Source organism: Martes martes (genome assembly GCF_963455335.1).
Source record: "Martes martes genome assembly, chromosome: 2".
Classification (NCBI taxonomy): Eukaryota; Metazoa; Chordata; class Mammalia; order Carnivora; family Mustelidae; genus Martes; species Martes martes.
In genome coordinates, this window is record NC_137889.1 from 175935728 (window position 1) to 175996675 (window position 60948).

At 37.1% G+C, this 60948-nt stretch overlaps 1 protein-coding gene across 1 annotated transcript; it reads right to left on the minus strand.

Moving 5' to 3' along the window:
* Positions 1 to 30861: 30861 nt before the first annotated feature.
* Positions 30862 to 57365, minus strand: YIPF7 (Yip1 domain family member 7). Its single transcript, XM_080796399.1, has 6 exons — positions 57255 to 57365; positions 55644 to 55760; positions 46181 to 46341; positions 38874 to 39019; positions 34375 to 34556; positions 30862 to 31360 (listed from the first exon to the last, which is right to left on the minus strand). Exons 2-6 carry the CDS (start codon positions 55757 to 55759, stop codon positions 31198 to 31200), a joined length of 768 nt encoding a protein of 255 aa, XP_080652525.1. The 5' UTR covers position 55760; positions 57255 to 57365; the 3' UTR covers positions 30862 to 31197.
* Positions 57366 to 60948: the final 3583 nt, after the last annotated feature.

Here is a 60948-nt window from a genome sequence, read left to right on the forward strand (position 1 = left end):
TTCATCACTAAAGACAGCAAGTCCTGACGCCAATCTATTACAAAGAAAGTTTCTTTATGTATTTGTCATTAAGTTCAATATATTTGCAAAGAATCACAAGAGTCACAGACCAAATGCTAATCCATGGAGGTTTTTAGAATGCCGTAATAATTATATTGCAGTATTTCAAGAAGTAGAACCTAGGGCCTTAAAAAATGGTTGAAATAAAAGCAGTAACAATATTCTGGTAGATTCTAATTTTTAAGTGACATAGAGGATTTCCTCTTCCACAGTGTTACTCGGAGAAAATGATTTTTATCTGTAAAGAGACCCACAGAAAGCTGCCACAGCTAAGGTTCTATCTCCTGTGTGGTGGCTCTCAGATGAGAACAAAGAAAGGAAGCAAACAGAGCCTACAAAAGACACAGTGGGATTGAGGGATTTGTTGCTTTGGGAAAACTCAGATGTAATATTTTTTGGACATTTCTGGCTCACAAGCATTACAAAAGTGCCCAGGTTATAGACTTTCATTCCATTTCTCTCTCTCTCTCTTTTTTTTTCCCTCACTCTGTCTCTCTGCCATGTCTACTCTAATGAATGAGTTCCACTTGCTTCTGAAAATACATCATATGGTATCCAAAGTGTATTTCCACAATTTTGAAGGTACAAAATTATATTTTAAACAGGTACAAGCTTATAATCATTGAGCAATTGGTTTATTTGTTAACCTTCTAATATCTATTACAAACATGATTTTGAAAGTTTAATCAACAGTTTTACTTTAAAAAAAAACAGCAAGATTTTAAAACATATAAACTTTGATTTACAAACATCACTAAATGGGCTAAGGTATATGAAGCACAACATAAAAAAACATAAAGTTACAAAAATAACATACGCTTCAAGAAAATAAGAAAAGCTCACTAATCAGGAATCTCAGACTTTGGGTGATTTTTTTTTTTTTAAAGATTTTGTTTATTTATTTATTTGAGGGAGAGAGAGAGAGAGCACAGAGGGAGCATGGGAGGGAGATGCCAACTTGCCACTGAGCAGGGAGCCCAATGAGAGGCTTGAACCCAGGACACTGAGACCATGACCAGAGCTAAAGGCAGACACTTGGGGTGCCTGGGTGGCTCAGTGGGTTAAGCCTCTGCCTTCAGCTCAGGTCATGGTCTCAGGGTCCTGGGAACAAGCCCTGCATTGGACTCTCTGCTCATCAGGGGGCCTGCTTCCCCCTTTCTCTCTCTGCCTGCCTTTCTGCCTACTTGCCATCTCTCTCTGTCAAATAAATAACTAAAATCTTAAAAAATATATATATTAAAGGCAGACGCTTAACTGACTGAGCCACCCAAGCACCCCTCAAACTTTAGGTGATTTTATAACCAAATCATTACAAACCATTACTATTACGTTACATCCAGGCTTCTAATATGTAAGAAATATGTGTTTTGTTAAATAGAGCAAAACTTCTAACATTAACAATTAATAGAACTTGAATCAAGATGAAGAAATGTTCCCCATCTTAAAAATTAGGAAGCAGAGTCACAGAGGCCATGCTGCCAAGCTGTTGTGTTCTGATGATATGCCTTCAGTAATCCCATTCTCTGATTCTAAAGTATTCCTCTACCCCTCCCCCTGCTGCAATCCAAACCATGTCCACCTCCACTCTGCATAACACATTCTTACTTGCCTTCAATGTTCAGCTCAAGCATCACCTCCTGAGCAAGCTCCACCTGTCCCCCAGCTTGACTTCTGCCTCACTGAGGTCGGGGTAGAGTGACCTTCTCGTATCTCATTTTCAGGCTATCTAGTTACTGCATTATGCTGTCTGGGTGTCTCCAGGTAAGAAGTGATCCTACTCATCTTTCCCACGAGGACTCTGCCTGACCTTTTGTAGGCCCTTAGGTAGTTCTAAATCGAATGGAAATTAAGTTCTTTCTGTTTAAGTAGCAATCTCTGAAGCTCTGTTAATTTAGGGGGAAAAGAAGTTGAGAGGAACTGAATAAATATTATGGGATAAACTACGTAGTCTTAAGCACGACAATAATAACAAATAATATCAAAGCTGTTAAGACAAGCGCATGTTCTAGGATGAACGATCTGTTGCTAGACTCCAAGATGCAGCCAAACTCTTAGTTAAGAGTCCTCAGGCATCTCTCTCCATCCCGTGTCTGGTCCAGATCTGCTTCTGCTATTTTTATCTTTTTCTTCCTTTCTTTCTTTCTTTCTTTCTTTCTTTTTTTTTTCCTAACCACCCCACTAACCCTGTTCTGTTCCCAAACTGGTTCATGTCAGGCTAATTACTTCCTTTTATAAGAGCTTCTATACGAATCGCAGAGAATTCTCAGTCTCTTCTGTAATTGATCCAAGCTGACTTTAATGTAGAAACGTTCTCGGCTGTATTCCTATAACCCTAACACAGATATGCAGATTGGCAAATTCCCCACAGATGCTGTTCTTTTCCAATTCACCTCTGGCAAATATTCCTGAGCAGCTGCCTGAGAATACCCACAGATAGCTCCTCTTGTAACTGCTGTAGACCAGTCTGGTATTTGGGAGAAAAAAAATAACTCCTAAGCTAAATAAAACTCGTTTCCCAAAGTTAGAAAGAAGAAAAAAAAAAAATGTTGTTGCCAGGCATGCTAACATCCAAATGGCTGATGTTTATTAACCCTTCATAGACATGTGTGTATTGCCGTCTTACATACTGCAATTTCCAATACCCGTGTAGTGTGCAAAACTTATTTACACTGAATCATATACAGCCTCTATGTTTAGATATAAAGTTTATTCAATATTAGATTATATTTTAATGTGATAATTTTAAGTAAATTGTAGCTATCAGCTAAATAGGAGCCAACTCAAATCATGCTTGGGTCCACTGTAATCTTTTCAAAACACAAACACTTAAAAACCTAGTTTTTTTTTTTTTTTACACAGACAGTAGTAGGAGCACTTAAAATAGCAATTACTGTTCACTTCAGTAACATCTATTCATGTGGATATTCACAGGATATTGCTTTCTATGCACTTAAAGCTACAATTTAAAGAAAGTACAGTCATGGGACACCTCAGTGGCTCAGTCGGTTAAGCAGCTGCCTTCATCCCACATCATAATCTCAAGGTCCTGGAACCCAGCCTTACCCCCTCCCAAGCCCTGCTCCCTGCTCAGTGGGGAGCCTGCCTGTCCTTCTTCCTCTGCCCTTCCCCTACCCCACTCTTGCGCTCTCTCACTCTCTCTCATTCTCTCTTTCTCTCGTAAATAAATAAAATATTTTTAAAAAGAAAGTACATTCATGTCATATTCTACAAGGCAAAGAGAAATAGAAAATATACGCACTAGAACATACTGAAACAAACAATAGAAAGGTAATCTATAGGCTACTAAAGGGAGAGAAAATTTAGAGTTTTAGAGGTAGGAATTATATATTTTAGAAGCACACAATTAAAATAGGAATCAGAAAATCTTTATGAATTGGGATAAAGCTGTGTTTACCAGGTGTACATTCTTGTTTTATATGAACTTAAATCATGAATCCAGTAAAAAATATACATATATTTGATTAAATTCTCAAGCAAATCTATATTTAAACATAAGGATATTTGTCAGTAATAATATTGAGGAAATAACAGCATCCATAATAATGGAAAAGCTAGTTTTTATAAAAGTAGATTTATAGTTTTTCCAATTATAAATACAATAGATGCTTGTTGTAGAAAATTTGAAGATTAAAGAAAGCCACTGAATAAAAGACTCCTAATTCTATCTCTCAAAGAGAATTATGTGTTTATATTTTTCTTTGCATATGCTTTACTATCTGAAATAACACTAGAAATCTTTAAATTATGTGGGTTTCTCCTATTTGATACCATTATTTAAGTATTTTCTGTGTCATTGACTTGTTTGCAAAGAACTGAGACCCAATTAAAAGTGGCTTAAGCAAATAAAGGTAAATTTGGGGTTTTATGAATAAAAAGGTTACCGAAAAGGCCAGGAGTAAGCTTGTTTGGGCTTATGTGCTCGACTGAATTAATGAAAATCCATTTTTATCCACCTCTCAGCAGTGCTTTTCCCTGTGCTGGGTTCGTTCTCAGTCAGTTCTCCCCACAAGATGATGGGGAAAAATCCCAGAAGCTTTTCACGTACTTCTCACTTAGCAACTCCAATGGAAAGTTTTCTGCTTCTTCAGCAATACTGCCACGAAGGGTTCTCACTGGAGTCCTTCATTCTACCCAGGGGGGATGTAGCATTGATTTCTCAGCCCTTAATTGCCGGGGAAACTTGGGAGTCATTGGCATGAATCTGAATCTAACCCCCTGGGCTTCCGTGAGATTACTACTTAGGGAGTAAGTACAGATACAGAGGAGGAAAATCTACAGAATGAGCGCTAGGTCACACAACCAGACTTGTTAGGACAGATGGTCCCCAAAGTTAAGATGGTCGATTTAGGATTTCTCAACTTCAGGAGGGTGGGAAAGTCGTACTCATGCAGTAGAAACCGCACTTGGAATCTTGAATTCGGGTCTTTTCGGGGTTAGCAACGTGCCCGGAAGAGGACACCCTGGGAGCTACTGGGCAGGGACATCGAGCCACAGCTCCCAGTCAGCAGAGATCACCTGGGTGCGGCCCCATAGTACCCTTCCGGTTCTCACTTCTAACACAGTACTCAATAAATTACATAAGGTAGTTAACACTATTTATAAAACGGGCTTTGTGTTAGATGATTTTACCCAACTGTAGGCTAATGTTAAGTGTTTTGAACACATTTAAGGTAAGCTAGGCTAAGGTATGATATTAGATAGATTAGGCATATTACATGCATTTTCAACTGGATATTTTCAATTTACAGTGAATTTATTGGGGTATAACCCCATGGTGAGGCGAGAAAGAGCTGTAGATAAATACGTGGTATAGAACAATAGTTGTATAAACTTCACATTCTCAGTGAACAGTGTGAAGGCCGTGAATTAAAACATGTATTCTAACAAATCCAGAGGTTAGGCCCAAGATACTACATTTTCAGAAGAAATTTTTTCAATTAATTGATAAGACATCACTGGAAAATCAATATCACAGAATCCAATTAAAATACTATAATTAAAATAGTACTAAATATATTAAATAAAAGCTTACATTCAATTTTAAAGAAAAAATTCATTGTTCTGTACCTAATGACTGTAAATTCCTTCCTGGTCAATGAATAGAATAAGACAGGCTACTCATCTTCAAAATCAAGTTCAGTCATATATGGGAGGCCATGATAAAAGAAAAACTGTCATCCAAGATTAACATGTATTTTCGCACTTGACATAAAACTGCCACTTCTGAGGACATTCAAAGTCTATTAAAAATTTTATCAACAACATCAGGGACGCCCGGGTGGCTCAGTTGGTTAAGCGGCTGCCTTCAGCTCAGGTCATGATCCCAGCATCCTGGGATCGAGTCCCACGTCGGGCTCCTTGCTCGTCAGGGAGCCTGCTTCTCCCTCTCCCTCTGCCTCTGCCTACCACTCTGTCTGCCTGTGCTCGCTCTCTCTCTCTCTCTCTCTCTCTAACAAATAAATAAATTAAAAAAAAAAAAATTTAAAAAAAAAAAAAAAATTTTATCAACAACATCAAACTACACAAGACCAGAATTTTTAAAAGTAATTTTACCCTACAACAACTTGCAAAGACCTTGTCATGACAGAAAATACAATATGAATAACTTTAATACTAAATTCAGCTCATGTTATAATGATTAATTTAAAACATTTTCTTTGGAAATATATTAATTTTAAATAATATAAAGTAACCTACATTAAAACTTTTAAATGATATACATATATCTAAATAGCCTTATTATAAGCTTTAGAACATAGCATAATGTACAATCTCTATTTTTCCTGAAAGAAAACTTACATTATACTAGAGAATCCATATTTCCATTTTTGTTAAATTTCTTTTCAAAATAAAAACTAATTTATGTAAGTTTACAAAGTCTTGATCTGCAAGATCACACAGTCTCAAATTGTAAGATATCATCAAAATTTCGGTGTGATAGAAAATGTGCCCTGAAAAATTCAAAGCAAGCTTGTTATCCCCTAAAAGAAGGAATTGGAAGATAACTTTCACATTTTTGTCATGTATTTCTGTTTCACAGAACTTTTTCAAATAATATCCTTTTATTTTTTTTTGTTGAAAGTAATTTATAGTCTTAATGTAGTACTATAAAAATATTTCAATTAATATACAAAAGAACAAATTCTTAAAAAGAAATCTAGGGTGCCTGGGTGGTTCAGATGGTTAAGCAACTGACTTCAGCTCAGGTCATGATCCTGGAGTCCTGGGATCGAGTCCCACATTGGGCTCCCAGCTCAGTGGGGAGTCTTCTTCTTCTTCTGACCTCTCCCCTCTCATGCTCTCCTTCTCTCAAATAAATAAATAAAATCTTTAAAAGAAAAAGAGAAAGAAATCTAATAAGTCTGGGAGAGAAGACCAGGATTGCCCATTTTAAGTAAGTAAATGTGGGTGATTCTGGTGAGATTGTCTATAGACCATAATTCAAAAAACACTGATGATGGAGAGTAATTACATTATACTCTAGGGGGAGACCTTTCTGAGCCTGATAGCAAAGTGAGATCTAGGAAGAAGAGACGGATGTATATGACAAAAATTTAAAACTAGAGTATGTCAGAAAACACTGATCCAAATTAAAAAGCAAATAATAAATTGGGAAAACTATTTTTATTTATTTTTTTTTAAATTTTTATTTAAGTTTTTTAATTCCAACATAGGTAACATACAATGTTATATTAATTTCAGGTATACAAAATAGACTCAACAATTCTATACATTACTCAGTGCTCATCCTGACAAATATACTCCTAATCCCCATTAACATATTTCACGTTTCCCCCAACCCACTTCCCCTGTGGTTACCATTAGTTTGTTCTTTTTAGCTAAGAGTCCTATAGCTAAGAGTCTTAGGTTTGTCTGTCTGTCTGTCTCTCTCTCTCTCTTCCTCTTGCTCATTTGCCTGTTAAATTCCACATCTGAGTGAAATCATATGACACTTGTCTTGGGGAAAACTTTCAAGCTGAAAACCTGGGTTAACTCTAATATATTAAAATGTTTTAAAATCAATAGAAGAAAAACAAGCATCCTTATAGAAAAGCCATATAAAAATTCTATATCGCAAGAATTTCATCTGTTAAAAATGAAGAAAGTCAAGCAATTAACCCCGAGAATTACAGCTGTTGAGAAAAATAAGGTGAAACCATGAGGATGAGATGGGGTCAATCATTGTTTAAAGTTAGGGTGATAAAGGGTCATAGTGAGCCAAAGTTTCAAGGAAGCAGAACACAGAGTATTGGAAAGAATACACAAGTCAGTACAAAGAACAGAGCACGGCTGTCAAGCTCCTGGCAATTCATGAACTTCTGCTGCTGAACATATTCGTGCTGCCTTGGATCAAGTTCCATTTGTACAAGGGACCAACTGAGCTATGGTTTCCATTCTTGGAATCTTAGTTCATCTGTCTCTCTAATTGCACTAAATGTTTCCTTACCATAAATTTCTCATTATTAAAGCCACTTGAGAGGCATCTGGGTGGCTCAGTGGGTTAAAGCCTCTGCCTTCAGCTCAGGTCATGATCCCAAGGTCCTGGGATCGAGCCCCACATTGGGCTCTCTGCTCAGCGGGGAGCCTGCTTCCCGCTCTCTCTCTGCCTGCCTCTCTGCCTACTTGTGATCTCTGTCTGTCAAATAAATAAATAAACATCTTTAAAAAAATAAAAATGAAACAACTTGAGTGAATCTCTGTTTCCTTCAACTAAAAGATCCTAACTACAACATCTATAGAGTTCTGTCTAATGCATCTATCTCAGTGAATCAACTAATATATATATTTGGCCTTGAAAGTCAGTAAAGTCTCCCTCATTTTTACCTAGGGATGGTAGCAGCAAGGTCTGCTAGATTCCATACAACCAGCTAAATAATTTGTATAGTTACATTTCATACAACAAGCTCAATAATCCTATTCTATATTTATAGGCAAGATCCATTACATAGCTTGTAAGCCTTTTATGGGGTGGAGCTATGTCTTTTTTCTTTTAAGCACCCACACACATGCATAGTACTATGTAGTTGACAGTATATATCCCTGGATTTATGGTGATCTTTCCATATTCTCCCTTGTCCTAGCTCCTCAGGAGTCAGAAATACACAAATTATGAAATTGAGATATAAGATTTGCATATTAACCTTTTTTCTTAAATTAACAGTACCATTATTTCAAATCAATAACCTCATTTTTGAAGTATTTTTTTTAATGACACAATCAAAAAGTAACTTTGTTCTATCATATCGGTGGCATTCTGCTCGATAAAAAACAATTCGAAAACTTTCTAGTGCACAGATTTTCTTAAACAAGTTTATAATATACACATTTATATTTTACATGTACAAATGGTTATTGGTCATTCATAGCACATTATGTAGATTTCATATCATGATGCTTTACAACACTTGAATTCAGTATATGACCTTGGAAATGATGGAAGATAGATACATAGACAGATAGAGATGCATACACATACATGTATTTTGTTTACCTGGTATCAAAACAAATGAGCTCATATGCATGAATTAAATCAGAAGCCATTTGAAAGAATCTTTTTGGAGGAAGTATTCACCTAACAAAAACACCTAACAAAAACAAGGAAACTGAAAACTAGTCATACACAAGCTGTAACTCTCTCCTCACACAAAAGCAGATTAGCATTTCAGTGTCTGTCAAATGAATGCTCCTTTTAGAATCACTATAAGGAAGTTTATAAGTATGTTTCCCAAGCATTACGAGTTAAATGCCTAGTGTAATTTTGTCTGCATTAAAATCACTTGGTTGTTGAGGTTTACTGTTGAGGTTTATAGGGTGGGATTGATCCAGATTATCTTTTTCTGAAAATAAGCATGGTTTTGTTAAGTTTCACCATTAATTCACACAAACACAATCTCTTAGCAAAGAGTATAAAATCCTATTAAAACTAAAACTAGATTATAGAATGAGATAAAACTGAATATTGTCTCCACGCTGGAATTTGAGCAGAATCTGTACTTAGAGCTTTGGGGAATATTGACGAGTTTAATATCAATTGACCGATTTCCTAAAATTTGTGGGCTAAGGGCCTCTCAGTGCATCTTAAGACAGAATAGAAAGTATTGAACAGAAAGAAACTGTTTTAGGGTTTGTAGTTATAAGGTCCAACTGTACGTTGGGATTAGGCTCCGCTACTATACCTGCTTCATCTACAATTAAAACTTTGACGAATATATGGCTTATTGAAAGTATAATTCTTACTAGCATTATCTGGTATCAAGAGTCTGCAGAAGATAAGTGAATCCTTTGGCGGCAGAGCAGTATTGACACTAACCCCAAATTTGGAAAAAGATGGCTGTCTGCACCACTCTCAATGAAACACCATGTGTGATCAAGCCAAATCCTACATTCATAATACCCTTACTGAAATGCAGCTCGCAAATAAAGGGAGCAGCTTCTCGTATAAGTACTATTCATAATTCAAAAACAGAAATACCTTGCCAACAGGGTCATCAGGACACAGGAAATGCACTCTAAAAGGCATGCTGATCGATGCAGACATTTCAGTTCTCATTCAGGCTTCAGAAGGTTCCATCAACATTCAGTTTGCAAACTCAGGGATATAGGTGGAGATTCTGCATGAAAGAAAAACACCTTTACAGAGTTTTCTATTCAGAAAACATCAATATATCCTAAAAAATCAGATAACATGATTACTTGCATGGCAGTGGGGCCCTGGAATTGTTTCCAGAGAAGGGAGGATAACTTAGGATATTATGGTATTTAAAATAGAGTTTATAGATAGTAATAAATGCAAAGTAGAGGTTAACAGGTAAGTTTTTAAAAGGTGTTTTCGGGTGCCTGGGTGGCTCAGTGGGTTAAAGCCTCTGCCTTCAGCTCAGGTCATGATCTCAGGGTCCTGGGATCGAGCCCCGCATCGGGCTCTCTGCTCAGCAGGGAGCCTGCTTCCATCTCTCTCTCCGCCTGCCTCTCTGCCTACTTGTGATCTCTCTCTCTCTGTCAAATAAATAAATAAAATATTTTTTTAAAAAAGGTGTTTTCTATTAATTTTTACAATTTTGTCAGGGTTGTTGGAACAAACTTCCTTTAAAATTGCAATAACCACAGTGGTATTACTGTGAGATGTAAATGTGGATGCAGTTCCACTGAAAACATATTTATTTCATAATTTTATAAAGCTTTTATTTAAATTCCAGTTAGTTAACATACAGAGTAATATTAGTTCCAGGTATACAATGTAGTGATTCAACACTTCCATAAGTCACCTTCTTTTCCAACAAGAAAAACCAGAGCCTGACAGTAATTAAGGTGATAATACATTTTATTCAGGAACTATTGCAATAGGGGAAAAGGCATCTCAATATAGAACTGGGGTCAGTTTCAAACACAAGAACAAGTAGGGATTTGCAGCCAAAGATCACGGTGGTGGTGAGTGGATGGAAAATTACTACTAGGAAAATCACAGGTTAAGAGGGATTCTGGCTAACCGACCTGACAGGATTCTTGCTGAAGGCAGGCCAGGGTGACCAGATGTGACCTGAGGAGTTGAGGGGGATGAGGAATTTGATTAGACATTGAAGGTAATCGAATATGGAGTGTGGGAGTTGGCTAAACTAACTTGGCAGGACTTCTGCTAAAACTTGGCAATGCAAAGAGGAACAAAGAAGCCCAAAGTTCAGGCCCTAGTTGAGAAGATGGTTCAGAGGATCCTATCTAAAGTTTGGTCATGGAGATCATTGTCAATACCTACCTGCTATAATATAATAAACAGCAGTAAGAGATAAGACGAAAAATAAGTGGTGATTGCTGTCCTAAAGAATCTTATACTCAAGTAGGGGAGATATGACAATTCCTTAGATATGTTCATTAGATGTGAACCAAGACTAAGACTACCATTAAAATCATATTGCTATTAATGGGCTAAATCACAAAAGTCCTAAAACCCTACTAGGTTGAATAGTAGACTTTAGCATGACCTTTCAAAGTTTCTTCCCCATTAGCTTGTGCAAATCTCCAGTGGAGATGGTCCCTTCTTCTCTTTGTCAGTTCTTGCAGAAACCGAGCCCCCAGCATTAAGTCCTTTACTGATGGCCTCCAGTGTTCTGAGAGCACAGGATCTTCCTTGGCACCTACTACTGTGACCACCCAGCTTGGGAGAGGTGTGAATGGTCTAGTCGTGTGTATATTTCCACAGCAGAGCTCAGTTGGACTTTTCATGAAACTTTAAGGAAACTTTAGTATTTTCATAATACTAGAAGCAATCATTCTCAAGGCCATAAACTCAGGATTCCTGCAGCACCTCCAGGCGTGGCAACAAAGGCTGATGCCGTGTGGCAGGAGCCCGTGGAATGCCACCCTTCACACACCTGCAGACACTAGCACCTTTTGTAAAATGTCAGAGTCTCCCTCACACATTTATCCTTCCCACTCGAAGACCTATCTTCCAAGTGCTCATTTCTTCTCCTACCCTATACTTTTTTCTGGGAAAACTTGCAGAGGACCCGTTTGCTCTATTCAGAGAAAATACCACCCCTAGAACTATCAGTTAGGTGTCCTTATTCTCTATTCACAACTAGATAATGAATTCACGACACAGTGGTTCCAGATCCTCTGTTTTCCCAACGCAGAGTCATTCACCATATGTAAAACATCTGTAGTTAATCCAGGTTGAAGAACCACAAACTCAATTTTCTTTATTACATGTTTATTTTAGCCAACTTTTCTATTTTAAAAAAAACTTTAAAACTTACCAAAAAATTGCTGGAGGAAAATAGTAGGATGATCAATAGAACCTGTACCTAGATTTACCTGTTAACATTTTGCCATATTTTCTTTATTCTGTATACTTTTTATTCTTTAAATAATTTGAGAATTGATTGCAGGCAGGAAACAACACTTCATCTCTAAACATTTGGGCATATGCCTGCTAAGAACAAAAGCATTTCCTGACATAATCACAATGCACTTACTGCATTTGGGAAACTTGACAGTGCATAGTCAATGTTGCCCACTGTCTCAATAGTGTTTTTTCGTGAATTTTAGAAATTGGACTGGTGATCCCACATTGCATTTTAGAGTCATATCTCATTGTCTCCATTAATCTAAAACAGGTCCTCTCCTTTTTGTGTGTATGTGTCTTTCTGGACATTGGCATTTGAGAATATTCCACACAAGTTGTCTTGTCAGACAAATTTTTTTTATACTCCATCCTCCAGAATGAGGTGAAGTTCAGGTTCTCGTGGTTCTTCAGTGCTTCTCTGTATCTGAACTTTTATCTCTTTATAAGCACCTGGTTATCGCTCTCTCTCTCTCTCTCTCTTTTTCAGACACACACACACACACACACACACACACACGTCTCCATAAGAACAGGCAAGTGCATTCAATACCCACACAGGGAAAAAAATAAGGAGAAAATCTTCCCACTTCCTAATTAAGCCAAAACAAGCAAACATACAAAGCTGCTAGGCACAGCACTGACTTGTCCAAAATAACAACTTACATTACAGAAGGAATTTTAAGTTTAAAAGAGCTACATACAAATGACTTGTTTCTTTAGCTTTTCACAAGTATCGTAGGTAGCTATGCCTCTACATTTATATAAATAAAATTCTCATACCAATTCTTTACCTTTTTTAAATTAAGAATAATTTATTTCAAAAGATTTTTGGTGCTTCCTGTTCTTGAGAAGGAAAATATTTGTGGCTTATATTTTTTTCTTAGCTATTATTCAAAGTTTCACAAATCTTCAGTCAAATTTCAGGCAAGTACTCCGATACAAAAATTTAAAATAGAGAATAACAACTATTCCAGAGACTGAAAAAAGAAATGGGTTAGAAAGATAGTACAGAGCTAGATGTAAAGGTCCAAGAGACAGAAGCTCCATTCAAATGACAATAAAGGAATTTATTAGGTCATAGACTATGAACCCCTGAGGAAGAAAAACTCCAGGGTTATTAATTCATTAGCAGCAACAATCAGATTTTTGCCATTTTCTTACTCAATAGTAATCAGCTAGTCATTGTTGTAATACAGCTATGTCTCCTGGCATCAAATAATCCTGTACCACTGAAGGGAGGCAGAAAAGGTGACTATCTTTCGTCTTTGTATTTAAGAACTTAAAAACTCTCCTCTGAAGCTCTCAGATATCTCTTCATATCTCATTGACCATAAATGCGTGATGAGCCCAGCCCCAAATCCATCACTGGCAAAAATTATAGGACTTGATAATTGGCTTAGACCCATGAGGATTTACCAAAGTAGTATGTGGGGAAAGACATAAAACCAGAATGAAATTTAGGCTCTGCACTCAGAGAAAAGATTGGCAATAAATGTTGGGTGAGCAAGTATCAGTTTTACCTACATCCTCTCTAAAAAGGTACTGTTCTATACCTCATATGTTTCTAAAAATACAATTCTTAGAATTTGTCAGTCCACTGCCCAGTCTACTCTCTGAAGACATAGGAAATTTCAAAGAAAGTCAGTGTTTTTCCAAATGGATCTAATTTTTGACCAACCCGGCAGAAAGAAACTTAGACCCCTGCCAGTAATGGCCAACAATCCCTGTCCTGAGGATAAAAGATTACTCTAAACTTTGCTGTGAAAGAGAGAAGAAGGCAAGGGGGGTCCACACTCAGATGAAGACCCTTTGTCCTTTGCTCCTGCTTTTATTGGTCCTTCGGGGATAATCACAAATAATCCTTACCACTGTTTCTCAAGCCTGTGGTAAGTGACCAGGGGTCTTACAGGAACTAGGGGAATCTGTTTACAGGAAAGATACATATGCTAATCTGTGTATTCTATGAGCGGAGCTGAACATAGCCTAAGGGACAGTGCATGCAGCTCTTAGATCAAAGGGTGACTGTTTGAGCTAAGAAAGCTTCAGGAAGGCAACTCCCATTGGCATTCCAGTGGCAGAGTGGTCACCCAGAGAGATTCCAAATGCCTATGTCCTTTTCTGAAACCCTCACTGCCTCCAGTGGCCTCCGTGTTACATTTTAGCAAGCCAGGTATTATGGCTGATTTCATGCTCTACATTAACCCCAACAGACCCCCTGCTGTAAAGTGGAAGAGATGGACCATCAAAAAAAGCAGAATAATTGTAAACCAGTCTCTTACATATACCTGCCAGATTGTACCTACTGGGCCAGGTTTAAAGCCCAGTGTCAAAAAAAGCAACCAGAGCATCATTTTTCCATGCGCAAAGTCTAGAGTCACACTTCTGCTGTACGGTGCTGTATGGGGACTGGCTCACCCAGGCTCCTGAGAATAGACAGATATGGTTGGTACAAGTGCTATATAATGGTGTGCTACTGTGTGTCTGTTCCCAGCTCGGTGGTGTCACATTGTAGCTTGAAATCAACCGTGGTGAGTGCATTAACACCACAGACATCCTCAAATGCTATAGAGCAAGGATTCCTTCTCTGAGGAGAGAGCTGATTGCTAAGCATTTATCAGCAAACCACTTCATTTTCAGCTCCTTTACTTTTTTTAGCTGGATAACCTTGGGTAATTTTTCCACCTATTGACTTATTTTCTTCCTACATTGGAGCTAAAAGTAACTACCTCGTGGACAAAATATGTTTTCTAAAACATCTAGCCACCCATCAGATATATCATAGTCAATAAATATACATTATATTATTATAATGGTACTATATATATTATTATAATATATATAATATATTATTATTATATATATAATATATTATTATTATGTATAATAATATATATTATTATAATGGTACTATAATATAGTGGTACAATTATGGAAGTGATTCTTCTGGAGGTTGTAGTGCCGTGTGAATAAGTAACATATGCAACAGATCCAGGACCTGCAAGCCCTAAACCTTCAAACAGTGCCTGTTCAGTATTAAAAATAAAGATTGCAAAAATAGAGATGCAAATATATTTGACAGGAGCATTAATAGTTAATGCATCTAGCTCGCAGTTTCTGTGTTCCTTAAAACTATTCAGATACCCAGGCCCTGGATGGTTCAGTGGCATAAGTGGCTGGCTCTTGATTTCAGCTCAGGTCATGGTCTGGGGGTCCTGAGGTCAAGCCTCACAGCAAACTCTGTGCTCAGCACAGAGTCTGCTTGAGGATTCTTTCTCTCCCTCTCCCTCTGCCCCTTCCCCTACTCTCTCTGAAATAAATAAATAAATCTTTAAAAAAAAATTATTCAGATACTATGGAGACTGCTTTTCTAGAAATCTAGGTTTGGTGCCATTGTCATTAATGAAACATCAGTTTGGGGTGAGAAATCTTGTTTAGTTTAATGAGGTTGTTTTAAAACATATGAAATGGATATAGGAGACCTAGACATTCTTAAATGTGCCTGACATTAACTAATACCTTGTATATCTGGGTTTTTTTTTTTCAATCTTTTAAAATTAAAAAAAAAATTTTAATTAACATACAATGTATTGTTTGTTTCAGGAGTACAGGTCTGTGATTCTTCAGTCTTAAATAATTCATAGAACTCACCATAGCACATACCCTTCCCAATATCTGGGTAATTTTTTTTTCTAGATTTTATGTATTTTTTTGCAAGAGCAACAGATTAAAAGAGCATGAGAGGCGTGAAGGGCAGAGGGAAAAGCAGGCTCTCCACCAAGCAGGCAGGGAGCCCAAAGCAGGGCTGAATCCCAGGAGCCCAGGATCGTGACCTGAGCTGAAGGCAGACACTTAACCAACTGAGCCACCCAGGCATCCCTTGTATGTCTATTTAATCCCTATTAATACTCTTTGTCCCTCCAAGTTTGGGTTCCGACATCTGTAACATGTAAAGGCTGAACTTACCCGGTAGTTACCAGTGCCTCAGGCACTGTCAGCGCATAGAACTTTGGTCTCTTCTCCCACATCGGTCACATTTTACTCCATAGAACTGGAGCTCAGGTCTACCAGATTCAAAATTCATTTGTTATTTCCATAACTAGTCATCATGCCATCTCCACCTCATGTCACAAAGATATCTTAGAAATAGTCATGATGGATCCATAGGACCCCGGGTATGCTGTTCTTCCTTCCGTTGTCCAAGCTCATCAGGCTCTTTTCAGCCTCCTGGGTTTTGTCCCAGGAGGGTGTCTACTGTCCCCTCTTCCCAGAAATGCTCATCTTCTTACCGTACACATGCCATCTCCTCCCACCCTTTAGATTTGTGTTAGTCTGCTCAGGCCACAATACCAAAGTGCCATAGACAGGAGTACTTTAAAAACAAATTAATTTACTCACATTTCTGCAGGCTTGAAGTCTAAGACTGAGGTAACAGCAGTTAGTTTCTGATGAGGCCACTCTCCTCAACTTGAAGATGGTTTCTTCTTTCTGGGTCCCCCAAGGCCTTTTCTCTGTGTGCATGTGGAAAATTCTGTTGTCTCTTCCTCTTTTTATAAGGGCAAAAGTCCTATGGGCTTAGGGCCCCACATTTATAACCTCATTTAGTTTTAATTACCTCCTTAAAGGCCCTATCCTTGAATACAATCACACTAGGGGTTATGGCTTCAACATACAAATGGTGGAGGAGTGGGGAGTGGGGAAGGAGCACAATTCAGCCCATATAATGGCCCTGGTTAAAGTTCACTTGATCAACAAGTATTGTCCTGACCCATCCACTCTAAATTGAACCTCTTCTCTTTCTCCATCACTGTACCATGTTCATTTCCTTCTATGTGTATACTATTTATTTATTCATTGTTATACCATTTATTTATTTAGAGCCTATTTTCACCATCATGATATAGATAATAGCCTGAGGATAAGATACAGGGTCACAATATCCACAACCATATGTTCAGCGATAAGCATAAAGCCTGGCACATAGTGGGCAGTCAACACATCCCATGGCTCATTCACTCATTTATTTATTGCATAAGCATATTTTACATCAAGATGCAAAAGAAGAATGACTCCTAACATTTACTGAACTCCTCTGTGTCCTGGCAGTGTTACAGGTGTTTCACAAGCATTATTTTATTTATTCTTCATATTATCATAAGTTTTTGCCATTTTATTTTCTAGTGGTAATGATACTCCTTGTCTGCATTTATTATACACAAGAGTGAAATTACTGGGTCGAAATATAATAAACATTTTTAGGCTCTTGGCAAATGTTGTTCAACCGAGTTCCAGAAAAATCTGTAATAATTTAGACGACTACAGCTGAGTGTCCACATTACCACACCATTCATTTTTATATTTTCAACATTAGTGTTAACATTCATTTTTATACTAGCTAATTTTAGGGGTGAATGTAGTATAGAGTTGCAATTTTAGTTTATTAAATTTAATTTATTTGGTTACCAATGAATCTGAAAGCAAGCTCCTTGGCTGTCTACTCTACACATATCTTTTCTTACACGCCTCCATGTGCCCCTGCTTCTTCATAGGATGTTGCCTAGAAACCTCCAAGAATTCCTAAGTTTTCAGCACCATGTTACAGAAAGATCTTACTGTGATGGTTGTATAAAATAGTTCAATTTTAGTTAAAAACGTCTCTGCATAGAATTCTTCAATAACTCTCGATTACCTTCAAGATTAAGCACAAACTCCTCCTTATAGTGTATAAATCATTATATTCACTGGCCACTACCTGATTTTCAGGGTAATCTCCCCCTCCCTCCTTCACACTTCATGATCAAGCAACAGGGCTGCCTATAGTTTTCTACACACACAGTACTTCTCCTTTCCATTTCTTGGCTAAAGATTTCCCTTCTTCTCTGGCCACCGTACCTTTCCCTGATTTTTCCCTTCCTAGTTTCCTCAGCCTCACACCCTCTGACAAATGCCCATTTCTATTCAGCATTATTCAACAAATTTTTACTGTGTAATTTTTCTGGACCAAGATATCACTTCCTGTGTAAATACATAACTACTGACTATATGGAGTGCCCTCTCTCTGTTTCCCTGTAGCACCCAATTATTTCTGAATTGTAATCATCTGTCCATTTGTGTCTTAGAGTCCAGACAATGAACTCCTTGAGGATGTAGACCATCTTCACTTTATATTCTTAGGAACTAACGCAGTGCCAGTGATAATAATAGAGTAAAGATCTTTAACAAATATGTTTAAATGAATAGGTGAATAAATGACTGAGAAAATGAATTATTAACCCTGAGCAGGAAATGTAACATTTCTTCCTGGGAAATGGGAGGGAAAGAAGAAATCTAGTTGCATTTATCAGTAAGGGTTCTGTCAACAAAAGAAACAACCCCAGGTATTTGATGTTGGAAGGGATATGACAGATGTTATTATAACCAGGAGAGCAAAGATTAGGGAATCTGGCAAAGTGTGATGTGATCAATTAGGGTAACAAGCCAAACTGAAAAATAACTAAGCTTTTATTTACTTGCTGCCACAGTGCAAGCAAGGGACAAAAGGAGACATTGACTTCCCAGTGTTCTATTTCTCCCCATAGAATGGCACTAGCCAGGGGTCAGATGGGTGTGGTCAGGATGGCAGAAATCACAGATCCAGGACTGAGAAGTCCTGAACAAAAGGCTCTACCTCTTTATGGGTCCATTAGTTGGCAGGCAGGACTCAGGGAAGAGCTAGCAGTGGAAATGTCTGGGAAGTACAGAGACCCCCTAGGCCTCCTGATGAAGTAGTCTCCAATATGCACATGAACATGGTTGGCCTAGAGAGCCTGACTCCTTGACTATCCCTCCCCCCAGAGAACTTCAGTGGCCTGGTTATGCAACAAGTCTGCTAAGATGAGGGCAGCTTCCCCCTTAGAAGCCTTCTTGGCAAATCTTATGTAATTGCCTGTGTCCTGGCCTGAACAGTCATGTAGGATTTTGGTCTGGCACTGGGCACCTAACAAGGAGCCCTCTAGAATTCAAGAGTTCAATTTATATGGGAATTGTGGGAAAATGCCCATGATAACCACCACTGCCTGTAGAAGCAAATTGGATGACCAATTAGAGAATATCCTCGAGGTGGAAAAACCTCATACAGATCTTCAACTTAAGATGGAGTTATGTCCTGATAAACCCTTTGTAAGATGAAAATATTGTCAGTTGAAAATGTACTTAATATACCTAACCCATCGGACATCATAGTTTAGCCTAGCATACCTTACATGTGCTCAGAACACTTGTATTAGCCTTCAGCTGGGCATATTCATGCAACAGTGCTCAATATCTCACATAAGTTATTGAGCACTGTACTGAAAGTGAAAACCAGAATGGTGATATGGGTACAGAATGGTTGTAGCATATAGTTGTTTACTCTCAGGATCACACGGCTGACTGGGGGCTGCATCCTGATGCCATCGCCAATCCTGAGAGAGTACCAGATTGCACGAGTATTGCTTGCCTGGGAAGATCAAAATTCAAAATGTGAAGGACAGTTCCTACTAAACGAGTGTCTCTTTCACACTCTCCTAAAGTCGAAGAATCATAAGTCGAACCATCCTAAGTGGGGGACCATCTGTATTTGCCTTCTCCCAAAGCTCATGTTTGCCCACCACCACCTAGGATAAATGATGATTTCTGCTTCTCTTTAGCCAGCTACATCTTGCATAAAAGACTTACTACAATCTTACCTGGAATATTCTTGGTGGAAATTCGGTAAACCACATGGGTTTCTAACCCATGTGATTCTCAGTAACATATGCAAAGGGAATAATGATCCTGAGTTGTCAATCAACAAACCTACACAGTACATAAGCCAGAAACTATGGGGATGGCAGGGGAAGGAATATTCTTGCCAGACAGACTCAGTATAATTTAAAATATCAGAAGCAAAATTAGGAAGGTGTGGAATTAGAATGGGTGACTACCGGACCACAACAATGACCACTGAGAGAGACTAAAAGAAATGGGACGGTGGGATGGTCAGGAACTGTGCCAACGATGACCTAGAAAATGTAAAGAGCTAATTCATAGATATCAAGAATCTTATAAAGTGAAAAATTTGAGTTTTATTAATAATCAAAGAAACACATGAATTTTGTTCACTTAAATTAATAAAACCTTTTAGATACTCTCAGTGTGACTTCTATAGATGTTACTCAGTGTTCCAAATGTAGGACAAAACAGTTGTTACTTCCACTGTTACCGGTATCTACCGGTCTCAATTTTCTCCAAGATGGTTTGTCAAAGTACAAAATACAAAGTACATTAAGAACTTCAGAACTGTTTTGTATTTTTTTTGTTGTTTTTCTTTTTTCTTTAGCTCCTAAGATCTATTTTTAGGAATTCATTCTAGAGAAAAAAATTTGAGTTGCTGGTCACCAACAACATAAATATCCACCAGTAAGGGAAAGTTAAACATAAATTGTAGCATGTCTCAAAGGGAGAATGTTATGAAATAATTAAAAATTAGATATTGGAAATAAATTTCATGGATTATGAACTGAGTACATTTTTAATGTTAAGGGGCATTTTTATCTTATAAAATATTTATATTTATAAATATTTATAAATATATTTATATATTTATAAAAATTATAAAATATTTTATAAAATAAATATTATTTTATAAAAATGATGTGTACCTTTTGCATTTTTGCATACATAGCAATGGGGAAAAGCACCAAAATCTTAATGGCAGTTTTTCTGTGTGATATTATAGGTCTTTTTTCTCTCCAAAGTTTGTTGCTTGTTTTTATGAGTTGTATAATAAACACATTTTACTTTTATAAAAATTGACTTGCTTTGAGAACCCATTTGATATTTGAGTTCATAAACTTGAAATCAAACTAATCAATGTAGTATGTGTGATTCTCCAGTTTTCAAGCCACTCCCACAAGACCAAGTAGGAAATTAGGAAACCAGAACTTTATAATAATCCAAGGTTGTTGTTTGAAGCCAAGCAAAGCAAGTTGGCAGAAGTTGCAGAGGGCTTTGGGAGTTGAGTGTGAGACACCATGATATCTGGCCTGGCTAGAAACAAAAGTGAAGTGTTTTGGGATGGGAAAGGAATACTGGAATATAAAAAGGAAAGAATTGAAGAACAGATGATGTTAAGGAAATTTTTCTTTGGAGATGAAACAATTCAAGGTAAGGGCAAAGTCTGGAGTGTGACTGTAGTACTAAGGAGACACTTGACAGAGGAAAATAAAGGCTAGGGCAGTGATCAAGGACCTCAACGGATGGCGTACAGGACAGTCCATCTATAGGATATGCAGGTCCCTTGAGATAAGAGCAAGACACAATAAGGATCCCAAATCCTCAGTGGTTATAACAGGATCCCCTAGAGGAGGGAGGGGTCACAAGACAAAGGGTAAAGGCACAGCCTTAGAAGCATGCAGGAAGTGACAGCGGGAAAAAGATGAAAATTGCAATACTGCTTCTATGTTTGGAGTATTCAGAATTCCATTTTTAACTAAAAAAATAAAAAAATAAATAAAATTTTAAAAACCAGAACAAACAAAAAAAAACAACACTTTGATTTTTAACATTTTTAATTATCATCACTCTTTTAAAAATTTGTTCAGATGTAACCAATTTTCCTATGGTACCTTTGTGATTACTTAGCTTCTGAAGGGGAAGAGGTTATAGTATCAGTTAATTTACTTCCCAGCTATCATTACAATGATTAATGACTGGCCATACAGAAGAGTGTGCTTTTAATTTTTTTTCTCATTAAAATTGTGCAAGGAATGTTGACAGTACCAATTGTACCTTAACAGGCATTTCAGGTTCAAGAATATTTGAGAACTATTCTGTGGACGGTTGCTCCAGTGAATAGATTTCAAATTATGTGAAATTGGTTTTATGTGAAAAGTGCAAGAGTTTGTCCTAAAAATACATTAATTTTATTAGATTGTTTAGAGCTTTGGAGTTCCCTCTGGACAGAGCCAAGACTGCCTTCGTTGCCTCCTCTATGTACTGAGCTGGTCCAAAGCAATTCTCTACGGTGATGGTAATCCATCCATTCTGAAGGTGGTAAAATGGGGGTGGGGGGTTAATGAAGGCAAATGAGCCCAGAGGTGGTTGTGGCCTCAAAGGACAGTGGTCAGGGAGAGACAGTCCTTTTAGTTTGAGCTCTCATCAACATATTCTCAAGGTGGGAGCTCTATGTCCAAGACATCTTCATCACTGAGATTTCTGGACTACAGAACTCCTCTGTGTAGTGTCTTATCCCAACAGGGAAGCCTGAACTTCTTGAACGGTGGTGCAAGGCTTTCAGAGCCAGGAAGCAGAAGCAGCCAGCCCTCCTAAAGCTTGGGCTCAAAACCACGATGGTCGTTTCCACCATAAGTCGCAAGCAGCCCAGATTCAAGAAGGTCAGTAGCACATGTACACAGAGAAGGAAGGGATTTTTGGCAGCGGCCATATTTCTTGTTAGAGCCTACGTGCTGTGGAGGGATGTAGGAGGAGGGGTGTGCCGTAATAAGAACAATAACAAATTGTTCTTAGCAGGTTGAGGAAGAGATTAGAAAATTACTTGGATAAACGGATGGTATGATAGAAATAAGCACTAATCTCATGGTGTATAAAATGACAAAAGGATATAAAAATCATGAGACATGGAGAGTGTTGTAGACTGAATTGTGCCCCTGGTCCCCCCAGTTTAGATGCTGTAGTGCTAAGCTCTAGTACTTCAGGATATGACTGTAGTTGTGGATAGGGCCTTTAAACGGATAAGTAAGGTCAAATGAGGTCATGTGGGTGGGCCCTAATCCAGTAAGATGGGTGTCCTTATAAGGAGTGGATATTAAGACTTAAAAAACTGACTAAGGAAAAAACACATGAGGACACAGGAGGAGGCAGCCACTTGCAAACTCATTAGAGAGGTCCCAGAAGAAACTGAACTTGCAATCACCGTGAGCTTGGACTTAAGACACCCAGTCTGTGGCACTTTGTGATAACAATCCTAGCAAAGCAATGCAATCAGCATCTTCAAGACACTTAGCTGCACTGGAGATGTAGACAAATAAAGAGGCATTTCTACTACCTACCACAGGAGTGGACACAGGATGCCATGGGAATACGTAAAAAAGGCATTGCATTCTCTTACTTTATATTTTTCATTAGCATAGATTTTCATTGCTTTTTCTTTTTGGTAAAGATTTTATTTCTTCGTTTGTGAGCGGGAGAGAGCATACCAGTTGGGAGGGGGAACAGAGGGAGAAGGGCAAGCAGACTCCCTGCTGAGTGGGGAACCCAACTCAGGGCTCAATCCCAGGTCCCTGAGATCATGACCTGAGCCAAAGGCAAACACTTAACCAAATGAGCCACCCAGGTGCCCCTTCATTGCTTTCTCTGATGGTAAAATGAGACATTCTATATAAACCCTGAAATATAGTAGATGCCCACCATGTATTAGTTTGTTAGGTACTCCCTTCCAGCCAACTGTATACATACATAATTTTTTTATTTTTCCTTTTCCTACCCCAGGGAAGGGAAATAAAAGTAGAAAACCAGAGTGGAAGGATCGGAAACAACAACAGCAACAACAAACCCAAACAACTCCACCAGCCTATTCCTTTAGGCTGCACACATGGGGCTGGGGATGGGGGGGGAGGCCTGGCATTGGCTGCTCTGGGTCATTTAAGAGAGAAACCTCTCACCACCAGTGGCTGCTGGTTCTGGAGCTCTGTGAAGTCGTGCACATGATCTGGGACATTTCTGGTGACTATTTAAAAATATTCTGGATTAATTCATTCTGCTCAAGTTAAGAAGAATCTTCTCAAGATGAAACTGTAATTGAGAGCAAAGATCAGCAAATAGAATTTTTCATTATTCTAAAATAATAATCTATGAAAATATGTTTAAGTAAATACTGATGGCTGTTTAAGGAAGTTATTGTATTATCAAAGCTTATACATGATAAAAGGTTTATTGAATAGTTGATGCTGAAGGGAATTTCACATGGGAAATCTCCCTGAAAGTGGTATTTCTAATAGGATGAGGAAGCATTAATGCGTATCAGGGAGGAGTTATTTATATTTCTGATTTATCATTTTAATTAAGCATTGTTTTTTAATAGCACTCATGACTCAGGGCAGAAAATAAGGCAAGTAAAAGTTATAGGTGTGCAAAATATTACACCCGGCTCTAGGGTTCCTTGCAGAGAGACAGACCAAGGGTCATACCCAAATAGCTATAAAATAAATGCTTTTGTGGTCAGTGTTTCCAGAAATAATGCTAGGAATAAAAATATCTTTGCACATTCTATATATTTTTTGGACTCTCTCCAGCAGTCTCTCTGGGAAAATGAAGAACATCAAACATAAAAACACTGAACAGCATTTTGGGGCCTCTGCAAATAATCATTCTGAGAGAATCCAAGAAATATGGAATGATTCTGTAAAAGTTCCTCTCATACGCTTTTGACACAAGCACAGTCTTGCTTGTGGTTGCACTGGCTTCTCTCTCATCCCTGCCTTGCCTGTCCAACAAGGGACCCTCAGAGGGAAGTTCCAGATGGCTGCTTATCTGCATGACCCACACTTTTTATTAAATAAGGATAAATTCCATAGTTTCCACTTTTTAAAAAGCAACACCGACTGCAGTGCCTATTTCGGGGGTGAGCTCACTGCTGCTGGGTACAGGCAGCGACCAAGGTTGTGCATGCCTTTCACTAGGTCCTGGGGAAGGCCCTAGGCCTCCTTGCCCTTGCCTGCTGCTCTTCAGCCCTCCTTCTGCCCGTGCCTGAATCTGGTATCTGTTCCCAAGAGCACTTTTAATTGTCCCTCGCTCTCCGTTACCAGTTTATCAGGATTCCGGGCGCTAACCATCAGGATCTAACTGGCTGATCCTGGTTCACTTGCCCCCCTGACTGCCAGGAAGGAGTCAGAGAGAGAAGCTCGAACTGCCTGCTTTGGTTTCTGCTCTGGGAGACTGGGGACAGGTGGGGGATACCCTGAAAATAAGAAAGAGGTTTAGGTGTTTAGTAGACACATAATTAAACTTCGATGAAGACGTTTATTTCAAATTCATAAAATTGTGTTGATATTTCTAGTAACACTTAAAAACAAGTTTAGCTAGCCTTGTCATGACCCTTCACCAACGGCATTAGCGCGTCAAAACAATTGTTTTCCGCTAAGTATGTATATCAGTTAAGGTCATTATCCTTTACTCCTCATTTTATTCATGATTTAAGGGAAAAGCAAATAGTCTTCCTTAAAAGCTCATCCTAGAGGACCTATTAGAGCTGGGGCAAGTTTTCATTTACTGAGTAATTACTATGTTCCTGGCTGACACTAAGCTACGTAATTTGTAAGCAGTATCTTATTTAGGTCTCCTTGCAAACTCTGCATCATTGACTTCATTTTCTGTGTGAAAAAAGTCCCCAAACTGTCTACATGCAGAACCCAGGACCCGAATCTAGGATTTCCTCCCCACCTTCCTTCCTTCCTTCCTTCCTTTCTTCCTTCCTTCTTTCCGTCTTCCTTTCTTCTTCTTTCTTTGACATCAAAGTCCTTATACATAATATTATTTTCTCACCACTTCGCATGGCTAATTAGTAGTGTAAAAGCCCATGAATCCTGCCTTCACGAAGAAATCTACTTTTTTTTTCTGAAAATATGTACTTAGGCACCATCATCATAGATTCTCTGATGTAGCCTGATTGGTTCTTAAACTTAAAAAAAAAATCATTCCAAACTTCCACGTAGAAATGAAAATGGATTTGAAAAGCTATGGATCCTTGACTGTGTCACTGAGACATGGTACAGAACCTACAGTGCTCTAAGAGAAAGAGGAGCGGGAGATCATCAGTGTGGTCTCACAGTTGGAATTCTTCACTGGGAACCAGAGCAGAGTGGGAAAACATCTGTCCTCGAATGTTGCAAAGGCCACTGCCCTAGTTAAACTGTTGTGAACTGGGGCACTTGAATCTAAGTAATTCAGGACTTTTATTTTCAGCACATGTCCCCAATCATTCCCGCAGAAATGAAGGCCATTTCTTGACTTCAAATGTGCCATTTACCCTTAGTACACAATCTGTAACTTTTATCCAACCAGTAAAGACAGAAAAGTGGAAAAATGTCACGTTCTCAAATTAAAAAAAAAAAAAATGTTGAAAACATTTGAGGAACGGGAAAAGTGTTGTCAGAATCTATTAAAGCAAAAACATATATTTCTAGTTGTGTACCCTAATTATGGTTCCTTTCACTTTATCACTTATTCTATAATATACTTCACTGAACATAAATAAATTTCACCATTTACTAAAAAAGAAAAGTATCTCCATTCCATACAAATCCATATAATACACTCATTATAACTTGGAGTTGAGAAGAGGCCTATATTTTGTGAGATTTTCCTATCTAAATGCTAACTAGATCTGAATATGCATAGCTTCTTCCAACTAGAGTTAAGAAATGGGCCCAGGAGACATGAAGGTAACATTTTAATCCTTTTAGACATTCTGGATTTCTTCTTCTATATTGTTATTCTCTGTCAGGTAAGGCTTTTTGGTTCTATCCAGCAATGGCCAAGGTTGAGGGGGAAAGAATAAATCTGAGTAGAATAAATAGTAGACATGTTGGTGGCCCTGAAGATGTAATGAGGGGTTTTGCTCAGTAATAGGGAGTGTTATGTTGTGGTTATGGTTGTGGTTATGGACTTTGGAGTCAGGCTTCCCTGATTCAAATCCTGGTTGTGGGTTAAATAACCCTGAGCAAGTAATTTTGCCTTTTAGTAACCCAGCAGCCTCATCTGTAAAATGGAGGTAATGATAAGAATACCTCATAAAGTTATTGTGGAAATTAAGTGAATTAATAATATAAACCATCCAGGTCAACCCATAGTAAGTCCTCAGTAAATATGAAACTTATGAGAATTTAATACATGTATTTTTTCATGATTCTTCAAAATTATTTTTCTATTTTTACTGAGCATTTGACCATAGAGATGAAAAAATAATTGACTCATTGCCTATTGTAACAAAATTTTAGATTATTTCTGATTTTTCATGGCTATATATTTGCTTATTCTTTTCAGATTAACCTTAAAATCACTTTGTCAACTTCCAAGAAAAATACTTTTGGAATTTTAATTGGAATTATATTAAACCTATACATTTATTTTAGGAATATCCTTTTATAAAATTCTATTTCTTATCCTGGGGTATAGTATACCCATCTGCATATTCTAGTCTTCCTAAAAAGTGAATCTAGTATTTTGTAATTATTTTCATAGAGATCATCTATATTTATTTTTACATTAATTCTTATGTATTTCATGATTTTGCCATTAGGAACTATTAAATAGAATTTATTCTTATGTGTTGCTGTTATGAAATATTTAGTACTTTGTTTATGTGGATATTTATATGGAGGTTATAATTTTTCATAGTAAAAACATCAAACCTTTTCTGCTATGACTATTTCTATGCATAGAAAATGTCAGCTTACACCCTGAATTTAGAGCAATTTTTACCTATAATTTATTTCAGTAAAAGCACTTTCAAAAAGTAAAAATTTTAAGTCTAACATGTAAATGCATAGCTAAGCAATAGGATGATTTTATAAATAAATCACTTAAACAAACAGCATTGGTGCCTCATGTCTCTTAAACAAAGAGTCAGTAGGACCATCTCAGTCCAAATACAGCAAGATTTTAAGAAAATTCCATGCTTCACTAACAGGCCCATTAATGGGTTATAAACTACAGAAGTCCAACATTTACTCAAGTCCCGCCTTCTTTTCTAACATTCCTACCTTAGTGTTCTTCTCATACGTTTGTGATTGTCTTGTTTATTTACTGTTTACTTGTTTATTGTCTATTCCCCCCGCCATTGCCACTGCATTACTATTAGGCTGTAACCTTGGTTGTCTTGTTTATTACAATAATCAATATCAAACCACAGTCTTATTCATGCATTCATTCAATAAATATGTATTAATCTGCTATTTTTTGTCAGGAACTGTTGTAGATAGACAAGGTCTCTGGTCTTGAAGTGTTTAAAGATAGAAAACAAAGAAAAAAATAACATAATTTCAGGTAATTGTAAGAACTCTGGAAAGGTAAGGCGATAGACTGAGCAAAGCAAGGAGGGGTACTGGGTACTGTTTCAGAAAGAATAGTCAGTAAAGGCCTCTCGAAGGAGGTAAAATATGAACAGAGACCTGAACAATATGAAAGATTCAGAGGGAGAATATTGCGCGTAAACTGAACGGTTATAAAGATCTTGAGGTGGATAAACTTGGTGGTCTAAGAAGGAGCAATAAAACAAGGGAACAAGGGAGAGAGTGGCAGGCGATGAGGTCAGGAAGGCAAATCAGGGTCAGATCATTCAGTCAGGGCCTTCTTCTCTCCACTAGCACTTTTCGAGATTTGTTGCGCATACAAATCATCTAGGATCTTGTTAAAACACAGACTCGGGCTCAGTTGGTCTGGGGCAAGGGTTGGGATTCTGAATTTCTAACAATCTTCCAGAGGATTTTATTGCTGTTGTTCTGAGGACCAGTCTTTGAATAATAAGCTTCTGAACTATGAAAAAGGTGGTTGAATTCTATTGTAAATACGAATGGAAGCCATTGAAGGGCCCTGGACTCGAGATAACACAACTGATTTACACTTTTAAAGGATCATGAAGGTTCTGTGTGTAGAAAAGCCTATTGGGGAGAAAGTGGAAACTGGAAACTAGTCAGAAGTTTGCTTCAGTTAGACAACAGATGATAATGGCTTGAAGTAGCATTGGCAGCGAATGAGCTCATGAGACATAGTCCAATTTCGGATACATTTTGATTACAGAGTCAGCAGGATGTTCTGATGAATTAGATGTTGGAAGTAAAAGTAACAGTGATGAAAACAGACTACTAGTTTTTAGACTGAGCACGTGGATGGCTTGTGGTTCACGTCCAGAGCTTAGGGGAGATTGCTGGATGAGAGATGGAAATTTAGGAGCCATTAGATTTCAAAGCTATGCAATTAAATGAGCTCCTCTAGTAAGTGGGTATATACAGAAGAGATTTAAGATTGAGAAAAGGATGAAAGCCCACTCAAAGAATTGAGGAGGAGCTATCAGTGAGATAGGAAGAAGAAAAAAAAAATGTGTGATGTCCCAGAAGTCTAGCGAAGGGCTTCAGCGCAGGGGTTGGTGAGGAGGGTAATCAATAATTCAAACAAAATGTTCAAATAAAATGAATGATTGAGACTTGACCATTGGGCTTAGCCAGATGTGGGTTATTGCTGATTTGACAAAGGTGGCCTCGATGAATAGGGTAATGAATCTTGGCTGGACAGTAAAAAAGAGAGAATAGGTAGTGATAAAGTGGAGGTAGAGACAAGAGACACCTGTGTCAAAGATTTTTGGTACAGAAATGGGCCCTCACTGGAGGGTGACGATGAATCAAAGGATTTTTATTTTAAGATAAGAGATAATGAAATATGTTTATGTTCTGATTAGGAGTGACTGGTGTGATACTGTGACTTATAATATGAAATATACATTTGGTCTTCACTCCTGTTTCTGGTTCAAAACGCCTAAAACCCTTGACATTTCCTAACGTTGTCTTTTGTTATGATGTTAATGAGGTGACTTTGGGAAAGCCCCTAAGGCTGGGGGCTGGATGCCAAGAGAACCAAAAGTTGAACTTCCAGCCCCACTCCTCAACTTCCTGGAAGGAAAGAGAGGCTGGTGGTTGAATTCAGTCAGCAATGGCCAATGATTTAATCAATCATGCTTATGTAACCCTCCATAAAAACTCAAAAGGACCAGGAAACTTCTGGATGGGTGAGCATGGGGAGTTACCAGGAGAATGACATACCTAGAGAGGGCAAGGGAGCTGTGTGTCCTTTTCCCATACTTTGCATCTCTTCCTTTTGGCTGTCCCTCAGTTATATCCTTTTAAAATAAACTGACAATCTAGTAAGTAAAATGTTTCTTTGAGTTCTATGAGCTGCCCTAGCAAATTAACTAAACCCAAAGAAGAGGTCATAGGAACCTTCAGTCTATAACCGGTTGGTCAGAAGTACAGGTAACAACCTGGACTGGCATCTGAAATGGGGGCCAGGAGCAGACTTGTGGACTGAGTCCTTAACCTGTGGGGTCTGAACTATAACCAGGTAGACAGTAACAGAACTGAATCAAATTGGAAGGTGTCCAGCTGGTATTGGAGCATTGCTTGGTGGTGTGGGGAAGAAAAAACCCTACACATTAGAAGTGGAATCAGAATTTACATAGATCAAGAGGAAAATATTATTTATATAGGTGGATGGGCTGGCTGTGAAGAGAATAAACAGTGTCAGGAGGGAATGCAGAATACTTGCGTGTGTGTGTATGTGTGTGCATGCACACACATATATGCATATATATATTCTATTGGTGGGAAGATGCAGCACTTTTCTTCTTTTCAATAAAATGCAAAGAAAGATCATCAAACAACAGTGAGAAATACGGGAGGAGTATTGGAGACTTGAGCAGTGAAGGAGTGGTGTGATATAATCATCTCGGAAGTTGTGAAAACAAGTTCAGTAGGATAAAGTCGTAGGATTCAAAAGGCAGAGCTGTGGAGCCATTTAAGATATAGTGATATTAAAATGAAACAGGTGGGATTCCCTCTCATCACATGTGATTGTTTAGAAAGCAAACGGTAAGGTTCCTGAGGACATAGGAAAGAAAGGAATTATAATCATGAACCATGGCATTTAAACCTAGAAAGAAGCCTTGAAAAGTGGTGAGTTAATGTATTGTTCAAGCAGGACAAAAGAACAGATGTTATAGTAAATGAACTGAAAAACAGGAGGTTCTTTGAGCTCTCAGGTAAATTAAACCCTATATAACCCTCCCCTGCAATTCTTCAAAGGTGCTAGACAGGGTGACCTTAACCAGTAACATAGCTTGAATTGTCATGAACATTTCTCAAAAGGCTCACCATCGCTTTACTTTACACAGTCATCATATGATTTTATTTACTTACAATTTCTTAAAAATAGATCCATTGAGAAAAGCAGGGTACAGCATCAGTACAACAACTATATCCCCTTTGATTTTAAAGCATTTTAAAATGTTTTAATGCACCAAACCAAAAAGCAAAACATCATTCAAACCAAACAAGTTATTAAAGTACCAGCCTTAAGTGCTGTTTTGTCTCTTTGCTTATTATTCTCTCAACAGCAATAAAGCAGAAATCATATTACCGAATTTGAATGCTAACACATTTCCAGGATAATACGAACAGGAAACAAATAGAATCTTGAAACGCCATCTCAAATACTCTTCAGAAAACTGTTAGGAGGGCAAAAAGTCCGTAAAGTAAGCCACAAGGGTACGCAATGAGAAGCTGCTGTCCTTCCATGCCCAAGGCTGAACTGAAGATTTTGGAAGCCGAGAGACTACACCAGCCAACAATGACCAGCGCCAACACAGTTCCGAAGGTGCCCCTATAGCAAAGACAAAAGAGATGATTACCCTCTATCAAGAGAAAAGGAGATTATTGAATCAAAGCTGCCTCTGAAACGTCCTTGGTACGATATTTATAACTACTTTCTCCATTTGCAAAATGAGGGTGAAGAACTGTATGAAGTCAAAGGCCGTGGCCAGCTTGAAAATTTGTGAGTCAAATTCCCCATCAGAGGTAAACATTTTATACTTCAGTAAAACTTGAACTCATAGGAGTACAAAAACTCACCTACAGTTACCATCATCTGTCAACATTCAAATCCCAATTCCTGAAAACCTTTTATAAAAACTATGCTTAGGGGAGCCTGGGTGGCTCAGTAGGTTAAGCAACTGCCTTTGGCTCAGGCCATGATCTCAGAGTCCTGGGATCGAGTCCAACATCAGGCTCCCAGCTCAGCAGGGAGTCTGCTTCTTTCTCTGACCCTCCCCTCTCATGCTTTCTCTCTCTCCCAAATAAATAAATAAAATAATAATAATAAAAAAAAAGACCATGTTTACAAAAAAAAAAAAACAAAAACTATGCTTAGGGTTTTCTTTTGTAATTACACACTCTTTTTCCCACACTCTCTTTCCAAATTGATGCATGGTATGAACAGAAAGAAAACTGGACTTGTAATCCAGCTGGGGGCCTCGTCCCCACTGCTCCCACGTCCGCTTTTCAGGTTTCTATCTGAAATAGCAAAGCCTGACACACTTCAAGTAGGGAACACAAATATGTGTGTGGCCTCCCACCTCATTACTGAAGATTCCTATTGTAGGTGTATTGTGGATTTTTTAGAATATTGGGATGGATTTGTTCAAATTGATATCTTCAAAAATAACTGTGGAGGCAATAGGCTCTAAAAGAATGAATGGGTAGGGGCACCTGGGTGGCTCAGTGGGTTAAAGCCTCTGCTTTCAGCTCAGGTCATGATCCCCGGGTCCTGGGATCCAGCCCCTCAACAGGCTCTCTGCTCAGCAGCCTGCTTCCTCCTCCCTCTCTCTCTGCCTGCCTCTCTGCCTGCTTGTGATCTCTGTCTGTCAAATAAATAAATTAAAAAATATATTAAAAAAAAAAAGAATGAATGGGTAAATAAGGTAGTTAAGTGTAGCCACCATGGGGATAAAAGAGGAAGTATGGGAGTAAAGAGTAAATTTCATTCCTTATGTGCAAAATAGAATGTGTTATTTAGAAAAATAAGCTCTAAGATCTACAAAAGATCACGAGATAGCTAGTCCCTAGCTTTAGATCGATGAAGTGACATGAGGAAAATTACACAGTGGAATGGCATTAGGTCAAGATCTCCAAATTCCCAATGCCACGTTGCTCCTTTCACCATCAAACTACACTGTCTCACTCGATCCTGGTATAATCTGAAGTTGAGAATTATGTTTATTATTTGTGAGAATGACAAAAATATTTACTTTTAATAACTGAACCAGTGAAAAACTATACGATATATGGCTTCTGATGCTGTGGATCATAAATAAACCAAAAATATTTAAAGAGTCCTCTAATAAATATGATATGTACTGGTTTAATTAATATATATTAGGAAAAATTTATAGGTCAACCTAATAAATGTTTTTATGAACAAAAATGTAAAATTATATGTGATTGATTTGAATGATATAGTAATATGCCCAAAAAGGAAATTTCAGTATAATAGTCTTAGGGGGTTGGATAATTTACTCTCCTTTAATATAATTTAAAAGATTTCTAAATCATCCTTTATCATTTCAGAATGAATCTCTAATGAATAAGGGTCCAGACTTCTGATGATTCTCAGAATCTCATTTTAGTTTTTATTTTCTTCCCCTAATAATCTGGAGTCATTTGAGATGCTCAAATGGAGCATTTTAACTTTGCTGGAAATAATGTTTTAAATTTCAAATTTTTAAATCGTAAATGATTATAGCATTCTTTGGCAAAAGCTTTCGACAAAATAGAAGTTGTAGAAATAAACTCTGTATTAACATGTCAAATGTCTGTACCAAACAACACAGTAAATGGAAAAGTTTGCTAAAGAATCCGCTTGGGATTCCCTCCCTCTCCTTCTGCCCCTCCCACTCGAGGTAAATATATATATATGAGAGACCATATTAAAACAAAGAAGCATTTCCAACTAAGTCACTCTCAATAATGTTATTAAAAAACTAAATGAGACATCTAAACAAAATTCGTAAAGGCTCTCCTACAATGTCTACCTTTGGCATTGGTAAGTTTTTTATATAATACACTATCCAGTGTAGTGTTAATAACCTAAAATGTGGCTCATCCAAAAAATTGCAAATTGTGTCTCCTTTGGATGTGGAAGAATGGGCACTGATGGCAAATGTTTATTGAGTTCTGAGCATGTAGGGGACAAAAGACTATGTAATTACTTGCTCTCCCCAAACTGTGGTAGTGATGTTCATTCATATGCCCTGGGAAATTGCCCAACAGAAATATATCTACTGGATCCTCATTAATAGTTTTGAATTGCAAATCCTAACTTCCCAGGAAGTAAAAAAGAAAAAAAAAATCTATTGGCTGAGCATATATGCTATAAAGTTCTCCAGCATTAATATCCTCATCAGGGTTCCTGGGAATTCTTCACTGCAAGGAGCCCAGCTGAGAAAGCGCAGTTGCTTGCCGCCTCAAAGGCAGAATGCCTGGGAGCTGAAGCAATTCGTCAGTGTTCACCAGGCAGCAACTCTTCCAAAATCAAACAAGTGAATTCATGCAGTTGTTCTATTACCCCAGACAATGGTTCTTACTGAAGACTGCAACCACCTCCAAAGTGCCACTTTCACAGATAACTTGGTTGAATTTATTGTTTAAATCATCCAAATAGGAACAGTACCTGAGCCCAAACTGACCCACTTTCCTGAATCTGTGTGGCGCTTTTCATAGCCAAAGTTTCCCCAATTCCATTCCCAAAAGGATCAGAAAAGAGGTTAACTGTCACCCCGGTGTGGCAAGCCTGAGAGAGGACTGTGCACATGGGGTCCATTAGGGCGCGCAGGCACTTACTGCAGTGAAAAGAAGATGGCGCAGCTGGACAGGATGACCATGGGGAGCAGGCAGTAGCCCAGGACGCTTGCCACGCAGCCGTAAGACGCCCCTGAAGAGCTCATCAAGTTTAGTAAGGTGTGAATCCCTAGGCAACCTATGGCACTCATGCCATACACATAACCGAACTGAACTTTTCCTGCCTGAAACAATGGGAAGGACACAGGTGAACACACAGCAAAGATCAAGAGGAAATTGGAATGTCAACAGAGCAGAGAGCATTTTAGAATCAATCAGCTCAACACGGTTTCATGTCTGTCGGGCACAGTCATCAGGAGACTGGGAGTTCTGGAGAAAACACTGACTATCGTATGACTTCAGGTCCTGAAAACAAATACTCCTGGTTATATTCGATTCGGGGTGGCCCGTGCATGCCACTGAAAAGATGAGAAAAATTTCAAGGATTTTTTAAAAAAATCATTTATCACCTATTAGAAGTACAAGACATAAGTAAGAATGTATTTACTCTCCCTATTTGTTAAATAATTAAATGAATGAATTAATGGATGAAAAAAATCTGATTTCATCTTGAAGATTTTACAAGGCAAATGAGTAATGCTAACCAATACCTACAGGATTTACTGTTAGATCCTATTCTAAGCATTTCACATGTATTAAATTATTTAATCCACACAACAACTTTATGAGGTAGGTACCATTATTATACTCATTTTACCCATGAGGAAACTAAGGTGAAGAGAATATACAACTTGCCGAAAATAAAATGTTAAGTGGTACAACTTGGCGTAGAACCTAGCCTGTCTGGTTCTAAAATTAGATGTTGGACACCTATAGGAGCTCTCCCATGTCTTAAAATAACGGGACTTACTCGACCTTTTTTAACCTAGCATATCCTAAACTTATTTGACCACGGAATCCTTTGTTTTCCTAATTCCTATTACCAGTTTAACTGAACATACTTTATGAAAACCTGGTTTATATAAACCAACTGGTACTGAATCATACAAGAAGTACTGTTAAAGGGAAATCAGTAGTGTTCAGGATACAACACTGATTTTCTGAGGACTCATAAAAAGAGCCATCTCCCACAGGCACTAGGGATTGGGAGCTGAAATAGTCCCATTAAACTCACCCAGAGAAAGTCACAAACTACTATTGATTCAGCAGAGGATATTTTAATGTTTGCTACCTGAGGATGCCAAAGCTCCAGTAAAGAACACACTTAGTTTTTCTATTTACATAAGGCTGATTAGAAATTCTGGGTAAATATTGAATAAGCTGACTCTGTTTTTCATGGGAATCATGCAAAACAAGGAAGGATCTGGTAAATGCGGAGAATGAGCTTTTTATCTGTCATGTTTTCTTCTCCATGGTTGTTATCTATACAGTCTTTATGTCTTACAGAGTAAAGAGATATTTACTTTGCAATTAATTAATGGGGAATATTATGACCATTTTAATGTTCAAAATTGTCTACCTGTTTTGAGTTCTTCTTCCTCTACAGAGATGGGGAGATTGGTCACTACCAAGTCCTTTCACAAAATGTCCCTGGGCTGTGCTTGCAGAATTCTCTCCTGCAGTAGCCATAATGAGTTCTTACTGAGTAATTTTGTATTCTCATGGCTATCTTGTGAAATAATACTAATAATGCTAATGGACATGCTTAAGAACCCTCTTAGTTATTGCTCTATTGGGTGAGTTTTTTCCACTTGGAAAATAGTGACCATTTAAAATCACTTGTATTAGAGAAACATCCTACTTAATATTTTAATTGGATGGGATAATTCTGAGGTAGCGAAAGCTGTAACGGTGAAGGACAACTTCCCCACAACCAAAACACACAGAGCTAGAACTTTCTGACCCCAAGCACTTTTATAAAAAGGGCAGGATATATAGAGGGTGGACAAAATTAATTTGAGAGTAAAACTGTCCCTTTGGGATATCAGTTAGTGACTGTTCTCCTCATCTCTTCTCTTGTTAGTTTATCCATTCTAAGTTGTGATTCCATTTGGCAGGGGCCATCACCATTTTTAATTTGTTTCAAATTCTAAAAAAGGGCTTGTAACTAAAATGGAAAGCCAATGTTCCATTTCTTCTTAACCTCAAAACTTTACGTGTCCTCCTTGTACCACTCTCATTACTAAATCTGAATTTGAAATACTCATTATTCTTCTGATTATGTTTTTACATTGGTCATGCATGTTCCCGTTCCAGATCATACTCTTAGAGCTACCGGAAAAATTAAAGGGAGCCATAATTTTAAACCACTTATCTTCCTTGTTTTGGGGGTGAAATAATTTTGACAGCAAAAATAAAACTAAATTTATGTTAACTGTTTGAAGCTGTCCTCTTGGTTTGCCTCCTTCAACATGAAGAAAGTCACTAAAAGATACTATGTCATGCCTTATGTCAACATAAATTATAAAAATGATAAGTATGTGATCATGAGTTTTATGCCTCTGGAGAAAATGAACAAATTGTTGTTTTGGATTCAATTTTGCTTTCTCTAGTACAATGCATATACCAGCCCATAAACTTTTCTTTTACATTTTAATTCTAGATACCCAGGGCATGGTTAGTTTAGTTTCAAATGGGCTCTGAGTGAAATCTGACTTCATTAGTGTATACCTGGGTGATTTTCTGTTGTTTTTGGTCTTTATTGCTCTGCATGTATTAGAATCAATTCTGAAGTAATGACATCGAATGGGAAAATAAAACTGATAATGTCTGCTTAAAATATTTCAGAAAATATGCACTTTCACATATTCCTCCAAATTTTAGAGCTGAAAGGAACCTTAAGAACCACTTACATAAGTGTTTTTTGTCTTCAAAATGAAGAAATGAAGAAATAAGAAACAAAAATCTCAAGATCATACCTAGAGGCAAAGTTAGGGGTACGTTCGATTTCTCACTTCCATTTGAGTTCTTTGCCTATATTGTTTTGTACTTAAAAGGATATTTAAATAATTCCAACTAACATTATACACCCCAAAGAGATCTTAATGGGATTAATGCTTTCCTTTAAGGGGTGGTAATGCTAACATTTTCTATAAGAAAACAAACAGCTGTTATATTAAAAATCACTTGAAAAAGAAATATGGTTTAATATATTAAATTGATTGTTTCTATTTGATTAATTGACATGGTCTTAACTTAGTAGCTAAGATTATCAAATTACTGTGACAAAGAAAGAAGGGAAGTTAGAGACTAAATTAAAACTCTAGTTGATACAGTGTTTGATTTACAGAGTATTTTCATTTGCTGTAGTTCAAAGGAAGAAATAAGATGCTATCACTAAATACTATTGTATTGGATAAATATGATGTGATTATTAATCATATCACCATGCAGAAACTAGATTGCTATAAGTATTTTGACTGGTATAAAATAAATTAATAAATAAAAAGTGAAAATTTATTTAGTTGCAAATACATTTTACATCTACTTTTGAAAACTATAACTATAGTGGAGAAAAAAGCATTTATGGAAAGTCGATAGCCAAGAGACAGAGAAGTGGACTGAAGAGTTATTTTAAGGGCTTTTCCTAGAATTTTTAATTTCCTGTATTCTTTCTCCTGTCAAGTTTATCTCTTTGTCCCTTAATGAAACTATACTTTTCAGACTGGCCTGACCATCTTTTTCATCCTCTGTTTTTCACATATGGTCTTTACTTCCTTGGTTTAAAATCATAGACATTTTCTCTTTTTCTTCCTTTTTCTTTAAATGAAACATTTTTCTAAAGTCTGAGCTAAATGTCTTCTAAACTTAACGTGGGTGGAAATGTGTTTTTCTTTACTTCTTTGGGGACTCAATCACATTAGTCCAGATTTAAAGAATGAAAGAGGCCCATACACAAGACGAATGGTAAAGTCAAGGGGAAAAAATGCCTATATAAAATGTAGAAAACTCAAATAATAGAGAAATATATAGGTTGAATATACAAATCACTGGCTACACATTGCGAATCAATGTACTCAGAATAACCTAACCGGCAACAAGGAGACTCATCTCATACTCATACCTCACACAGTATTTGAAATATTCTATAGGTACACCCCTATAGCAGAGAAAATGATGAGCAAAGAGAAAGGATTTCTCTGGTGTCACAACAGAAGTGCCACAGAAAACAAGAAATAACATTCGGGCCAGTATTTCCCCAAATCCATGTGTTCCTTCAACTTTTTCAAATTGACAATCTTTTCTGAATAACAAGAAAGACATAAGGGATTGCCTGCTTTGTTGAAAACTTGCTTGGTGATTTGATTTTTGATACTCTGTTTAAATTTATATTTTTTCTGTCCGAATACTTGAGGGTTATTTCTCTTTATCACTATGGTTCAATTAACTATGCCTCCCAAAAAAAAAAAAAAAAAAGTGTAGTTATAAATTAAATAAACTACACTTTATCAAGTAACATATATTCTTCTGTATTAACAAAGACTTCTTCAAAAATGACACTTGACACACATTAAAATCTGGCGCTTGCTGCAGTCTGTTACCAGAAGCAAGGTGGCTCCCAGAGCGATGCAAAACAGGATAGGCCCAGTGAGGTCCGTTTCATTCATAATGCTGCCATCTGCTGGCTTCAGCGGGTTTAACACGGTCAAGGTTTTTTGCCATATGTGATCAAAATTAATTCCAAGTTCTGCAAAAACAAACAAACAAAAGGAATAATATAAATATAAAAAATAAACATGGACAATGTTTACTTAAATTTAACATAGCTCATTAATTTACTTAGCACTTTCATCAGATTGTTACACCTCCAAAATCTAAAGTTCTATGCAATATGCAGTAATTTAGCAACAACAAAAGAAGATTTGTTGTTCCCAAGCAAGGAACTAAAGAAATATTTTAGAGAAATAATTACATCAAGGAAGAATTTCCATGCCTTATGCACCAAATATAAGCTTAAAATCTAGCTGAAAATTGGGAAATAGATGTTCTACAATAAAAAATAAAGTAAAATGGTAGCTAAGAGACCCAAAGTCCCATCCTATTGCTTAATAAATATTAGATATAACAAACCCCCCCATTTTCCCTTGATAACACTGTTAGGTGTTAGTTAGATAGTTAGGGAGTCAGGGCCAGTGTCCCCAACAACAATATATGGAGTCAGGATAGCTACAATAAAACAGCACTGACAACCTGTTTTCCAGCTTAGACAAGACTAGACTAGCATTCTGCTTGCAGCCTTTGCAGAAATGACTTCAGCAAAACATCCTAAAATAAGACAATTAACCACAAAGCATATGTCACTATCATAGGTAATGGGCAGTTAAGACATAAGCACCAGTTGTCAGCAAAAAAGACCATCAGTATGCTGACATGAACCTAATAGGGAGACAGATAAGTGACCAAAGCCCTGATTGGCATGACTCAGCACACTCTGATTGCTTAAGATAGTTTTGCAAAAGAGCTCATAAAAAACCCTCTTAGAAACTCTTGGGCCCCCCACCCTCTCTAGGAGCTTTATACTACCACTCAATAAACTCTGCTTTGGCTGCCCTCCACTCTTCATCTGGCCTACCTCTTCATTCTTCAAACCATTGTGACCAAGAACTGTGGGCGCAAAAGGGGCAGAAAATCCTGGAACAACACTTCTGAAATCATATCATACTTATATATCAAACACGGTATAATTGCTCAATTAGCAGTATTATCTAAAGTAAAGATATTTAGCCCAGATCTGGGATTTTATTTCCACCTTGCCTGATGAGAAAAGTAGTTGTATGCTAATTGCCTTATCCTTCACAGAGGAGAAAAAAGGATGGCTCTTTCTTATACCCATATTTTAAAAAGGTCTGTGCTAGTGTGGTTCAATCTATGTACCCAAAGTTAAATTCTTGAGACAAGTTAACCTTTCCCTTTTGTGAGTGGTGGTGGTAGAATAAAATATTCAAAATCAATGGAGCTTAGTGTCCATGAGTCCAAATTCATTTAGAAATATCTATTTTCCCCCAATACCTTGTTTTTAAGTAATTCTGACTGCCACATCACAGACCCTTCTGCTAGATCCTGCCCCTCTTACATTTTTATTTAATTTTTTTTTTTAAACCTAGCTATCTGACATCCACTGAATACAGAAATAAATAGTAACACTGCATCGGTTTCTTTTCTCACCAGTTCATAAAGATAAACATTAAAATGTATCTTGAGTAGGAAAAAAGAACATTCAAAAAGAAGAACATGACTTTACTATTTAGGACCCAATAATCATGCTGACTACTCTGCTTCTATCATTTTAAATTTGAATAAGAATAAGCCAGAGACCCAGAAAAATTAGAGATAAACTAAAGAACAATGCATTTCAACTAAAAAGAACTGAATGGGTTTTTTGTTTGTTTGTTTGTTTGTTGTTGTTTTTACTGTTTTCACTGAATTCTGCTGTGAGCTCTACAAGATTTGTATGCATTGGTCTTACAGACATGTAATGAGGCTAGGGCTATTATTTTATTCCTATTTTGTGCATCAGATGGCTGAGTTTTTGAAATATGAAGAATTTGTCCAAAGTCACTGAACTAGTAACAGAAAATACAGGTTTCAATGCTGGAGAATCTAATTCAAGAACCTGTGTTTCCTCCCCAAGACAAACAATACAATTACAAAAGAGGCAGAGGACCTGAATAGACATTTTTCCAAAGAGGACAAGCAAATGTCCAACAGGTACATGAAAAAGTTCTCAATATCACTAATTCTCAGGGCAATGCAGTCAAAACCACCATGAGGTATCACCTCACACTCCTCATTAGAATGCTATTATCAAAAAGATGAGAAGTAAGTATTGGTTAGGATGTAGAGAAAGGGGAACCCTTGTGCACTGTAGGTGGGAATGTAAATTCATGCAGCCACTGTGGAAAACAGTACAGAGATTCCTCAAAAATTAAAAAAATAATAATAATAAGCGTTCCCATCACCCCACTGTGGCCTCTGCCCAGGCCAGGCTGACAACATGTCCACCTACAGCTGGAGGACATGGGCTTTTAGAGATGGTGGCTTTAGCAGAGAACACTGCGGGTCAGTCCCCAGGGCAGCTGCAATGGTTGGCAGCCAACCGTTTGACCTGAGCACTGAACCTGGCCAATTTAAAAAAAGAAAAAAGGGGAAAAAAAAAAAAAAAGAACTTCTATATGATCCAGCAATCCTACTTCTGGATATATATCCAAAGGCAATGGAAACAGGACATCAAAGAGATATATGATCTCCCATGTTCAATGCAGCATTTTTCACAATAGTCAAGACAAGGGAACAACCTAAATGTCTGTCAGTGGGTGAACAGATAAAAAAGATGTGGGATATACATACGATGGGATATTCATTCGTGAGAAAGAAGGAAATCCTGCCATTTGCAATGACATGGATGGACCTTGAGGACATTATGTTAATTTAAAAAAATAGAGAAAGACAAATACTGTGTAGTATCATTTGTGGAATCTAAAATCAAGGAGAAAAAAGAGTCAACCTCATAGAAACGGAGTAGAAAATTGGTTAGCTGAGGGTGGGAGACCCAGGAAGGGGTGAATATAAAGGTTCACACACCCCCCACACACACATACAACAAAACAGCAAAAACCAAAAATCTTGCTTTTAATCATATAGTTATGGATGTCAACGTGTATCTAATCTCACAATGGTTGTATTTTTTTTTTTTTTAATTGAGCTCAGTTCTCCCATGTGAAGGATTTTTCCCTAAATCATTTGTACAAAGCATTCAACTTCCCTTCCCAGGACAGTGACAGTCTTTGGTCCGATACAGAGTATACTTCAACTGCTTTTATACCTGCACATATCACCCGACACCTTGCATATCTGACTTTCCATACACACAATACCAGACGGACTTTAATGCCTGCCATGACATAGAGGGGTCTTACTCTCACAGGGACCTAGACATTTTCAAAAGGTTGGACAGACATTGGTCTACACTGCAGTAGTAAGGATCTTTTTCTTCACTTATTTCATATCCAGGCTGACCATCGCTATCCCTAGCTTAAAAAGAAAGAATTTGACTGGTTAATAGTGAATAAATCACATCCATTTCAACTTTTGTGCTGCATTCTTTCTATTATCACCGTGTAGTTATATATGTCTTAACAAACAGACGCTGTGGAGGAGATGAGCAATTCACCGAGCTTAAAATGAAGTTAGAATGTGTCATGTGATTTTTAAAAAACAGATTTTAAAAACTGAGAAATATTGTAGCTTAAATTAATTTCACCTAAGCCTTACGTTGTTTTCAAACTTTTTTTGCGATTAAGACATTTATGTTAGTAATATGTTTTCAGCATTTGCCACAACACAGTGGCCTTTAATTCAAAATACCTTTTTTCCTCAAAAAGCATAATAATTATTCCTGAATGCCTTGTGAGGCATTATTACTGATTTCGGATGTTTATTTGATGGCATCATTAACTTCTGCACATGTTTCCACATCGAGTCATGAAACGGTGAGTGAACATAAGACCTACTAAATATTGTCATACCAAAAAAGAATTTATGTGTTTTCTACAAAATATGTCTCCATAATATTTTGTTTTCAAATTAATTATAAGGTATGAAAATGAGATTATAAGTATTTATTAATTGTAGATATCCTAATATAATACCTTATTATACAAGATAAAAGATGAAACCGCTGTGAAATTTGAATGTAAAATTTATTGTTTTGCTGTCATCTAGTGGTAGTAAAGTATATGATATATATGCTATAAAAATGAGTTAATATCTTTGTTTTCTATGCAAATGGTGGCACTGGCCTTTTAAATATAAACATCGGTCTGTGCTACAAATATAAGTACTGAACAGCACAGTAATTTTTCTGGTTTGACAGACTTGAATTGGCTATTATTCTTCAAGATATATTTGTTAACATATTGATTGTACATAATCAAATAGCAAAAGTTATCATTCTTTCATAAAATCACCAAACAAGTCTTTTAGACAACAAAGTATTTAAGGAATAAAGAAGCACACTTTCAAATAACATATTTTTGCATAAGGGATGTTAATTATTATAGCTTCATAATGTGACACCCTGTTTGGTATATACTCAATAAAAACTAGCAAATGACATTTATCACCTTATCCTAGAAACCCTGCCTGTGGCTTTTTCATATCTTTGAAACAGATGAGGCTCTAGACTTTCACAAAGTCACCCAGCCTGAGGAATGTATTGAATCAGCATCTAGAAATTTCATAGATTCAAAATGCAAAATTATATTAGGTGCAATTGCTTGCATCTCTAATACATTAGCAATTTGGTGGGGACAATCACAAAGAGAAAATAAAATCTAAGAATTTTCTCTAAGTTACATAAAGTGGGAGAAGACATCTTGTATATATCCTATTTGAAGTTAATAAGATATTAGGGAGGATGCCTTCAAGTTTAGAATATCACAACAGAGACATTTAGACAAGCAGAAAAGAAAAGATTATTTTCAATAAATGTTATAGGAAAAATTTGATACTCATTAAAGAAAAAAATGTTAAATCCTACTTCACATACTAACTTAAAATAATTTTTAATGAATCAAAAATTTAAGTGCAAAACAAAAAGATAATTTTAAAATTTAAGAATATGCAAGAGGATATAAACAGTACCTAGAGCTGGAGAAATATATTCTGAATAAAATTTACCAAGAAAAATATTACAGAGTTAAAAACATAAATATTAAAATTTCTATATGATTTAGTATCCTATTAATGAATTAGATGGCAAACACCACCTGGGAAAAAATGTTTGCAATACATATTCCAGGTAATCATTAAATGTCCTTACCAAATCAATATCTTTAAAAATCAAAAAAGAAAAGAAAAAATTTTAAGGTTCAAATAAGAAATCTGACAAAGAATATGAAAAACAGAATAGTCAATAAACATAAAAAAATGTGTAACTTTTCTAGTAATCAAGAACTACAAAGTATTGCTTTTTACCCATCCAATTAACAAAAATATCTCATATTCTACTATGATGGTGTAGGGGTCATCCTTTTCTAGATCAGTTTGACAGTGTAAGTACCTTTTGACCCAGTAATCCCAGTGTTATGGATCCATCCTAAGGACAGACTCTGTAGAGATGAAAGTTACTTACTTCACGAAAGCATTTCTTATTATAAGGATTAACCTTTAAGGTGAGTTTAAATTATGGTACTTTTATATGAAAAATATTATGAAGCCATTCTATATATTTTCAAATAATATTTAATGACTTTAAAGAATGCATGCATAGAAATAATTTTGATATTAGGTAACTTTAAAAACTATAGAACTTTATAGCCATTGTATGATCCAACTTTCATTTTTAAACATTCATAAATACACACATATTCAAAAATATAGTGTTTCACTTTTAAGCATATATACTTAAAATACATACATTCTTATGCAAAATATTTACATATATGTATTTCACACATACATACTCATAAAAATAGACTAAAAGCTGGAAGAAAATACATCAAGTCATTCATGGAAGTCATGTCACAGAGACAAAATTTTAGGTGGTCTTGATATTTTTACTCATATGTTTCTCTATTTGCCAAATTTCTATATTGAACATAGGTTATTTTATAACAACTGATTTTTTTTAAAGTAGAGATGTTGGTGGAATCAAGAAGAATATTTAATAAGGATAACATAATTTTAAGGTACTGATTATTATTGCAGAGGCACACTGGAATGAATTGGTTAAACATAACTGATCCCCCAAATCTAACTGGCTTCTAAACAGCCAACAAACCTTTGATATCATTTCCTGTTCTTTTCTGAGTAGTTAAAATTGTTCACCTTTTTTTAAATTTTGAACTCAAGGAAAGAATGTTTTAATGTCAGGTGGTTAGCTCTCTTCATGTGAGGCAAACACTGAGCTTTTGATGTAAAATATTAAATATTGGGAATTTTAATCTCGCCCTTTTCACTGACCACATATAAAGAGGTGAGAGCATAATTGTTGACTATTCATATATTCATACTTCTTCTTGGCTCTTAAATTTTTTTTCAAAGATTTTATTTATTTAGGGGCGCCTGGGTGGCTCAGTGGGTTAAAGCCTCTGCCTTGGGCTCAGGTCATGATCCCAGGGTCCTGGGATCGAGCCCCACATCGGGCTCTCTGTTCCATGGAGAGCCTGCTTCCTCTTCTCTCTCTCTGCCTGCCCCTCTGCCTACTTGTGATCTCTGTCTGTCAAAATAAATAAATAAAATCTTTAAAAAAGATTCCTAAAGGACAATCCTAAAGGTCCACCAGTTCCCTTGCCACCAGGAGTGCTATTCCCTGGAATCGTATATTCCTCCCCACTTAGCCATACCCAGCTGGGATGAGGGGGCTCCTCCGAGCCAGGGAAGGAAAAAAAAAAAAAAAAAAAAAAAAGACTGGCTTGTCTCTATGACAATTAAGAAATATTGAGAAACTACCCCCTGGCCCCAGGCATCCTAGCAGAAGGTACAATGTGCTATTATGAAGCAGCTTATTCACTGGGATGGGAAGAGTCATTACTTTGATGCAACCTCTCTGCTCAAAGATGTGTTCACTGTTGTCTAGCCTCAGTCAGGGAGTCCACACTTCAACAACTCAAAGAAACACTTAATAACTGCAGTTAATAGCACAGCAACGGTAACACATCTACTTTCAGTTTTCCCCACACAAGCATGAGACAAACGTCCAACGGTTTCTGCACCTTCGTCTGGCAGACTTGTTTATACATGGAACGATCACACATAAAACACACAGCATGCTGACCGCACATTACGTGCTGATTATTGCTATTATTCTTCTAGCTGTACACACGTTAATAGCACTTCCTTAACTTATCTTCTAGCAAAGGAGGCTCTTCCTCAAAACTGTCAATGTAAGGAGATTGCGAATAATAATCCGGGTTGGATGCTGGCTGAAAATATTGTCCCTCGTAACCTGATGACGTGAGCATCTCTGCTGGGACAAAGGCAGGCGGAGGCTGCTCGCTGGCTGGTGGTCTAGAGAAAGGAAAATATTGAATTTTATACATCTCAGAATGGGATATCATGACAAATGGTGGAAGGAAACTACAATGTTCCTTCTATGAGTTCTCCTAGTTTTTGTGAGTATTTACCCATGAAAGAAATAACTTGCTTAAAATTTACCTTTAATTTAAAAAATGAAGTAACTCGTTGTGAGAAGTTTCTAGAAGGAAGATCTATACCAACTAATACTTATTATGGACAATGTGCTGGACACTTCGCTTCACATTTTCTCACATAATGAGTACTCTGTAAGGTAAAAACTGTAGTTTTAATCCCATTTTACACGTAAAGAAGCAGAGTTTCATGGAGACTGAAGGATTTGGCCAGTGTAGCAAAATAATTCTGCAGGGATTGGGCTCCTAAGTGAAGCTGTCTGAGCCCTGCTTAGATGATACAATGTTGCTTTTTTACTGATTTTTTCAGAGGCAATCACCAAAGACATTCCCTATAAATCTGTGGAAACAAAAGTAAGTAAAAATCACAGTTTTAATAGTAGAGTCAATTCATAAGAAAAAACAAATACATAAACTGACCTTCTAGCTCTGGCCATTCACAGATAATTAATGACAACTGAATTATCTTTGAGTACCTGAAAGGACTCTATGGCTGGCTTAAATTCCCTCTTTTGAAATACGCAATTTAGTTTTGTTGAAGCATGATACTTTGATACTTCCTTGACCACGTTTTTATTGGATTTTATTTCACCATTTGTGTGAGAAAGTTGGAAAACAACACTCAGTACATAATTTCTTAGAGCTAGAGAAAAGAAGCAAGGGGAAAAAAGAAGTATATGAGGTTATTTGATCGTTTTAAATTGTTTTCACCTGAAGGAAGGGGGAGACACATAAGGAGTTGTCCTTATGAACATGTTTAAGTTTCCTTCATCAGAGCCACTAAGGACTAAGCTAAAAATACAGCTCAGGATTCTGAACTTTGCAGCTCCCTGTGATCTCTCTGCATTAAAATATTTACGAAATGGCTTTTCATACTTTCCTTCCAACATTACGCTTAATATGAAGTCTAAGAATAACATATTCAACTTCCGTTATATGAGTAAGCTTGACAGAGAAAATAAACTTCTCTGGAAAATAGAGCTACCAAAATAGAGATATATGTGTTTAATCATTCACTAACTCAACGGTAAGCTCATTAAGGGCAAGGACCTGGTGTAATACTTCTTGAATCCCCCACAGCACATGTTGATTACTGTTATTGTTCCCTTAGCCATGAGGCATATTCCTAACCTTTTTTTTTTCTTTTTGTCAGCAAAATAGAGCCACTATCAAAAGTATTGGTAGAAATGAATTATAAATAAGAACCTGAATGGTTTGTTGGTTGATGAAAAGCCCCCCTTGATCTATCCTTTTTTTTAATGGAAGCATTTCTAGAAGAATAGAAGGGGAAAATAAATTTGACTCAATGGGCCAGCATCTAACCAGGACTATTTCACTGACAAACTGTCCTAGCATCACCATAACTCAGGCCTAGGTGTGACTAACCAGGCTTGAGGAAAGGTAACTTTTACAATTACTCCCTGAAAAGCAATTTCTGTGAAGGAGGAAATTTAGCAGAGGTGATTGACCCAACCCCAGCAAAGAGAAAAACACATTAAAAAAAAAAAAAAAAAGTGTCCATTACCAGCTAGTTCCCATCCCTTTCTCTTTCTTTACTCTCTCTCTGCTCCTTCATCCAGCAAAACTTCTTTATCAGGAGCTTGGTCTCTGTTGTCCCATTATAATGGAGGCATAATATTAAAATTCTCCCACTATTTATTTAAGAAAGTATAATTTCAAACTCCATCCAACAAAGGAAACCTCAAAAGCTTTTCTTTTTTTTCTTTTTAAGATTTTATTTGTTTATTTGGCAGACAGAGATCACAAGTAGGCAGAGAGGCAGGCAGAGAGAGGTCGGGGGAAGCAGGCTCCCTGCTGAGCAGAGAGCCAGATGCGGGGCTCGATCTCAGAACCCTGAGATCATGACCTGAGCTGAAGGCAGAGGCTTTAACCCACTGAGTCACCCAGGCGCCCCATAAATTACCATGGTCACCCACTACCACTGTCTGAATTAAAATTTTCACCTTTTATCTTTTAACTTTGTACATGTTGACTCTAACAATTGACACTATATCTCAATAAATGAAATCTAAGCAATACCAATATAGTCATATGATTAGTCCACACGTCCACCCAACAAACTCTGTAAATAACCCAATTCTCAGCTTTTAGGCTTTTTTCTGAAAATTGCAACGAATAACCATAATTTTATTTAACCATGTATTTCTTTTTTTATTGTTTAATTTTAATTCCATTATAGTTAACATACAGGATTATATTAATTTCAGGCATACAGTGACTCACTAATTCTATGCATTACTCAGTGTTCATTATGATGTGTGCTCTTAGCCATATATCTTGGACACTTTACTAATTGCTTTGTTAACTACATAGCCCTGAATTATTAACTTACTAAAGGCAGTTGGATGAGTTAGATTAGTGTACCCAATACTTAAGATGGTAAGGTTATATCATATCTATAGTTCATGTATTAATGGGAGTTTTGCAGAGTATATCAACAAAATATTCCTCTTCTTCTTGATTATGCAACATCTTAATTAGCTTTATGAGAAGAGGCATATTGAAATTTTGATGATATTTAACTTCGCACATTATTCCAGATGAAACAAATGTCAACTGAATTTGACCAAAATAAACACTGAACTCTGGCTGGTAGAGTTTAAACATTAACTTTGTTAGTGGGCATCTCCTCTTCCTGTAAACATTATTTAAAACAACTATGTGATGACTGCAAAAGATTCCTTTAGGACAACTGGCAACATTCTTGGTCATACTACTCTTCTTTTGCTTCCTGATTCTGTGGGGGTTACACTTCTGCCTATAAAAACAGTCCAATGAGAAAATTTATCCTAAGTCAAGTGCAGTGGTTAGCAAACGTGCTTCTGGAGTTATACTGTCTGTGTTCAAATCCCAGTTTTATACTCTTAGGCAAATTATCTTACATCGGTGTCTTAGTTTTCTCATCTGTAAAATGAGGATAATAACAGAACTCACAAAGGAAACTAGTGGTTACTAGAGGCAAGGAGGTTTGGGGGATGAGCAAAATAGGTGAAAGACGTTAAAAAGTACAAACTTCTGGTTATAAAATATAAAAGTCATGAGGACGACAAATACAGCATAGGAAATATAGTCAATAACCCTGTAATAATGCATGGTGATAGATGGTAACTACATTTATCGTGATGAACATTAATTAATGCATAGAAATGTCTAATCAATATGTCGTACACCTGAAACTAATATAATATTGTGTATCAACTATACCTCAAAAAATATGAACGAGGGGCGCCTGGGTGGCTCAGTGGGTTAAAGCCTCTGCCTTTGGCTCAGGTCATGATCCCAGGGTCCTGGGATCCAGCCCCACATCAGGCTCTCTGCTCCACGGGGAGCCTGCTTCTTCCTCTCTCTCTCTCTGCCTGCCTCTCTGCCTGCTTGTGATCTCTGTCTGTCAAATAAATAAATAAAGTCGTTAAAAAATATATGAATGAGTAAGAACTAAATAAAAAAAGTATTTGTTGATATTAAAGTTGAACAGGGCTTGCAGTTCTTCTACCAATATACCCAAGCCATTAAAAAGTCTGCTATATAATAACAATAATAATGATGATGATGATGATCTCAGAAGGTTTTTGTAAATTAAATTAGCTGAAATAAGTAAAGCACTCAGAGTAGCGCTGGGCATGCAAAAAATGATCAATAAGCATGAGCTATGTCTTAGTATGTTTTTTTCTCCCTGAGATGTACACTAAAGCATTCTAGACATCTTCCACAAAGTCTGGAACAGCATCTTCTGTATTTGTAAATAGTTGTCTCTTCCTCAAAGAAAACAACATAAATAGGAGGCCAGGAGTTTATATGCCTTCTGTGCTGGTCATCTTTCACTTTTCATCATTTTGGTCTCCTTGGAACACCCAAACTGACTTTGACAACATCCCACCAGTCTTGTGTTTTCCAACCAGGAGAATCTGCCCTATACACATGCCAGGACTTCTGTCTCTAAGCAATAAAACAATAGCCACACACCTGTTCTGTATAAAAACTCTCTGCACATTCACCCAATTAATTCTTCCATATTTCCCTTTTCACCATCCATACCTGGGTTTATAAACTCCCAACAAGTCTCCAGATGGATGATGTTGTGTTAAGATTAGACATAGTCTCCAGCTGGGGAAAAGATTTCCCCTGGCTCTGAGGCAGCAGGACTTAACATTCATTGCCCAAAGCAAATATAGGAGATCATTGTAATTAATCTCGGAACACTACATCAAAAACTGAGGATGCACTGTAAGGTAACTCACATGACATAGTAAAAAATACTAATTAAAGAAAAGATCATTGTTAAAAGACTCAGTAGTAATTTTTATGATTACAGAAATGTGCTTTCTGTGTCCTATCACATAGTCACTAGGTACGTATTTTATTGAAAGTTTTGTTGTTCTAAAACTGTCTGTTTGGACTTCCTTCATGATGGTCACCTGATGCTGCTTTCCTTTGTCAAGCTGATCCAGGAGGCATGGGGTGATGAGCTGACTCCCAGTGTCACATGGAGGGCTAGAGTGTAAATCAGGTTGTAAAAAATGCACCAGCAGGTAAGTACAAGTCATTGAAAGTCTAGCTTCACATGTTAACTAATATTAAAGTATGGGTGTATTTCATATAGCCAGATGACATAGCATGCCTCCTGGAACCTGAGACTAGGAAGGGTTTCAGAATTTGAAACATCATCACCTGAAACAGCCTGAGACAACACTATGACTGATCAACAACAAAAATACCCTGGTTTGTTTTTGTTTTTTTTTAAGGTTTTATTTATTTGACAGAGAGAGAGATCACAAGCAGACAGACAGGCAGGCAGAGAGAAGGGGAAGCAGTCTCCCCGCTGAGCAGAGAGCCCGATGCGGGTCTCCATCCCAGGACCCTGAGATCATGACGTGAGCCAAAGGCAGAGGCTCAACCCACTGAGCCACCCAGGTACCCCTCAAAATACCCTGTTGATTAAAGAAATACAGTCGGTACTCCCAGAAACAGTTTATTTATGTCAGTCTCCAGGTGAGCCAGTAAAATCTGGTATTTTAAATATCCCCAGTAAGAACAAAATGTACAGGATCAGTTGAATGGTGGTGTGTTTTAGGGAATGGTAGCAGGGGACCTGACATTTACATCATTCCCAGATTCTGGCCGAGCCAGCAGGTGCACGGTGACAGCATACCATTGGCAGAGTCAAAACTATGTTTGACACACTAGAGGAAGATCAGCTCAGGGGATTCAGAAAAGCTGGGGATTCAGTAGCCGTCTGTTAAAGTCCTATGAAAACATTCAAAGAGAGTTTTCCAGTTGTTGTCTCCTTTTCTGTGGAAATATCTTGTCCTTTCTCTAAATAATTTGAATAGATTTCCCATTTTAAAAAATAGAAAAATATAGTGGGAAAATATAGCCCAGAGGACAGGTTACAGGTATTGGAAATAGTGTCTATCTGAATGACTGAATAGTTGTTTAAAATGAGGAAACTCCTTCCTGTTTATCCTAAAATAAGAAAACTTGTTTTTTAATATAAATATTTTTATTGTCTTAGTAATTGCAGTCAACCAGCTTTCAGATCAGTATGCCACTGAGCAAGTTTTTCAAGCAATCTCCAACAGGGGCACCTAGTGGAGTCTGCTCAAGATTCTCTTCCTATCTCTCTCTTCCCCTCCCCCCTCCCCTGGTCCTTCAGGCGAATGTGTGTATGTGTACGCATGCGTGCTCACTAGCTCTCTCAAATAAATACGTACTTACATGTACATACGTGCATAAAATCTTCAAAACTCGCTTCCTATAGGAGAGTGGGGGTGGACAGAGACAGAGAAAAGGAGACTAACTGATTAAAACTATCCCCTGGATTCCTGTGTTTTTTTGCCAGGATGGTTAGCATCTTTTTCTGTTTTGGGGTGTATTTTAATTGAACTATTCACTGTATGAATAAAAGATCAAATCTCTGGAGTTTGATGTACACTAGTAAGTCACTGACTTGACTCCACATTTTATGTACCTCATAAAACTACCACAGCTAATATGCCCTTTTCTAATTCCTGAGACTTGCAGTATGGATTGGAATTTAAATGTTACTGTATCCAAATCACGACTTGGATTTAAATGCTAAGGAACTGAAGCAGGTTAGGCCATCAATTTAATATAATCTTGAGTTTTCCCCGTTTGGTTATGTTCATTTCCATCTCATTTTCATCTTGATTTCTGGGCAATGTTGATATGTGTAATCAAATAGAGAAATAAAATTGGGTGGTAGTTTGGTGCTGGGGGCTGGGGGGAGAAAGATGTGGTCCATGAGTCCCTGCATAAAGAGAAAGCTTGGTTTCTCTCTTATTAGATTTTTTAGTTTTGTTTAGTTTGAAAATGTAGATCATAGATGCTACCCATGTGTTTACTCCATCTGAAGAAAAGAAACAGAAGGTGAGTAGTTTCTTTCACTGAAATAGGAGAATAGAGCAGAAAAATCCTATTAGATTTTGGATTATATATTTTGAGTTACCATCCTGTAACACTTTACTGTCCAAGCTACTCCCTCTGCCTGATTAACACTTTTCTGGCACCAAACACTTTTTCTTGATCTTCAAAGTATAAATCATAAATGAAATAAAATCAAGTTCTTTTTCTGTAGTTAGATTCTGCAATGATTGAGTCAAATCTCTATAGCCTTATGCTTTTATCCTATTTTTCTTATAAATATATATTTTTTAAAAAATCTAATGATAAAAATACCTAATGATAATATTCATAGAAAGAGAGTGAAGGAGGCAGTATAGATTGTTTTTCATTTTAGGAAATTTTTACGATACCTGACTGAAGCTGGACAACATAGACTAGGTTCATTGATGGGATAAAACTCCAGAGGTTTAACTTTTATAGTTTTAAAAACATTCTGTAGCAATCCTTTCCCTATCACCTTAGAGTAATGGTTCAGCAGGAGTAGCTAGAAAACAGCACCTATCTCTTGTGTCTTCAGGAGTGATCAGCTAGTGGAAACAATTTCCGAACTGTCCTGTTCATAGTTGGAACTGAAGAGTTCCCATTGCTTGTTGTATTTATTCTATCTTTTCCTTCTTTATCTGGAGCTTTCAAGGCACTTATCTGTGTTTAGAAAATGAAACTTCAAGAATTAATAAATTTGAAATATTTGTTATGTGGTTATTTGGCTTAAACTTGTTGAAATGAAGCAGTGACTACACATCCCATCTTTACCTAAGATGACCTAGTTGTAGTCCTATTGTACCAACATCATTATTCCTAGCATACATTTTACTCTTACAGGTGTCTTGATTTTACAATAAATTATATGCCTACCCTAGTATTGGGTCTAATCAAACAACCTTGAACTAAAATCCAAACCCCATTTCTTATTAGTTGTGTGTCCTTGAAAAAGATCCTTAATTTCTCTTGGTTCCTGTTTTCTCATAAGTAAAATGGGGAAAAATACTAGCTCTCATCTCAGGATTGTCTGAGGATCCAATGAGTTAACTTACATGCAGTTCACAATAGTATCTAATGTGTAGGAAGAGTTCAGTAACAGCTTAGAAGTTCCAATGTCTGACCCTTCTCATGGTTCACTAGTCTAAGTGTGCTAATCCTACACATTAGCACAACTGTTCTTCATGATAATTTCATGAAGTAGGTACTATTAATTTCCTTATTTCTCAGTGTAATGTACTCAGGAAGTGAAGTTAAAAATCTTTCCCAATATTACAAAGGCTAGAGCCAGAACTTGAACCAATTCTTCTTAACATAAATGCCCTATTTACCCTAGTAAAGGCTAAATTACTAAAATCTTCATCATTTTTATTTTCAACTCAAGTTGAATTGTCAACTCAAAATAACTAACACAGTGCTCCGCATCACTCAGTATCAAGGAAATACAAATCAAAACCACTATGAGATACCACATCACAGCAGTCAGAATGGCAAAAATTAACAAGTCAGGAAATGACAGATGCTGGCAAGGATGCGGAGAAAGGGGAACCCTCCTACACTGTTGATGGGAATGCAAGCCGGTGAAACCACTCTGGAAAACATCATGGAGGTTCGTCAAAAAGTTGAAAATAGAGCTACCCTACGACCCAGCAATTGCACTACTGGGTATTTACCCTAAAGATACAAATGTAGTGATCCGAAGAGGCACGTGCCCCCGAACGTTTATAGCAGCAATGTCCACAATACCCAAACTATGGAAAGAATCTTGATGTCCATCAACATGAATGGATAAGGAAGATGTGGTGTATATATATACAACAGAATAGTATGCAGCCATCAAAAGAAATGAAATCTTGTCATTTGCAATGATGTGGATGGAACTAGAGGGTATTATGCTTAGCGAAATAAGTCAATCAGAAAGACAATTATCATATGATCTCCCTGATATGAAGAAGTTGAGAGGCAACATGGGGTTTTGGGTGGTAGGAAAAGAATAAATGAAACAAGATGGGATTGGGAGGGAGACAAACCATAGGAGACTCTTAATCTCACAAACAAACTAAGGGTTGCTGGGGGCGGGGGAGGGAGAGGCGGGTGAGGTTATGGACATTGGGGAGGGTATGTGCTATGGTGAGTGCTGTGAAGTGTGTAAACCTGGTGATTCACAGACCTGTACCCCTGGGGCTTATAATACATTATATGTTAATTTAAAAAACTTTAAAAAAACCTAACACATTCTGAAATATGTTTATTTCAATTCCATTTAGGAGTTTTCACACTGAAGTATAAATGCATATTTAATTGCCACTGTCCAACATAAATTCTTAAATTTTATGAAGGAAAAGATTATAGATTTCTTTTTTATCATTGGGATTCCTAACACACAGCAGGCACTTGATAAATGTTTACTAGTCAAATAAAATCTATTTTTTGAGCAGTGTCTCAAAAAATATCATGTGAAATGAAAATGTTTTCTGTTCTGTCCAGGGCCTATATTCAGTCTCCCTGTTAAGTGGTATTTTGAAAAGAGGAGCCCAACCACCCACCTATATATGGGCCTGAGGTGAGCTGAATTAATTTCTCTGACCTTTCCTGGCATTTCTTCTTGGGTATTTTACCAAGATATGCTGGAGAGAGCTTTTGCTTTCCCCAAGGAAGCCCTCCTGGTGTGGAAACCCCTTACTAAAATATTACACCTTCTTAAAACAAAAGCATATTTTTTCAATATAAAATACTTACTTGCTAGATTCATAAACATATGCGTACGTATTAGAATCTTCAGAACCCTGCTCCTGATTATCAATAGTATAATTAGATTGGTAAAAATCGCAGTCAAATTGTCCCAAGTTTGACATCCTGAAAAATAAGAATGTTTTTTACTGAGAACTTAATGAGTCAATAGAACTTCTTTTGAGACATTGAGACATTTACAAGGTTTAACTGATGATGTGATTATGGATGGATTCCTGTTAGAGAACAAGGTACTCTTTGGATGGGTTAAATTAAGTATAAGAAAAGGTATGGAAATGTATTTAGAAAATCATTTATAAAATGTGTTTCTTCAACAAACTTTTCTGAAATTTTCATTCACGAGCACTGTGACCTGGACTAAATTAACTGACGAGAAAGAACTAATATTTTTCACCAAATTCCTTATTCCCAGCATTTTAAGAAAAAAAAAGATTTTTAAATCAGTATACATCTAGAAAGTTTTCCCTTAAACAGTGTTAGTTCCTCACTTTAAATGTGTGCACACATGTTGCAAGCCAGAAGACAAATGGTTGATGATAATTCTATTTGAGTTTCATTTTTCCTAGAGCTTTAACATGTGCTAACAGCCTCCCCCATGCCTCCACAAAACAAACAAACAAACAAACAAACAAACAAAAAAAAACCAAAATCCTACAAACCAATTTCCTAGTTTTACTTTCCAATTCCTAAAATGTATTTGGAACATTTTCCTTTTTCTCATACCTTGCCTGCTACTCCCAGGTTTCTGGCTGAGTCAGAGGGAGAAAGGCTCAGTTCTGCTAAGGGAGGAGTCTTATCTGTCTACACACACTCTCTACCTAGTTTGTACTCACTCAGGGAGTGAAGAAGAGTGTGTGATCTTGATTTACACCTTGTGCCCAGAAATACCAGAAGAAGGAAAAAGGACTTGAGAGGAGAAAAAGGTGGGGAAGAAAGTAATAGTAAGGTATAGTGGCTTTTTGGATAAAAATTACAGAATGGAGAATCTTTTCAAGTGGAGAAATATGGCTATTCAACTCAATATTTTAATCTTTTTTTTTAAAGCATTCTATTTCAAAGGAGTGAATTTAAAAATGATGAGGAGCAATCCACATAATCTAATAATTTATGGAATACTAATAATAAGTTTCAAATGAAATTGCATAAACAGCCTTAGCTCTAAGAGCTTCATTAATCAGAAATATTTGAGTAATTGTCAAATACTTCAAATTTCTACAGCTCGGTGGAAATACAGAAAGCTTTTCTAAAATTAGATGCAGCAGTTCATATATTTGACTTCATAAATCCAGATTTTTCATTAGTAATATGTGTGGAAGTAGCTATGAATTATGATGAATCATGTAAACTAAAATCAAGACTTGGAGAATGTTAAGTTTTTTAATAATTTATAATTTAAAGAATTTAAAATTTAATAGCATAACTTTCTCAGTCCATGAAAACATGTTATTATAAAGCATGAAGAGTAATGTCATAGAATACAGTAAGGTTTCGTAACATTCAATACTTTATGTAACACGACTATGGGTAAGAGACTCCTTACATAACTCAGCTTCATGTTTTGTTTAAATGCCAAGTTTATTAGAAGGCTTGGGTACATACCTTTGTATTTTTTATGTCAAAAGATCTTCCAAGCAATGGAGCTTTACTTGAGAAATTTATAACAGATCAGTTCGTGAAATGATGACCTGCTGGCTCTCCATAAAAGTTTCTAAATTTGTACTCTGACACTCGGAACAGATGCTACAGCCAAAGGAAAAAAAAAAAAAAGCCAAACAGAATATCCAGTATCTAATAGGACCCGTTAAAGTTACAAACACAGTGAATGGTATAGAGACATACAATTTGATAAGGTGAAATGGCAGATTTCAGTTTTCCTATGTGCATGTCCCATAAACTTAAGATCATTCATCTGAGGCAAGCAGTGGAAAGCAAGAGGCTTTAATATTCCTTTTGCTTCATAACCTATAAGAATATATTCAACCTAGACAGGATTTCCTAATAATACGCAGTAAAAATCAATATGACCGTAACATAACGATTTTATCAACAGTCTGAAAATAGTGTGTTGTCAATTTTATCCAAATGTGAACCAACTTATATAAACAACATTTAGGAAAGTTACCTATAATCTACATCTGATTTCCTTTCCTTTCTCACTTCTCCAGTAGAGCCCAAGATGGATATGCTCATGTGATCTAATAGAGCTTATTTGTAGGACATGTTCTGCTCCATTTTTGAGCCAATCCTGACCACTGGAAGCATAAGACCCATTTCCCTCACTAATTTGGTTCCCTCTATATCAGTGCGTCATTTCCAGGTGTCTTCTCCCTAGTTCTGACCCAGGGAACCTGGCTAATACTCCCCAGTCCCATCCAGACCTGGTGGGTTTGTTTCTAATATCAGCCTCAGATACCCCTTTGTAAGATGGTGATTTCCCATGTATCCAGATCTTCAGTAACGGAAATTTGCTGTTCAAGGGTGAATATATTTGGCTGTTAGAAATTTTCAACTAGAGCCAAAGACAAGAATGGTAAATTACATAAACTTTCCCACATTACTTTAAAACATTTGGATTTCTCCAACATTTAGCATTTCTCTGATCAGAGCTGTCCTTCACCAGGTCACCAGTCGGGTGACAATGGCTTATGCTTTTTTTGAGGATCTATTATGGAGTGCCAGACTGTGTTCTAGATGTCATAGTTACAGAAGTGGACAAACTTATAAAGAGCTGTATTTTACTATTGATTCTACTATATCTACAGCAAATGATAATGATTAACAAGGTATTGTACTATGAACTTTAGGTTTAAATCATTTAACTTTTGCAACAACCTTATGAAGTATTATCATCCCATTTTAGAGGGAAAGAAATAGAGCTTAAAAAACTTTCCCAGGTAGAAGCTAGTAGTAGGTGGAAGATCCAGTGTTTGAAACCTGGTAGAATAAGTCCAGAGCCCACATTAGTATCCAAGATAATTTCAGGAATCAACTGAAATCTATCAAGAAGTTAGTGTATGCTATTTAAATGGAGAGCGCAAAGGGGAGGAGGATCGGGTATTCAGTGAAGTTCTCTTAAGAAGGTCATTTGGAGGGGTGTCTGGGTGGCTCAGTGGGTTAAAGCCTCTGCCTTTGGCTCAGGTCATGATCTCACGGTCCTGGAAAGAGACCCACATCAGGCTCTCTGCTCAGCAGGGAGCCTCCTTCCCCCTTTCTCTCTGCCTACTTGTGATCTCTGTCTGTCAAATAAATAAATTTTTAAAAAAATCTTTATTAAAAAAAAAAAAGAAGGTCATTTGGTTTGGAACTTGACTGTTGAGAAAGAAGCCACTTGAAAGACTATGTAAAGAGGATTTAAAGCAAATTCTCTGAGATGGCAAGGAATTTTGCAGGCTGTGGTTTAGAAAGAAATCATGTAGTAGTGATTTTGAATCAGGGAAAAGTTGAAGGAGATGGAAATCAGTGGCATAGACAGAGGCCACATCATAAAGGACATGGTAAGGGGTCTAGATTTTATTATACTTGAAATGAGATGCCTCTGCAGGATTTTGAGCAATGGGCCGATATGACCAGTTTTTGCAGAAATTGGTTTGGAGGGAGAAGCAGGCTCCCCGCTGAGCACAGAGACAGATGTGGGGGCTCGATCCCAGGACCCCAGGATCATGACCTGAGCCGAAGACAGGCTTAACCAACTAAGCCACTCGGATGCTCTTCCAATATAGAAAGTTTAAATCAATATTATAAATGGTCACAGTTTCATCAATTGATTATTTTAGTTCAACTACTTGAATAATTATTTCTGGGTTCTGAATGATCAAAAAGACTGGATCATATGAATAAGGATTCTCACCTGACACAAAAAGTACTATGTTCTGTTCACAATCATTCTCCTTTCCCTTCCTTTTCTCCCTTTCTCCCTCCCTCCCACCTTCCCTCCCTTTCTTCTGTTCTCTCTCTCTAAATTCTCTCCTAAGGTGATCTCCCCTATTCCCCTGGCTCTATACACCATCTATGTATAGACAGTTCCTGAATTCACTTTTCTTCACAGCTCCAGGCTATTTGATATCTCACAGACATTTTGAACTTACTAACCATAACTGATTTTATCCAAACTGGTTTGTAAAAATCTCTACACTACCCAATACAATATTCTGTTGTTCATTACAAGAAATAGTGTTGAAGGGACTCCTGGTTGGCTCAGTTGGTTAAGCGGCTGCCTTTGGCTCAGGCCATGATCACAGGGGCCTGGGACAGAGTCCTGCATGGGGCTTCCTGCTCAGCGGGGAGCCTGCTTATCCCTCTGCCTGATGCTCCCCCTACTGTCTCTGATAAATAAATAAACAAACAAACAAACAAATAAATCTTTAAAAAAATAAAATAAATTGCTACTCTTATTATAGCAGAAAGAATACAATACAATCTGTGTTCTATGACTTTTTTAATTTTATTATCATTTTTTAAAAGATTTTATTTATTTATTTGACAGAGAGAGAGATCACAAGTAGGCAGAGGCAGGCAGAGAGAGACGGAGGTAAGCAGGCTCCCTGCTGAGCAGAAAGCCCGATGCGGGGCTCAATCCCAGAACCCTGGGATCATGACCTGAGCCGAAGGCAGAGGCTTTAACCCACTGAGCCATCCAGGCACCCCTCTATTACTTTTTTAAAAAGCACATTTTGGTCAGTATTATATACACGTTTCTTTTGTTAATATCTTGCAAGACCTGTTCCTGATCATCTGCCCTTTAAAGACCATGCTGCTTCCATTTTATAAGTCTTGAACCTCAGCCCTGAGTATTTCATAGTCACATGAAAACGGACATAAAATTCTGTTTCAATGCATGAATTTTAAAGAGCTCAATGTGTTCAATGGCAAGAAAATAGAATTACAGGGTTTTGCCTCATTAATGTTGTCATAATTTATCATTGAGTTCCAATTTAGCTAATTCTTGTTAGCTTCCACTTTTGTCTGGGAAAAAATGGAACCTACCAGAACTATTACAGAACACATGAAGTTTTTGGTTTGGTAATAACATTAGCAAAAACAATTTGCATCTGAAATTATGAAAGTTGATAGGAGTAGTAGTTGTGTTATACATCCTTAGTAACCATACTATTATAAAATCATTTTAGAAAATGTAATACCAAAGTCCAAGTTATATACATTTAGTAGACTAACAGAATTTTTATAGGAAATCTTTCCTAGGAATTACGTAAATCCCTCCACAAGTTCTGTAACTACATGGATCCTCAGTTCTCTCCTCTGTAGAATAAGAAGAAAATGTATACCTACCTCTTAG

What these genes read in the sequence shown, in the direction of transcription:
- YIPF7 (XM_080796399.1), bottom strand. Translation starts at nt 55,759, where the DNA reads ATGTCAAACTTGGGACAATTTGACTGCGATTTTTACCAATCTAATTAT. An exon ending in TATGTTTATGAATCTAGCAA is followed by an intron (nt 46,342 to 55,643) that starts GTAAGTATTTTA and finishes TCCTTTCTCTAG; the next exon opens with ACCACCAGCCAGCGAGCAGC. An exon ending in AGAGCCTCCTTTGCTAGAAG is followed by an intron (nt 39,020 to 46,180) that starts ATAAGTTAAGGA and finishes TTGTTTTTGCAG; the next exon opens with AACTTGGAATTAATTTTGAT.